This window comes from Mytilus californianus, unplaced genomic scaffold (assembly GCF_021869535.1).
Source record: "Mytilus californianus isolate M0D057914Y unplaced genomic scaffold, xbMytCali1.0.p SCAF_15, whole genome shotgun sequence".
NCBI lineage: Eukaryota > Metazoa > Mollusca > Bivalvia > Mytilida > Mytilidae > Mytilus > Mytilus californianus.
Genome location: NW_026262637.1, coordinates 26570217 through 26642305, shown reverse-complemented (window position 1 = coordinate 26642305; position 72089 = coordinate 26570217). Strand labels below are relative to the sequence as shown.

Genomic DNA, 72089 nt, shown 5'->3' with positions numbered 1-72089 from the left:
ACGAATTTAGCGCTAAGAATTCATAATATTAATTATCTGAAACAGATAAACATAGAAACATGCATTAAAGGATGCTCTTTTTAATATTATTGTATTTTCATTACAGTACTTTGTAGAGTCGGCAGGGTTGATATTTTCAAAATTAAAACCAAATTATAAGATAATCTAAGCTTTATTCATTTCAGACTCAAAAGGACCATATATATATTTGAAAATTTGAATATATAACATTGTTTGGGTAAATTTGAGACGAATTATATATATATATATTGTGGTGTTAGCCCTGTATAACCAAGTGTTATCCAATGGAGAATGTCTGTCATAAAGTTGTCATATGTTTAGAAGTGTATAATAAAATAAAAATTTGATGTGGCGGCATGGTATTTAACATTATCATCCTTTACGACAGAAAAAATTGCTGATCTGAAAGGTACACCATCTACTTGCCACTATACATCATGTACTGTGTTACAACCCTAGATAAAGCCGACGAGGTAAGGCATTTCATCGACCACCGAAAGCTACATTTTTATGTAGCCTAGGTAGTCAAGTGGTCACGATATCACAGAAGCAAGGGTTCGAATCCCGCTGAGCGAAGACCAAAAGTTTGCTCACGCAAATTTGAAGATATCACATTGCTGGGCTAAATCTGAGACAAATTATATATATATATATATATATATATATATATGAGTATTATGCATGACACAAATGATTCTGTGAATTCTTGTTTTAAGAAATTGTAATTTTTTTCACTAAAAAATCATTACAAAACTGTTTTGAAATAAAACAAAATTTGAAACTTTATTTAACTGATTTTTTCTATTAATTTATTGTTTTGATAGTATATAAACTGTCTTGTCGCTAAATTTGTCTTCTTGTCGCTAATTTTTTCTTCTTGTTGCTAATTTTGTCTTCTTGTTGCTTTTTGAAACTTCTGATCGCTAAAATTCTTCTTGTCGCTAATTAGTGAAACCGGTCGCCGTGGCGGAGGGACCAGTTTGGAACGTATCGGGTCCGTTCGCTCCCAAAACACATTTGTACCCTATACGTTCGCACCCCATACTTTCGACCCCTGTGTTCGTTCGCACCCTATACTTTCGAACCCTATTTTTATTCAAATACAGGTTGAATTATTAAATGTACGTTTGTATTTTCAGATGTGTATATCAAAATATTTATATTTTCATGAAAAAAAAATCGTGCATTTTTTGGATGAAATAATGTTTTGGCTGATTAGATGATTAATTAATAAATGTTAATTACTTATGATTACTACAAATTGTATTTACAAAGCTTATTTAGTATTAATATAATGTGTTTGAAAATCATGATAGCTGTTATAACCTATTGGTGTAAAGTGAAATACAAGTAGTTAGCTTGGTAGGTGTAAATACAATGAAAATTTTTAATAGAAAACATGAAAGTTAATTGTTTTTAACAGCTTAACCACTTATTCTCGTGTATATTTGGATAAATATGATATACAACAACGCCAAACAAGGTAGAGGGTCTGGATGATGGGTCCTACATATCTGTATTCTTCAAAGTTTTCTCTATTCTTTATATATATTATTAGTTTTATTCGTTGTTGTCATTGTGACAAATTTGATATTCGTTTGGTATTTTCCGCATTTCTTTTACAAGTCTTAAAGACGTATTACTTTGCCTTTGATCATCATAACAATATTCGTTATTCATTATGTCAAAATACTAGTAATTCACAAAACAAAACCCGTTGACATTTTTAGATTGTCACTTTATTTTTAAACAATAAAAACAATTACTATCTTAAAGCATGATTAAAAAATTATTCAAAACGTAACCTTTAAAACGGGTGTGAGGTGCAAACAGACCCAGGGTGCGAACGTGCGGGGTCGGAACGTGAAAGAGAGCGAACATGGTATTAGGCGAACGGACCAGGATTCATTACGGTTTCCCCTTGTCTGTCCATACGTCCCGAAATTGGTTTTCGTTCTCTAACTTTACTTTGCCACAACCAAATGTTCTGAAACTTAAGCACACTCCTTCTTACCATCAAACACAGATAAAGTTTGGGTGGCGTCACTTCCACTGTTCTGGAATAATGTCCCCTTTTTAGTGGAAAAATCAGCGATCTGTTTGCGGTTTCCGTTCTCTTACTTAACTTTTCCACAACCAAAAGTTATATGAAACTTGTACTCAATGCTTATTACCACCAAAGACAAATTCGAATTAGGGTGGCATCATTTTCAAAATAATTCTCATGTTTTTCACCAATTATGTAAATTGAATCATAAAATCTTTTAAATCTTTTTTCGGTATATTTTATTTTCTGGAATTACCGCCCCCTCCCCACTTTTCTTTCATAAATCATGGATCCGACCCTAATACCAGAGAAGATTGTCCCATTTCGAAAACCAAATTTTTAAATGAGAATAGCAGAAACATAAGAAATGATCAGATTTTGTTATATTGTATGTCTATCTAAAATTTCATATCTAAAAAAAAAAATTTTCCTCAAAGTTATCGTTGACTCCCTTACAATATGTAGTTCAATGCTTTTGGTTTTTTAAAAGTTAAACTAGGTATACTTACGAAAATAATAATAGAAATACATGTTACTGATTCATAAGCGAAAAAGTAAAATTCATATACATGTAGGCATAAGAATGTTTAAGTTAAACTTTGTCAGAAGAGTAGGTCTCATTTTAAAGGCAAATTTCAGCTTTTAATTGTTCTGCTTGGCTATGAAAATATATAAAATAAACTATCGCACCAACCTTGCACCAAAAAGATTTTGTATCTGAAGTTTGATGTATGAAAATGTTAAAATTTCAAAATTTTAAATTGGTGCAAGCATGGTGCGGTGGTCAAAATGTAGGAAAACCATCCCAATTTCTGTACTTTGCAATTTTTGCTTATTTTCGCGATTATGACGTCATTTGCACCTAGCATTGTGACGTCATTACATTTTTTTGTTAGATAAAAACAGTTTTTTTAAATCATTGACTCATATTCTAATAATTTATTGAGAAAAATCTGCTCGATTTAAATTTTTATTATTTTGTAAATCTGGGGTCATTATAGCCCCTACTCCTTTACCAAAACATTAAAATTGACAGCCCAAGCGGCAAACTTCTTGAGTCTGAAATTAAACATTGTGTACATAAGTGGTATGTTTTATTTTGCAGGTTTTCCAAAAGTTCCAATTATTTTCAATTGTTGTGGTACTGCTATCCCTTCCAACAACAACTTCCGCTCAAGATGTTTATTTATGTGGAGGTCAATTAACATCTGCGTTAGAATCAATATGTCGTGGAGAATATCATGACGTCAGGCATACAGAGAGTAAGTCACTTTAATAGTACGTTGAATGTCTTTATGTATAAGTGAAAATAAATGTTTGAATAAACGGATAAAAAAATGACAAAATACGAAATGTTAAAATAGCACTTGGAGAAGGTAATACCAATATATTGTATTAATGTTGGAATATCAAATATTTTGTCCTCGATTTCATGTTCTTGACGATGTTTATCATATATTATATGGATTAATCAATATATCTATGTGAACACTCAATGTTTGCGATGATAAAATTAAACATAGTCTTGATTTGGTTGTTCTTTAAACGTTATAAACGAAAGCTTTTTCTTATTTGATCTGTTTAAAAAAATCAAGATATTGTAAATTTTTAGACTTTATGTTTACCTCTTGATTGTTTTTTTTTTCTGTTCATAGGTTTTTGTCTCTTTTACATTTTTTTAAATATCTATACATTATATAAAACATTGATATCAATTGATGTAAGTTTCATTCTGACAATAATTATCCATCTATATCGGTTTACACAACGAGCTCTGCAACCATATTGTGCATAAAATAATTACAATTTTCGCTTTTAATTTCAGGATCAGCACGACCAAGTTATCTCTATGACAATTTAGTAGTACGTTCACAACAAAATAGTGGCATCATTGATGAGTGTTGTTATGCAATTTGTTCGTTCGAAACTTTGCAAAGTTACTGCTTACACCCACAGACTACAGAAAAAATAATAGCAATTGTAAGTAACTTATAATATTTCAATTTAATGAGAAGTATTTGGAAAAGAACAGGGCAATATTAAAATGATAAGGAAGCAAATAAATTATACATGTGTATTTTGCAATCCATATAAATATCAGAACTGAACAATTATAATCTAGGAAATCTTCGTTTAGACCTTTATGCAGAAAATAACTGTTCTGTTATCTTCGTTGCATATAACTGGCAAATAATCCCCCCCCCCCCCCCCCCTAAAGAAGGAGTTCTTGTAAATCTCTTCACTACAAAGGACAAATAATGTAATTTAATTCAAGTATCATCATACCATACTCATGTATACACATATTGGCAAGACCGAACGGGCACGTTAAAACAAAAGTATTAACAAAAATAAGCAGTATACATCAATAACAGGAATGCATACAGAAATCGGAACAAATCACCAATGAAACTTTACTTATTGTAAATTTGTATATTATGATAAATTTATAAATAGAGTTAATGACTGTCCATTTAACAATTTTGTATTTACTTTTTATTTTTTAAAATTAATGATGCCTTTTACTGTACTTCTATTTGTGTGCGCATTTGTTTTGATCTTACTGATTATCCTGTTTACCAATACCTAGGTAACTGACGAACCTGAGAGGGAAACTACAACGGCAACTACATTGGCTACAACATTGAGAATGACAAGTACAACACGTGAAAGTGTAAAGTCCCGCAAAAAAGGCAGAAAAGGATTTAAAAAGTTGTTTTATTTTAGAGGTCTTGGACCGAATCCAACTCGTCTACCATCGCAAACCAACTAGACACAGTGAAATTGATATAAAGTCACCAGTGACAGTTAGTCCTCAATTGTTGATGTTTATGTTATTTCCGAGCCAATTTGTTCTGTTTTGTTATTTCTGTTTTGAAGTTTAATATATCGAGACTATGGAATTGTTGGAAATGATTTTTGATGTTTTGTACTAGAAAAAAAGCAAAAAAAATTGTCGGACGCAATATTAAAATTTGGCTGCCATTCATGGAAACTACTGATAATAGTCGATTTTTTTTGCTCCTATCTTAGTGTTTGGAAATCAGCTTGAATGAACTTCTATTCTATTTTGTTTTATAATGGTTTCTTTTTTAATAATTTACTACAAAATCCTAAGTTGATGCATGCTCACATCATTGACATACAATTAACGAAACAATAAATTATGGCTTGGTGAGTTGTTTTGATAATTTCTGTTAGAACCGAATCATTTTGGTTATTAACCTCCCATTTATTTATATATTTTTGGCATTAACGTTATCAGTTTGTTACGTTAGATGCGAGGATTTTATTTCTATAACCCTAGTCGTGGAATGGTTTTTTTATTTATCTTCTGTTTTCTACACGAACACATATCTGTAACTTTAAATGAATATGTTTCAATTATATTGATGTAAAACTATATTTTTTGACGCATGATACAAAAACAAAAGTAAGGTTCAATAATATGCTGAAGTATGAACTACTCTGATTGTATTGTGTTTACTCTTTCAGAACCTAGTACTTGGTTAATCCTTCAACTTCGTCAACAAAATTTATCTTAGACCATCCTAGTTTGTTATATTCTCTTAGTTTAAAATTTACTTTTACGATTCCTTTACTTTTGGGGCTGATGCTACTAATTAATTCATACAATACACACGCTACGTACGCACAGAAAAATGTTTAACTTGACCGTTTTAGAGGGGATGACACACTTTTGGTATGTGGGATTTAGGGGATAAAAAAGGTGGGGATGTAGGATATAGGGGTAACATTAATGGGGATGTTGGATATAGGTGGTAAAAAAAAGTGTGGATGTCGGAAATAGGCGATAAGAAATGGGAAAGTAAACGAAAAAAGTTGGAAGTGGGACAAAATTTAAAAAAAAACGGGATATGAGAAACGAACAACCCGTGTCGCCCACACCCCCACGCCCACTCCTTATATTAAGACCGATGGTACAATATACCATTCACCAATTACATAGTGATTTGGCATACGCATGACTGAAATTATGCATTCGATTTAAAGCTTTTTAGCTAATTAACAAAAACATGTAATGGATGAGAGAGGTGCTGAAATTTTGTTTACCAAAATCCAACATGATCTTTGATTATTTTGTTTCCTCTGTTATACATATTTCGTAACATGTGCAGATATGGAGCTCTGTTAATTTTGTGAAATTTCGAGTTTCTCTGCAGGATTTAAATTTGTTTACCAAACATATAAATAATGTCAATATATTTATTTTCTTGGCTTTTACAATACTAATGAGATGTGTGATATGCATAGTTATTGCAAAAGACAAAAGACATCTAGAGGTTATCTCTTAATCTTAGATGATAAACATTCGCTATAAGTTTAAGGTTAAAGGACATATTTCATTTTGCATTTTGCATTTTCTTATTTAAAATTTCAGGGTCCAAGTAAACTGAGATAATGCATGGTTAATTTACGTAAAGAAAAAAAATGTCATATTCAACATACTTGCGACAAAAATGTCAAAAGTTCAATAATTAATAAGACAGAACAACGTAAAAGAAACAATGTCGACAGACAAAGTACATGTATAATTTTGTATTATAAATAGCTATATTTGCGATATTCATGGAGCAACAATTGTATTAAACTATACCGGTGATTGTACTTATTTTAATTATGCTAATATTGAATGCTACATTAAAATGCACCTATGATCTGCTCCTAAACAATCATAATTGAAGATAATATTTTACCATTCTTTAGCATAATTATACCATTGTTTATTTAAAAACACTTTTACTTTGTCTATATCATAGATATAGTTTTTTGTGCATTAAATGATCATGGTCATTTGATATAAGGTGTTATGTTTAACTTATAAATCTTGACCTATAGTTATACTTTTTTGAACAAGGCCTTGTGATAAGCGAACAACATGTGATATTCTGGATTTAAAAGAATGTATAATTGTCGGAATGTCTGAATTTTTTTAAATTATACAAATATATTTTCTATGGAAATCATAAAGTAAAATGCTATTTACATTAAATCTGTTATTGTCTTTAAAGTTATATATTTTATTAAAACCAGCCTGTTGGACCAATGAAATCAATGACAAATCTTTCGACAAAGTTTTATATTTCCGTAATGTAACCTTGTCTCGCATAGGATCTGTTGCATTACCAATTATTACAAGGGACTGGTTTAATATAATATATATTGTCATAACCACAATTCCCTCTTCTTTTCCTCGATTGTGACAACACCGAATGAGACTTATTACCGATGTGTGCTTACCATAATTAATACAACAGGTGCCACTAGTGGAACAGGATATGCTTACCTTCCAGAGCATCTGAGATCACTCTCAGTTTTTGATAGGTTTCGTGTTGCTCAGTCTTTAGTTTTCAATGTAGTGTTTTGTTAATTTTTTTGTCTTTTAGTCTTTTAACCAGGCTTATACTTTTGTTAGACAAACGCACTTTTTGCATACATAATAATATAAACGGTACCTACTTTTTGATGCATATGGTGCGCATTTCGACAGGTAAAGTCTCTTTAGTGATGCTCAAGGACACAATATTTGAAAATCCAAAACAAAATAACTCACCAGTGACGCTCGAATAAAAATAGATGGATGGACAAATACGAAGTTGGAATAGATCATTGGAAAATGGTTTCTTTTCTTGTCGCTTAAATTTTGCGATTTCAAATGCCAAACCAGTTCATGAGCTTTTTATTTTCGCATTGTTTCTTCTCTTTGATTCGGATCTCCTTAAAGATCTAATTTACGTGATGGGGTATTTTAGCGATTTTTTCTTAATCCTTAATCGAAAACATAGCGAAAATTTACCTCTCGCGACATTTCTCCACTTTACAGTATATTAGCCCTTTCTGCGCATCTGCTGTTCATGGAAATATTGGCAAGCTTAAGGTTTTCGTATTTAACATTCATTTACCACTGTTGACCCCTTTACTAGAAATAGATGCAATACATTTTCTCTTAATTGGGAACAGAATTTATTTTTTTCTTGTCCACTCGAAAATGGAAAATTTTACCTGTGTATCGCGGTCCCCGTATCGTCTCTGATGTCAGATAAACGCCATAATCAGTATTTTCCCTATACGATCATGTTATCATACTTGCTCACTAAATGGGATGTTGTTTTGAAATTAATCAAACCATTCAGACCGGTTTGTTGAACACACATTTTCTACTTTGATTTATTCTCCAAATTTTATAAATACCCCTTTGGGTAAATGCCAGGTATAACCCACCACTTTCTTTGGGAAATGCCTGCACCAAGTCAGGAATATGACAGTTGTTTTCCGTTCGTTCCGTTGGTTGAAAAAGTTGAGCATTTGGAATTGTCAGGTTTTATGGACTTAACCATTTTTTAATTTACCTTGGAATTCGGTATATTTGTCAACACTGTTTTCCCTAATATAAATGTCTCTATTGGGTATTTGTGCCCATCTGCTTGCTGTTTTGTTCTATCTAATGAAATTTACAAATAGATATAAGAAGATGTGGTATGAGTGCCAATGAGACAACTCTCCATCCAAGTCAAAATTTATAAAAGTAAACCATTATAGGTCACAGTACGGTCTTCAACACGGAGCCTTGGCTCACACCGAACAGTAAGCTATAAAGGGCCCCCAAAATTACTCGTGTAAAACCATTCAAACGGGAAAACCAACGGTCTAATCTATATAAAAAACGAGAAACGAGAAACACTTATGAACCACATCAACAAACGACAACTACTGAACATCAGATTCCTGACTTGGGACAGGTGCAAACAAATGCAGCGGGTTTAAACGTTTTAATGGTACCAAACCTTCACCCTTTTTCTGAAACAATAGTGTAACATCACAACATAGAAAGACACACTATAAAATATCAACTGAAATAGCTTAACTCAATCAAAGGACATATCAACACCATTGCACATACACTGAACAAATAAATTTGACCTATGATACAATGTAAATACAAAATAAATAAACTAAGGGAAGAATAAAAAAAAGTAACATGTTATATCGGTATGAAATGTTAAACAATTAAGAAAAAACAATCTGCTCGAACAAAAATATCAAAAACCTACTTAAACGATAAGATATGATATTTCTTTAATCTAATTTTAAGACATACTGATGAAGTGTTTTCAATGATCACATGTACCCCATATATTCACAGATCCTATAAACACAAGAATGCCCGATCTAAGGCTTGTATTAATGGACACTGATGGATATTTCAAAACAAATATTAATGATAGACTCAAAAATGTTCAACTTGCCAACTTCTCATTATTGAATAGTAATACCATCTTCCACAAGCTTAGACGTTTACGGTTCTCACTTAAGGTGGTACATAACACTACAGGGAGATAACTATTCTATTGTTAAGGAAATATTAAGCTTCACAATGATCAAAATTAGTGTTTGTCAAACTGCTATATATCCAAAGAAAATTTTCCGATAAAGTGGTTGGTTCAAGTATTTTGAAATTTTTATATTTTTGTCAATGGGTCAAAGTAAATATTTTGTCAAAATTATATGAAAATTAAACAAGCCAAACTAATTTTAGTCAAGGTGATTGGTACCACCATAAGCATGTTCTAAATATGGCAACTCAACCAGGATGGTGTTGAGGTAGATCAACTAAAACTAGTTTTACAGTTGCATAGCGAATTTGCTGGTCATTTCAGTGTTCAAATAACCAGTTACATTTACTAGTATACATTTAAATAGATTATACATGTCCATTATTGTCTATTTGAGTTGTATTGTAAGGTCTAAACTTTGCTGCTGAATATGATTTTAAAATTGTACGACGGGACAAGCGTGTTTATAACGTGCTAACTATTTCCAAGCAACTCATCTCACTTTGTTTTAATTTAATTATTCTTCGATGGTTTTACTCCAGGGTTTGTTAGCATATACCCGGACTTGTGATAAATAAGCAGGTGCAATCTACATTATATCTCTCAGTGATGGGATTTCCGTCAACAAACTAGAGAAAACCATGATAACCTACATTTTCACGTGTGAAGAATTGTGCACTTGTTTGCAATATCGATGTAAACATGTAATGCCCAAACATATGTGTATTGTATAAGTGATATCATAATGGTGGCTTGATATGTTATGTACCCTTACCAGCGAAACATACTATATAGATTTATGCTTGGATAGTTTTATAAAAAGTAAAATCACAAAAATACTGAACTCCGAGGAACATTCAATCGGAAAGTCCCTAATCACATGGCAAAATCAAATGACAAAACACATCAAACGAATGGACAACAATTGTCATATTCCTGACTTGGTACAGGCATTTTCAAATGTAGAAAATGGTGGATTGAACCTGGTTTTATAGCGCTAAACCTCTCACTTGTACGACAGTCTCATCAAATTCCGTTATATTTACAACGATGCGTGAACAAAACAGACATAATAAATAAAATAGTCAAAATATGGGTACAACAGTCATCACTGTGTTACAATATCAAAACAAACAATCATTTACAAAAAAGCACAAAAGCATCTATTAAATTAAAAACCACATTCATTGCTTCGCGTGTCTGACGTCAGAAAATGTAAACGTCACATAAGAAGAAATTTTGTCGTTCAATGTTTATTCAAAACAATTTTATAATTTCACATGGGGAATGTTGGTATACAGGGTTAAAAAATCAAAAGTTATGTTAGAATTAATTTCAGAAATAGACCGAGATTTAAAATTGTCCAGAAGTTCTTTAGAATTTTTAAGAATCCACATATGGTTAATACCACTACGCGAGTAAAATAAATTTGTCGTTTGTCGTTCAAAGTATTTTCAAATTTATAATAGAACAATTACATAATGACATATAATAGAACAATAACATAATGACGGGATCTTTTAAAGTACAGAGTCACGTTATAAGAACCAAAGAAACACAAAAAGTCGCATATACAAAACACACCAGCAAAAATGAAAGATAATACAAACACATTGACGGGATGTATAAGTACCGAGCCACGTCAAATGGATATCACAGAAAACAAACCAAACAGTAAAAGTAATATTAATAATAGACCAAAGACAAATGAAAGAACAATATAACACGATGTTAAGATGATAAACAACGTCAGTACGCAGAATCTATACTTCAAGACCATCATGTATTATTTGTGAAGTTGATACGGAATATTTATCAACAAGGTCTTGGTACCTTCCGATGAACTTTTTTAGAAAAAGAACGAGACGTTCTTTGACATACCCTTGGTTCATCAACTTTCTGCTCAGACACTGGTGACGTTTTACAAAGTCTGAGTAGGAGCTGCAAGCTCTTGAATATCGAATAAGTTGGGAAATGTATATCCCATATGCAGGTGAAGTTGGTATATTGCTACTAAGGTGTGGGAAATTTATAATTTTAAAATTAAAATCGTCTCGTTTGTCATAGATTCTGGTACTGAGATGACTGTGTATGTCAAATTCGAGATATAAGTCTAAAAATGAGGCGGAGGAAGCCGTGTCTGTTGTTTCTTTAATTTCTAGTTCTGGGGGATATATTAATGGAACCCAATCAGAAAAGTTCGGATTGTTAATGGAAAGAACATCATCAATATATCTGAAAGTGAAATTAAATAATCTGGCTTCTTTGATCTTTTTGTTTTTGACAAGTGTCTGAAGGAACTCCGATTAATATGAAAATAAGAAGAGGTCAGCGAAATCGATCTCTGCTTGGTCTAACCTGAATCTTTTCAATAAGATCTAGCCAAAACACATTACCAAAACGCAACTCATTGGTGTTGCTAATTGAAGTGAAGATTGAAATTAAAGCGGAAGACTTCATGTTTGCATAATAGAATATTTAGTTGTTCATTTATTAGAGTAATTCTGCTTACGTATCGTTTCTATTTTTAAGTATTATACATTTTAAGTTAACTTATAAACACACAAAGATATCATATGTAAATAAGATTTAAATATTGAGTAAATCAATATTTGAAGTTGCTAAAAAGCCTTTCCTCGGGAGATATGAATGCAATCTAAACCATTTCAAATTTAATAATGCATGGATAATTTTCCGAGAGTTACTGCGATTTGCTGCAATACAGAGCTATTGTGAAAATAAAATTTTTAATTGCTTCATTAATAACTAATAATAATGTTGGCTTTAGAAACGAGTTTGTTAAAGGGAAAGTAAGTAAAGAGCAGTTGTGAATGTTGACAAAAAATATTTTCGACAAATATCAAATAAAAATTAAATGATGATATCTGTTTTTCATCATTGATCTGAAATACAGCGAACAAGAAACACTTCCATAGAACAGGTTAATTTCATTTCAAATCGGAGTTGAAAACAGTTTTATTAAGATATATGAATAGATATAAGAATACTAGTATGTGGTATGAGTGCCAATGAGACAACTTTCCATCCAAGTCACAATTTGTAAAAGTAAACCATTATAGGTCAAAGTACGGCCTTCAATGAAGTATATTATTAACCATTGTAATATTTACTGAAGATTTATATTTTTTGACTGAAGGCATCACTCATATACAGGAAATATTAACAAAGTATACTACTTATATGTTTTTGCACATTTATCGTTGATATTTCAAATTCCTTAATATATTTTCATTAGAATACATCATATGCTTCAAAAACATTTTAAAGACATCGTAAACAAAATAATGATGTTGTGTGTTTTCCAGACCAAAAAGCTTAAGGAAAACCTTGACCACAACCTACAACCCAAAATGTTCTGAAACGAAAATATGTCCAGTTGTTTATTGAATCCATAGACACAAAAATTTTCTTGATCAAGGGTTGTGGCCAAAGTTATCTATGCCAAAAACTTTTATAAATTATGACAAAATGGACCAAAACCGACGTTACAACACAAATAATGCAAAATTTAGTGATCATCAGTTCGTATTTTAGAAAGTGATATACAATTAGAAGATAATTTGTATTAATAGTTATTTGAATACCTTTTCAATGTAAATTTGAAGCATTTTATTCAGATTAAAATAAAATTAAAATCTAAGGGCCAATTAAAACCCTTCGTGAACCTTCTCTGTTCGTTATAAGGTTTGTATTCAAAATAATAGTTTAGTGGTCTCCAGGTTAAATATGAAAACGATGATTAGATATAAACATAAATATTTTCCAGTGTATTCGGTACATGTAGGAAAGTGAGTTTGGTTAACCAGAACAGAAATCAATGTTCAAAAACGATATAATTTACGACGTTATATCATTCCTCATGAAAAATGAAGAAAGAAAAAAACAATTATAAATGTTATGATACCGAAGCTCTTTTCTGGATTTACCTTCATCAAGAACACACTAAACCTAAATTTGAAAGCTGAGGGTGTATAATCTTAAATACTTGAGGAGCTATATGATCAAAAAGTGACCGTAAATAATAAACAAATCAAATTAAGGTCAACTTTGCATTAGGAAGTTTGAACCTTAGTTTTTTAATAATTTCATGATTTATAAAAAGAATTTAAGAAAAGTATGTTATTAATCAAGTCAGTACCGAAGCCCTGTCTACAGAGCTAGTGATACCCGCGGCAACTGGCAAGCTACCAGCAGCTTTATCAACCACGTTCTAGGAAATGAATACAACATATTATGAATTAAGTGCTTCCAAAGCGCTAATTTGAATTCTAAAGAAAAAAACTGTCAAAATCTGAAAAATCCTACAAAACCAATACAAAATAAAAGTAAAAAACATCACAAAAATACAATGTGGCCCCTTAGCTTTAAAACTCAAAATATAATATCGCAAGAGTTGGTTACTATGACTTGATATTTTTAAGCCAAAACTGTTAGTTAACTGATCGTGTTCATTAGTGTTAAAATTGAGAATGGAAATGGGGAATGTGTCAAAGGCCACCAATGGGTCTTCAATGCAGCGAGAAACTCCCGCACCCGAAGGCGTCCTTTAGCTGGCCCCTAAACAAATATGTATACTAGTTCAGTGATAATGGACGTCATACTAAACTCAAAATTAAACACAGGAAATTAAATTAAAAATGATACAAGACTAACAGAGGCCAGAGGCTCCCGACTTGGGACAGGCGCAAAAATGCGGCGGGGTTAAACATGTTTTTTGAGATCTCAACCCTCCCCCTATACCTCTAGCCAATGTAGAAAAAACAAACGCACAACAGTACGTACAGTAAAACTCAGTATAAGAGAAGTCCGAGTCCGATGTCAGAAAAGGAAACAAAAGAAAATAAACAAAATGACAATAAAACATAAATAACAACAGACTTCTAGCAGTTACTGACATGCCAGCTCGAGACCTCAATTAAACTGATTAAAAGATTATGTCTTCATCATATGAATATCATGCACAATCCCTCCTGTTAGGGGTTTAGTATTATACCGTCATAAAATATATGAGAAAAACATAACCCGTGTCATGTCAACAACTGGTTTTAGAATAAATGTGTTTAATTCCGATGCAAAGACCCTATAAGTGAATTAATATTAAAGCCAAAATATGCAATCTTTAATGACCTGACAACAGTATCGTAACTATATCCCTTCTTAATAAGTCTGTTTAAAGGTTTTGTTAGCTTTTGAGGTGAATACTGACATTTTTGTGCTTTGTAAAGAATATTACCATAAAAGATTGGATGTGAAATACCTGAACGTATAAAATGTCTGCATGTTGAGTTATATTTACGAATGATGTCCTTATACCGATTATAAAATTTAGTAAATGTTTTGACTAGTTTATGATATCGAAAACCCTGGTGTAATAATTTTTCAGTAATACATAAATTTCTCTCGCTAAAATCTAATACGTTGTTACATACACGAGCGAATCGTACAAGTTGAGATATATAAACACCATAAGATGGTGACAAGGGAACGTCACCATCTAAAAATGGATAATTAACGATAGGAAATGAAAAGTCATCTCTTTTATCATAAATTTTTGTATTAAGCTTCCCGTTAATGATATAGATCGAGGAAAGGACAGTGGTCATTGTTAGTATTAGCTTTATTTAAAGTAAGTTCAACAGGATAAATTTCTTTAGTATACATACTGAAGTCGTCATTATTGAGAGCCAATATATCATCCAAATATCTAAAAGTATTGTTAAATTTTTGTATCAGATGTTGTTTCGATGGGTCTTTGCTGATTTTAGTCATAAATTGTAACTCATAACAATACAAAAACAGGTCCGCAATAAGTTAGTCCCCATTGGAATTCCGATAACTTGACGATAAACGGAATCTCTAAAGCGAACAAAAATGTTATCAAGTAAAAATTCAAATGCAGATATAGTATCAAAGCATGTCCAATTGACATAGTTTTTTTGTTTGATCCTACTAAAAAATGACCTAAAAGAGTTTGAACATATGTATTCGCATTCCGACTTTTTAAATGCCCATTTAATTAGGTGTGTGATTTTTTTCTTAATAAGAATATAAGGCAAAGTGGTATAAAGGGTAGAAAAATCAAAACTTTGAACCGATTCAAAATCACCAATATATGCATGCAATTTATCAAGTACTTCCAACGAGTTTTTGACACTCCAAAAGTAATTAATTCCACTATTTTCAAAGGCCTTATTTGAACAATTTATTATCAGGTTTTTGATTGTACCAGGTGTACTAGTAAGTAGAATAGACAATTTAGTAGTGGAACAATGACTTGAAGACGAAATAAATCTATATTTGTAAGGTGATTTGTGTAGCTTCGGAAGCCAGTACATAGTTGGGACTTGCATTGTATTTGGTTCTGCTTGTAAAGAAGTAGCTAATAGTTTATGTTTGTTACAGATATCGTTCTCTGAAAATGAAGTCAGTTGGAATGTTGGTGAATTGGTGATTTCCTTTTGCAATGTAAAATTTACGTCAAACTATAATAATATTATTAGCAGCTTTATCAGCCGGGACAAAAACAAATTCCTTGGCTAGTTCTTTAAGTTTATGTTTGATACGAGAAATAGGATTTTTATGGTTGTTGTTAAGAGTAAAATGTTCTTTAAAATGTTGTATACGTATATCAACTATCTTCATTACTGAATTAAAAAAAGAGTCCAAAGATTTTTTGTCAGTTTTTTCCCGTTCTATCCATTTCAAACAATAAGCACGAAGTGAGTCGTTGATGATATTATGATACTCATTCCAATTAATAATTGACGGGGGACGATATTTAGGTCCTTTACTGAGGAATGATTTTAACTCTCGGTCGCGAACGATGTTAAGGTCTCCTGTTATAATATGGGAAATGGGGTCATAAGTGTATTCTGAATTACTATAATTACATGACGTATGTGTATTTTCACTGATATTTACATCTTTACAGACTTGGCTATAATTAAACACAAATAGTTCACTACAGGTTGTCCGGACGTATTTTAAATTTTATGTTCTGTAATGTTTATTTCATAGCCAATGTAAAGACTTCCCTTGAGTTGTCAAAGGTTACCAAGTATGAATTCGTTGTCTGCACTGGTTTTTCGTGATGAAAGTATGCCATTGTATATAATTGTAAAACAAAATCAATTTTATAGCCGTGTTGAAGATCTTTTTTGAAGAACTGCATTTTCGCAAATAATTCAATTTTAACCCATTTTTTTTTAGATTTGGAAGCCACCTTGCTAGAAGCAGAAAACACAAGGAAAATTTTCTGCTTACAAAAAACGTTTAAAGTAATAGGTATTCCCAAACGCTAATCAAATTATTTTTCTAACTAAATTTTAAAAAGGCAAGCAAAGAAACTGTGCACAATTAAGTTACTAGAAAGTCCATTAATTATGTCAAACTGATGTTTGATTAAGCGTGCTGAAAGCGAAACATTAGTATCAAGCTTTTGTTTTTGGATTTTCACCCCTTTTGTACCTTGGAAATCATATTCGTAACAAATTGGAAACAGTTAATATTTGTCTGAAGTCAGGAAAGGCAATGAAAGTTTAATATATTAAGAATTTTGAGTTCTGTTAAAGATGACATGCTTTTCAGCGAGTATGAAACCTCTCTGAGTGACGATTAACTGAATTTATCTGAGTGGTTTATTTTTGAAGCTGGCTATAATTATTAGCAACTAAGTTCTCACTGTCTTTTTCCTAGATCCTACAAGCACTTTCCAAAAAAGACTATTCACCATTTCAATGGAGCACAGTCTATAAGTCTGTATTGACTAGTTTTATTCTACCAAACTCGTGATTTGATTTAACAATCTAAACCCTTTCAAAATGTTTTTTTTTTTATTTTAAGGCAAGGCGTTTTTAAGATTGGGTGTTTATATTAAAAAAAATAATAATATAATTTTATAATTCAAATACTTGTGCTGAATAATTTGTATATAGGACGGGATGATGCGAGCGAATCGTAAGAAGTTTTTTTTTAATCTGCCTTAATTAAGGATGTTCGCTTGTCATGTTTTGGAATTTTTGTCAGATTTTCGGAATCCTCTGATTTTATCCATTTGAATGCCTTAAAAAAATTTGCTACCTAATCCCTATTTTTATTTTCATAATTTAATTACGCATAGTTTAAAAAGCCATATTTGAAAATCCTATAAAATCCTTGTTATTTTTTCATAAATTTTAAAAGAAAAAGGGTGCCAATGTTTAATGTATGAAAAGTCTAGAGAGAATTATATCCCGACAAATTTTCAATGGCTTATATCTCGAAAACAAGCATACGGAACCTTAATTTTTTTCTGCTTTTTTAATTCCTTTGTTTATATACTATCAATTTATACCAGTCTTTTAAAAAGCTTGTTATTTTAATACAGAGTAGCGAACATCCTTAAATATGGAGTGTTATTGCAATGTGTTTAAAGATTCGATGTTCTCGGGTTTTATCTTATCATTGTACAGCATTAACGTGATTACGTTATATAACACTTTCTATATTAGACTGCTTCACCATCTGTTGTCACTATATACAATTATTCACATTTATCGCTTTACTTTTAAAATATATACCTACAAACAAGGAGGTTAATGTAACCAACTAAAACTCACAAAAGAATATATAGAATGATAGGCAGTCGTGTCTGATGTTTGCAAATGTTCTTTTTTATGAAACAAAGCATAAACAACTGAAAAAATAATATATTAACTTGAAAGCAACTAAACATAAAATGAAGTATGTAATAAGTACAACTACAGTAAAACTACTTCTAGAGCAAACCTTAAAACACCAGTAACACAAAAACAAAAACACAAAAAATATATATGAGCAACAGCTTTTCCAAAAAAAGATATTTTACCCACATTAATTTTGAAAAATCTATTTATAGCAAAACATCGTTTTGTGTAAAGTTGTTCCCCATATCTAAATATAAAGGAAAAGATCTTAAAATGAGGCTACTTTGGCAGTTTATGCTGTTTTGCACAAAATGTAAGAAGTTTGAAGTTCCAATGCCAATCTATAATACAACATTAGAACATATAAATACTGATGATAGACAGACTTCTGTCTTGTGAACATCTGAAGGCTGTTATTTTAGGAATTTATAATTACATGTTGACAACGTATCACTGAGCTCCACATTCCTTACTGAGAAGCTTCCAATTGTCCTACGTTGTGTAACATGAGAAAGTCCGTATAAATATGTATTCAAATACTGGTTTTTGTCAAATTAAAAACAGTTAATTTATTTTGAATTTTATTACTAAAGCCATCAATTATGTTTACATTTTACAAAATAGGACAATTCATAAAATCACTATATCATTTAAAATCAAAGTTAGTTTTGAGATACCCTACATCATTGGTCTCATTACGTATACTGAGGGCTGAACAATACATAGCTCTTTACAAAATTGCAAAACCAAATTATATGGGATTCCACGAAAAAATGTAGAAAAGAGTTTTCGTAACCGCACAGCTGCTTTTATTGTGATGGTTATAGGTTAAAAAACTCGTTTTTAATTTTTCTTAACCTCAACTTTAAAACTGACATAAATGGATATCTGAAATTGAAAATTAAAATTTCATTAAAAATATAGGTAAAAAATTACCCTTATCACACCCTGTCCTCTGCGTGAAATCGCATAATTTACGACATGTCAGTTTGTCCGTCAACAGGATTAGGGTAGTGCGCAAGTCTCATTGTTGCGAAAAAAGCAATATTTTAATTGTTTTTAAGCCAAAATTTCTGGACGCTTTAGTTTTACAGATGGAAAACTAAAAAATGGTATTTATACATTTGTAAAGATTAAGAAAGAGGCGGAAGATATGGTTCACAGGGGACATTCAAAACCCACAGGTCGAAGAAAATCAGACAATGCCTTGGCAAAAAAACGAAAAGACGAACAAATCCACAAACCACGTCATAGAACCCGTAAGATTGACCAACACGAAAAGAACTAATTATTGCATATGTAACTAATTATTGCATATGTTTGACTGTTGTTTGTTCGGTCGTTTTTTGTAAAAAATTACTTTTAAAAAAACAACCATATTCATGATATTTTCCAAAACCTAAGTTTTCCTAATACGTGTTAAAGAAGTGGAATCTTTTTTATTGAATTGATTGGATCAATTTTTTCTATAATATTTTTAAACTTCAACCCGATGAAGTTCTCCGTGCATTTATTTTAAAGACATGATAATTTGTACAGACAGGAAAGATAATCATTAACATCATGGACAGACACTGTAATTGATATTCTTTTCTAAATTGGGAAAGGGAGGGAAGGGACAATATAGGAAATATCAACAGAAGATATTCAATAGATTTTAACAACTAGATTTTCCATTTCTATTGAAATGGTTGTTTCTGTTCTATAAAAGTAGTGAAAGAGTTGTATGTGAATTTATAATTTGTGTCAAGAGTCATGTAGTAACTTGATTTGCTAAAATTGATTTTTTTTTAATATAATTTCTTACTAATATCCGTACTTTTCCAAATAATGTCTAATGAGTATGCTAAGCAGTGAGGATTGACAAAAATTTGGATGAATATTGATAATTATATTGTTGCCCGTACAAAATAAAAATAAAAATTCATAGCTAAATAATAATGTATAAAGTGATTGGAAATTGCAATTAAACAGTTTCCCTATGAGTTCACTATTTGTCACACGTCAATCTTATTTGTTTATGAATGAAATAAAAAAAAAGTTTTATGAATGAAATAAAAAATTGCTTTATGAATGAAATAAAAAACTATTTTATGAATGAAATAAAAGATTTGTTTTATAAATGAAATAAAAGATTTGTTTTATGAATGAAATAAAAGATTTGTTTTATGAATGAAATAAAAGGTAAGAAGGTTAGAGTTCTTTGAGTTTCACAAATTTTCTCAATTCAGCCCTAATGAAGAATTTTGTTTAAGCTGATAACTAACGGAATCGAAAAAGGTTGGTTAATCATAATCTTATTTTTTTTTCATTTAGCAGAGATATAATTTTGATGAAAATCATCGAAACGTTTTTTACCAATGTTTGTTTGAAGTTAGTGGCGTGAGTGTCCTTATACCTTTTTTTTTTATATATTTACAAACTGTATGTTGTAATCATTTCAATTCTCCCCAAACGAAAGAAACTAGTAAATAATATCAAAATATGACCGAATTGATAACTGTAAACAACATAATACCGTCTGATTGTTTACAGAAGATTCATTTACATCACAAACTCGTTAGGCATTACCCCCAAGGGTGACTGATGAATAGAAATATGGCTACTTTGGTATTCTTCCAACCAGCAGTAAGACATTGCCAAAGTAAGGCGAAAGAGAGTGCCACGTTCTCTGCGCTTTAAAACTACTGCAACAACTCTTTGTGGGTTCCATAAGTAGCCAGTTGAAAGGCAAAATATCTGTCCTTGTCCAATATACCCTTTTTTCCAGTGTAAGTCTAAATTTCCCCAACCTCCTTACAGGACCTACCTATTGTTTTATTGTTAATGCGTTCTCGTCCTTAACATGCATGAAACATTTGCCACTGGGCGTTAAGCAAACAAAAATTAATCAATCGTTAGGCAATATAGTTAGCCACACAGTGCAAATAAACTCATCATAGATACCAGGATTGAAATTTCTTATTTACGCCAGACGCGCGTTTCGTCTACAAAAGACTCATCAGTGACGCTCGAATCAAAAAAAGTTAAAAAGGCCAAATAAATTACGAAGTTGAAGAGCATTGAGGACCAAAAATTCCTAAAAGTTTTGCCTAATACAGCAAAGCCTATACCTGATTAAGAGTCCATGATCGGTTCTATTGGATTGGTGTTGCATAGTCTTTAGTATTCGGTGTAGATCTTTGTGGACAGTAGTTTGTCTTTTCATAAGGTGTTGACTGTCTTTTTTTAAATTATAGAATGGTTTCTTTTTTCCTTTTTGAAGGAATATTTAGATTTCTTATTTGAGTCATGAGAAACAGAGTTGTAAAAACTGTAATTCTTTATTTTTTGAAAAAGGATTGCCTACACCCAGAGGATACGTGTGGGTATCCTTAAAAATGTCTATGTCCAAACCTAATATTCCTAATTTCAAAAACATATTTTTCTATTTAGATACATATCATTATGCACCATACTAGTGTATGTATAGTTCAAATAAATTAAAATGAAATAAACTGCTCTCCAAATTTTTTAGGAACTATATGAAAATTAATACATAATCCCACACGTTAAATACATGAAAATATTTTGTTTTCTTAACTTTTCATGAAACATATGAAAATTACCTATATAAAATTGAGAATGGAAATGGGGAATGTGTCAAAGAGACAATAACCCGACAAAAGAGCAGAAAACAGCCCAAGGCCACCAATGGGTCTTCAACACAGCGAGAAAATCCCGCACCCGGAGGCGGGCTTCAGCTGGCCCCTAAACAAAAATGTGTACTAGTTTAATGAAAATGGACGTCACACTAAACTCCAAAACATATAAATGAACTAAATTAAAAAACATACAAGACTAACAAAGGCCAGAGGCTCCTGACTTGGGGACAGGCGCAATTAAAGAACCTTAGTGAGCGCGCTCACATACACCACGTCCCCACATTGTCACTGGAGAAATAAAATAACTGTAAGAAAAAAAAATTGAATCATAATTTTCTGTCGATATGCACATCTACATAGTATGTCCTTATTATCTACAAAGTTTCATGAAATTCTGTTGTGTGGTTTCAGAGGAGTTGCGATGACAAACTGTTGCAGAGGTATATTGAAGCAAATAAGTTCAAAGGGGCGTAACTCCTAGAAAAAAAATTGAATCATAATTTCCTGTCGATATGCACATTTACCTAGTATGTCCTTATTATCTACAAAGTTTCATGAAATTGTGTTGTGTGGTTTCAGAGGAGTTGAGATGACAAACTGTTGCAGAGGTATATTGAAGCAAATAAGTTCAAAGGGGCGTAACTCCTAGAAAAAAAATTGAATCTTAATTTCATGTCGATATGCACATCTACGTAGTATGTCCTTATTATCTGAAAAGGTTTCATGAAATTCTGTTGTGTGGTTTGAGAGGAGTTGCGATGACAAAAGGTTGCAGTAGTATATTGGGCAAATAAGTTCAAAGGGGCTTAACTCCTAGAAAAAAAATTGAATCGTAATTTCCTGTCGATATGCACAACTACATAGTATGTCCTTATTATCTAAAAAGGTTTTGTGAAATTCTGTTGTGTGGTTTGAGAGGAGTTGCGATGACAAGAAACAGGACTGACGGACTGACGGACTGACAGACGGACGGACGGGTCAAAAACATTATACCCTCCGCAACTCTATAAAAAGTCCGAGTCCGATGTCAGAATAGGTAACAGAAGAAAATAAGCAAAATGACATTGATACATAAATTAACAAAGGACTACTAGCAGTTACTGACATACCAGCTCCAGACCTCAATTAAACTGATTGAAAGATTATGTCTTCATCATATGAAAATCAAGCACAATCCCTCCCTTTAGGGGTTTAGTATCATACCATCATAAAATATATTAGAAGAACATAACCCGTATCATGCCAACAACTTGTTTTAGAATAAATGTGTTTATTTCCGATGCAAAAACCCTAGGAGTGAATCAATATTAATACCAAAATATGCCATCTTTAATGACCTGACAACAGTATCGTAACTATATCCCTTCTGAATAAGTCTGTTTAAAGGTTTGGTTAGCTTTTGAGGTGAATGTCGACATTTTTGTGCTTTGTATAGAATATTACCATAAAAGATTGGATGTGAAAAACCTGAACGTATAAGATGTCTGCATGTTGATTTATATTTAGAATGATGTCCTTGTACCGATGATAAAATTTAGTAAATGTTTTGACTAGTTTGTGATATCGAAAACCCTGGTGTAATAATTTTTCAGTAATACAGAGATTTCTTTCGTTGAAATCAAATAAGTTGTTACATACACGAGCGAATCGAACATGTTGAGATATAAACACCATAATTTGGTGACAAGGGAACGTCACCATCTAAAAATGGATAATTAACAATAGGAAATGAAAAATCATCTCTTTCATCATAAATTTTGGTAATAAGCTTCCCGGTAAAGATATAGATATCAAGATCCAGGAAAGGGCAGAGTTCATTGTTAGTATTAGCTTTATTTAAAGTCAGTTCAGCAGGATAAATCTTTTTAATGTAGATACTGAAGTCGTCATTATTGAGAGCCAATATATCATCAAAATATCTAAATAAAGGCAACAGTAATATGCCGCTGTTTGAAACTCATAAATCGATAGAGATAAAAACAAATCCGGGTTACAAACTAAAACTGAGGGAAACGCATTAAATATAAGAGGAGAACAACGACACAACAAAAACACAACATTAAAATGTAAAAGTGTTATTAAATTTATGTATCAGATGTTGTTTCGATGGCTCTTTGCTGATTTTAACTCATAACAATACAGAAACAGGTCCGCAATAAGTGGTGCACAGTTAGTCCCCATTGGAATTCCGATAACTTGACGATATACGGAATCTCCATAGCGAACAAAAATGCTATCTAGTAAAATATCAAGGGCAGTTATCGTATCAAAGCAGGTCCAATTGACATAGTTATTTTGTTTGTTGTTACTAAAAAATGACCTAAAAGAGTTTGAACATATATATTCGCATTCTGACTTTTTAAATGCCCATTTAATTAGGTGTGTGAATTTTTTCTTAATTAGATTATGAGGCAAAGTGGTATATAGGGTAGAAAAATCAAAACTTTGAAAAGATTCGAAATCACCAATATAAGCATGCAATTTATCAAGTACTTCCAACGAATTTTTGACACTCCAAAAGTAATTAATTCCACTATTTTTAAAGGCCTTATTTGAACAATTTATTACCATTTTTGTTATTGTACCAAGTGTACTAGCAAGTAGAATAGACAGTTTGGTAGTGGAACAATGACTTGAAGACGAAATATATCTATATTTGTAAGGTGTTTTGTGCAGCTTCGGAAGCCAGTACATAGTTGGAACTTTCATTGTATTTGGTTCTGCTTGTAAAGAGGTAGCTAAAAGTTTATGTTTGTTACAGATGTCATTTTCCGAAAATGGAGTCAGTTGGAATGTTAGTGAATTCGTGAATTCCTTTTGCAGAACCTCAATGTAGAATTTACGTCAAACAATAATGATATTATTAACAGCCTTATTAGCCGGGACAAAAACAAATTCCTTGGCGAGTTCTTTTAGCTTATATTTGATACGAGAAATAGGGCTATTATGGTTGTTGTTAGGAGTAAAATGTTCTTTAAAATGTTTAATACGAATATCAACTATGTTCATAACTGAATTAAAAAAAGAATTTAAGGATTTTTAGTCAGCTTTTTCTCGTTTTATCCATTTCGAGCAGTAAGTATGGAGTGAGTCGTGGATTATGTTACGAAACTCATTCCATGCAATTAATAATTGACGGGGGACGATATTTAGGTCCTTAAAGTTTACTGAGGAATTATTTCAACTCTCGGTCATGAATGATGTTAAAGTCTCCTTTTATAACATGGGAACTGGGGCCATAAATGTATTTGGAATTACTGCAATTTCTATGAATGGACAATATTACAGCTTAAATGAATCAAAATACCATGTGTTTTAACTTTTCAGGAAATGTATAAAAATATGCCTCTAAATTAGAAGAAACGCGCGTCTGGCGTATCAAACAATATCCCTGGTATCTTTGATAAGTTTTACCAGGGAACTATATACAAATGTACAGAATGAAAACAATTTTTTTTTACGGATCAATTCACACACTTGAGATTTTCAGGTTGAATCATTTAATTTGGAAAATCGGCTGACACTTACCAGGGCCGTTTGTTTTGCCTAAATATTTATCAATACGATATAAAATTATTTTTATCAGTTTCGTTCAACAAATTTTTCGACTTGTATATTTTTTCTAAACAATACGATGACCATTAAATTTTCTGGCTCGTTTTTCCATCGGAGAGGAACCATATAGAGGACAAACACCAATTAGTGTGAAGCTAGCCGGCGTTAATATTCATGAGGTTAGCCGTCAATAATATTCATGAGATGAGACCGCGTTCGATGAAGAGGTGTGGGTAAGTAATAGATTGTGACAGTAAAATAACGTTTTGCTGTAAATATCCAATATGGTTCTGCTATCTATAGCAATATAAAATCTTAAATCAATAGGTGTCTTCTGTAAGGTCCACGTCTTTTAACACCATTTAAAATGAAAGTAAATAAAAAGGTAAATGCCTCAATACATATAAAATTAAACCAAGTATGTTCACTGGTGTTAATATGTCCTTTGATTGAGTTAAGCTATTTCAGTTGATATTTTATAGTGTGTCTTTCTAAGTTGTGATGTTACACTATTGTTTCAGAAAAAGGGTGAAGGTTTGGTACCATTAAAACGTTTAAATCCGCTGCATTTGTTTGCACCTGTCCTAAGTCAGGAATCTGATGTTCAGTAGTTGTCGTTTGTTGATGTGGTTCATAAGTGTTTCTCGTTTCTCGTTTTTTATATAGATTAGACCGTTGATTTTCCCGTTTGAATGGTTTTACACTAGTAGTTTTGGGGCCCTTTATAGATTGCTGTTCGGTGTAAGCCAAGGTTCCGTGTTGAAGACCGTACTTTGACCTATAATGGTTTACTTTTATAAATTTTGACTTGGATGGAGAGTTGTCTCATTGGCACTCATACCACATCTTCTTATATCTATAAAACCAAGAAACGATTCGATAAAATTCTTTGAGTAGTGAAATAATGTAAACTGAAACTACAATAAATAATAGGATGGTTAAATATAGAAACTTAGCTGTTACTGTAAATAAAGAAATTGAACAAAAGCGATGACATATGCACATGCTTCTTCAAAATGAGACACACACTCAAACAATCCATATAAATACGGTTCTTATAAAATAATTTACACGTAAACTGAAAGAAATTCCTAAAGAGATTACAAATATAGTCAACCTCAAAAGTACTACATGCCAGAAATACGATCGTATATCTACCATTTTAAACAGATCAGACAAACAAGAAGATTTACAGTTAATGGAAAAAAAATAAAACTAAAAACTATCAGTTACTATTTCAATGACATATCATTTTTCATAACTACGGAGATCAATCAGAGTCTTTAATTTCAACATTATCAGGTCACTGGATACCCAGTATGTCACATAGTCCAACTTGACTATTGCCGGCTGGTCAAACTAAGAGATTCTCCACGTTGTCGATTATACCAGAGGTAGAGGTAGGCATGGCCTATAAAATGGCCTATAGCACTTATGCCCTTGTCCCGTATGAGTTTGTCAGCATAGGGTGGGGGAGGGGGTACCTCGGTATATCACATAGTCAAAATTAAGTATTACCGGCTGACCAAACAAGGAGATTCTCCACGTGGGCCATTATACCAGAGGTAGAGGTAGGCATGGCCTCTAAAATGGTCTATATAACTTATGCCCTAGACCCTTACGAGTTTTTCAGCATAGAGTGGGGGAGGGTACCCATCATTTACATGTAGGATTATTTCGTCAAAAATTGAGCCCAACAACAACAATACTCTATTTTCTAAAAACCAATACAGTCAAAGGTACAGATAATGACATGCAAACAAGATATACAAATAATACATAGTATGGTAGAGGTGAATTAACATTGGTGTAGTATGAAATACAATATGAAAATAATAACAACAACAAAAACAACAACAAAAACAACAATGGAAGATCTACATGTTGGTGGTAGACTGCATATTAGCGGAATTTTGAACACATGCTTCTATGACATCGTGACGGCACTTCCTGCACTCGACTAACGAAAGTAATATTTGTAAATTGCATGGTTGGTCGAGTGGTCTAAGGAGCTGGGCACAGTACTTTCTTCAGGAACGCCCAAAACCCCCAAAATTAGAAGCAAATGATGTATCAGTATTGTATTACGTGAGGAGCCATTTGACCAAAAGGTACTTATATTAATTTCCTGCAGGCGATGTTGCCACGACGTCAAAGAGGTGTATTTGTTATATATGTAAAATCGGTTTCTCTTTAAGTCACGATCTTTCTTAATATTCTATTATATCTATCTCTGATGATTATTTGTATTGGAAATGTTCTTTCATATTCAGAAATAAAAATCATTAATCTGGATGTTATATCAGTTGTCTTAAAACTGCATAAATAGAATATATATTTTTATTGAATAACTAATCGTGATAAAGTTAGACAGTGGAGAGACAAAAAGCATACCACTGTTTTTTTTTTTTTTTTTTTTTTTTTTTTTTAAGTTTTAAACCAAAGAAGTAATTTGAAAGTAGGAAGAGGGATTTCTCTGAAATTTCTTTAATTTCTTATTAATTAATTTTATATTCAGCACTGTTTTTGATTATCCAAATAACGTTCTTCACATAATTAGTCCAGAAATAAAGAACACCATATAGTCTGGACAGCTGTTCTATGACATAATATACAAGTAAAGCCTTTGTATGAGGTCAATACATGGATATATCGACCTGAAATAATTATATCCACCGAAGACACAGTCTGATGTCGATATACTCCTTTATGTCGATATCTCTTAGTATCGACTTCATCCAAAGGCTATAATTGTTATAATATTATTGTCAATATGCCTGAAATAAAGCAGAAATTCACTTCATTGGTCATTATGATTGTGTCACAAAGTATTGATGTTTTTAGATTTCTATTTTTAGATATTTTAAGAATAACTGTGCAATATTACTTTTCTATCTGCCATTTTCAGGCTACCTTTCAAAAAACAAATATAGATGAACATGTGACTCGTTCTAAACGAATCAAATTTTATTTTACAAAATGATAATAATAAGTTTTATTTACCGCCATACGTTTCAAATATTGTTTATCAATTAATTCCCTCTATATGGTGTACTGTTGGTCAAACCGAAGAGACTGATCACTCCAACGTATTTTTGACAATATGAATTACAACCGATACGAGCATATTGGACAATTCCGCGTCTTTGGCTATATGAAATATGTTTAGTATAAAATAAGGAGATGTGATATGATTACCAATGAGACAACTATCCATCAGAGACCAAATAACGTAGATGTATTTCAAATATACCATAAAGACCATTTTGTTTTTGTTATAAATAAGGCCGTTCGTCTTCTCAGTTAATTAAATGGTTTCCACATTTTGCATGTCGGAGCCCTTTTAAAGTCGACTATACGGTATTTGCTTTACTCATTGTTGAAGGCAGTACGGTTGCCTATAAATGCATAAATCCACTTCATTTGAACAGTGAATAGTTGTCTCATTGACATTTATACCACATCTCCTTATTTTTATATATTCAGTAATTACAATACAATATAAGTGTGAAACTTATTCAGGAATAATTACATTACATGTGCGTCTCATAAGAATCCTTACTTTTGATAGGCTGACAACAATCGAGAGGCATCCTACAGTTAGATTTTATATCCCATATAAAATTTTAAATTCATGACAGCACGCGCTTCATATACAAAATATGCTTCTGGTCCGGGGACACAGTTATCGTCCTATGATTTTCGTTGTCTACAAATAGAGTCCCTAGCGTGAACAGTGTATAACTTGCAAATTAGGGGGATGAAATTACATGTACCAAAAAGTTGGGGCATGAATTTTTAGGTAAAGTAGTGATTTGGTCCAGTTTAAATTGGTCAGAAATTAGTATGTCTGAAGCAGTCAAACTGAATTACAGACCCCCTTAACGTGAAATTGTCCATATTTTGAGTTAGAATCAAAAGACTTTTCTATAATTTTGATATAATTTGTCCCAAAAGTAGTACACTACACCGTAAAAATCTTTTTTGGATAGAGCAGGTGCGATTTTTTTAATTTGCGTTTTTTGTCTGTAAGAAATGCACTACGAAATAATTGTGTTCTCGGGCCTTCTGACAACGCCTTTACATCGCAATAAAATACAAACAGAAGCGAGGTTCCATGAGACAGTCAAATAAATATGTGAAGGGGTGAATACATTCTTTTACCTATCAGCATTCCATGTTTCCATGTCTTTCCGTTTAAAGGGGCACTAGCCATGAATTTGACAAAAAATAAAATATGATTTTTTTGTTGTTTCAAACATTTATAAAACGGAATAAAGAAATAAAATTCGACTATTAGCATTAAGATTGGTTCAATTTTGTCAAAATAAGCTTATAAACATTACTGGTATATAATAATTATTGACTTGCAAGTCAATAATTCAACTAATGTGAATCAGTATTCATGCAACGTTTTCATTTGACCTTTAGAGGAGATACATTGTAGGTGCGAACGTGTTCATCGTGTTGCTCATTCAATAAAAAGAAAAAAATGTCAACATTGAAAAGTGAAACAAGGGAGCCGTCAGGAATAACTATTTCGTTGACTGATCCGGCACACAAAAAATCCCTCTTATTCAGGTAAAACGATGATTTATACCTCCATCACACTAGGACCACGATCTCGCTACGACCTCAGAAATTATGAAAAATGTCGGAAGTCGTAGTAAGATCGTGGTTGTCGTAGTAAGGACGTGCCAAGGTATTCATAATCGTGCAGGTCCACGACCAACTTTGAACATGCTCAAAACATTCGTAGTGAAGTCGTGGCCACAACTAGTCGTAGTAGAAGCGTAGAAATGTCGTAGTAATGACGTCGTAAGATCGGGATTAGCGATATCAATTTATTGTTAAATTCTTGGTCTTTGGAATCGTATTTTACTACTGAATCACAAGAATACATATGCCCACTATTTTGATTAAAAAGGGACTGATGTCATAAATTAAATATTACCGTAGTACGGGAGTATAAACGAAAAATGGTAGATTTTTTTCATACTTTGCTAAAGTGTAGTATATATTGTGATATTTTCCAAAATATAAGAATGACAAGTCAGCGAGCTTGTTTTCAAGCGACAGATTGTGAAAAATAGCACATTGTGTATGGATTATACATAGAAAAAGCATCATTATGTGAATAGATGTTAACTCAAGAATTCTATAATAAAATATGAAAAGATAGCTGTTATATAATATCTTCAGCATATCAAAATAAAAATTGGGATCACCTTACGTTTTTTTCACTTCTATAACATAAAATAGGAAAATTTCCTATAGACTGCTTTATAAATTGTAAAATTTCTGAGCTACCTCCCCTTAATGCGATGTTAGAAAATTGAAATTAAGCAAAAGTATTCTACCTATGTAAAAATATAAGCATTTATCGAAAAAAAAAGAAAATTCTTATTAGTAAATTGCATTCTTGCATCGTAATTTGCAGACTAGATTGAAAAATCTAGACTTGTTGTGTTCTGCTATTTTACCATTCCAAGTAACTACAATACATTCTAAAGAGATTTGAGAAACGTTATTGTGCTTTTTTAGATTGGTATTATTTTGAAGGGACCCATCGAAAGTATTGTAAGCCCGTAGTCGCGAGGTACAAGGTTTTATGTGTTTTTCTTGAAAATAATATATTTCTTTTTTAGTATATTTCTAGATTAAAGATTTAATATTAAATTTAAGTCTCAACACTTGTATAACATAAAACAATCACACATATATATAAGGCCATTTTTTTTTTACCCCTTGAATTCGAAAATCAAAAAGTATCATAAATCTACCAAATAGCATCCTTCAGAATTTATAAGACATTAGTCTGCCGAACATCAATATTGATATTTTTGAATTTGGGCTGACATATTGACATAAGAGCTTCAAAGTTCTTACATTTTGTGCAAAACAGCAAAAACTGCTAAAATAGCCTTATTTTGAGATCTTGTCATTAATTTTTAGATATGAGCAACGGCTTTACCCAAAAAGATGTGTTGCTACAAAATGCGTTTTAAATAGATATTAATGTGTGTTAAACATTTTTTTGGGGTAAAGCTGGTTTTTTTTTCGTCAAATTTATACTTTAACCAAAAACAAGGCGCAAATTAAAACGTCAATTTTAGGTCAAATACGTAAATTTCATCATGTTTATGACGTCATAGTGACACCACAAGTGACATCTATGCACTAAAGTGTCTAGATTATATTAACCTATTTATTTATCAATAAAATCGACATTATTTTAAAAACTTGGCTAAGTTTATTGGTTTTTGGTTGCAATTTTAAGGACAAACCAAATGACTCTCATCATACCTCCTCCTTTGTTCTTCTGTTTATAATATGAGGGTCTGAATGGGGTCCTTCATTTCCTTATTCGTTATTTTTTTTACCATTTTTTTCTATTTTTAATTCATTCCCACCCTTATTCTCTATTCTTTATATTTAAGTACCCCATTATTCTCTTTTCTTTAGTTTGTTGGTCTATTTTTCTTTCTTCTTTATATTTTTGACATTTACCCATTAATCGCTATTCTGTAAACTCCATCTAAACCCTCATAATATTAAAGCAGGTTTTAACAATTGCATATCTTCCTTTTTGAATTAAAAGATAATTTTGTTGTCATTGAACACGGTATACCATGTATAATTATATTTTACTACTTTAGATGTTTTACGCCTTCGCTTCAATTTCAATCCATCGCCCGGATCATTTCAATTCAATCGAACAGTAAATTACGTAAATATATAATAAATCCAGCCAGACACTTATATCACTTTATCAAATTATGTTATGAAAAGAGCAGCCCTTCTTATTTACTTACATTTGTTGTTTTTCTGTCCTACTAGTGTAAACTGAAATGAAAATGGTATGTATTGTCTTTCTGTTAAGTATAATAAAATACTGTTTATGGTTTTTTTTGCTCCCCCCCCCCCCCCTCATCATTTGTGGGTTTATTGATAGAAAATGGATGAAAAATCAAATGATTTATGGTCAGTTTTTACATTTTTGTTACAGTCTTTTTGTCAAATTTGCTATCAACTACCACACCTTTTTATTGACCTCTTTGTTAGATTTATTTGTTGCATGTTTGTTTGTATTTTTTAGGCAGTTCTGATGTATGTTTACACAGTTTTGTTTTCTGCTGGATCCCAATTATTGTCACATTCACCTATTATGCTCACCTAACTTTGTCAATATGACGGAACTATAATAAACAGCTGTCATACAAGTGGGAGGTTTAGCTAGCAGTAAAACCAGGTTTAACCCAATATATCCTTCGGAAAGTGCCTGTACCAAGTCAGGAATATGACAGTTGTTTTTCACTCGTTACGTTGATTGATAACGTTTGATATTGTTAGTTTTATGGACTTCCCCTTTTGAATTTACCCTTGTGTTCGGTAATTTTGTTAAACTTTTTTACACCTGTACAGTTGTTTATTTAGCAGTGTCAACCGTATTGTGCTTGACGGAAAATGCACAGCTAATATTTTAGAGAAAAAGAGAATCGTGCGTGTTTCAGAACAAATTAATACATTTTTAGTGACAAATCAGATACACATATAAGTATACTTCCTTCTATGTCGAAAATTTACTTACACTTTCAATAAAATCTGTAACAAAACTGTGAAAAGAAAGTTGAATTTCGATATTCCCATACTGATTCAAAACATCTGTCAAAGCGATAAATACCAATTGAAAAAGGATCAAAGCTGTGGTCACATTAATTGAGGAATATACCTAACAATGACGTCACTAACTAATTAGAGACTGACCATATCGTATTAAATATGATGACATTGGCTTATTTTGCTCATAGTTTGCATGTCAATAAATGAATAACCATCATTTGCTTATTTTGTTTTTAGTTTACTTTTTGGGAAGATAGTCAATGTTATGAAGAATTTAAACTGGTAAGAAATATTTTTTTTATTGTTAGTTTTATTATTTATTATTATATCAATATCTATCTACTTCTAAACTATACTGTGTGCATTTGCAAGAACTGCTTGTAAACTCATATTACTTACATGTAATATTGGTTTATACCAGTGAAATCTTAAACTGATTTAATCACAAGATGAACCATTTCGGAGTATTATTCAGTAAGATCTCTAGTAATCTTAAAGCACGAAAGAAACGAATTCTATAAATTCACTGACTATCAGTTTTATTTAAATCATTGGATTGCTTTTTCGTGAAATTGTGTTTACTAAAAGGAAAAAATAAAAAAAGAAAGAATTAATTTCCGTATGAGCTATTATATACTTATTATATTTGATAATCGTTTAAGTAGTGGAATACAATTGAATCTTAGTGCGTCTGTGGCATTGGATAGCTTTAACTCGTTACATTGAAATACTATTTGAAAGATTCGTCTCAACTTTTTTACTTGATCAATAATGTTATGTGGACATGTCTTGTACTTGTTAGTTTGTTGTATATTCACCCAATAATAATATGAATTCATTTAAATTGATAATATTTGTTTGTTTGTAATGTTGTTTTTTTTTTTAATTTAAGGGGGGTCTCTTTTTCGCTTTGATCTTCCTTACAGATGAAATCCCTTTTAACTACACTTTTGCTCCAGCTATTGTAAAAGCGAGGCAAACGATACCAAAGGAATATTCAAACTTATTAGTTGAAAACGAGCTGACAATGTCATGGCAAAAAACGGAAAATACCAAAATACAAACAATAGTATACAAAATACAACTTAGAAAACTGAAGACTGTAACACGAACCCCACCAAAAACTGGTGCTCCAGGAGGATAAGCAGATTCTGCTCCACATGTGGCACTCGTCGTGTTTGCTCATGTAAGTATAAACCCGGTGGTAAATTAAGTCAAATTCGGTAGGTCACATTCGAAGATAAAAGGACGGGATTGTGCTTACGACAATTGGAACATTTCTATCGTTATCTCTGAAACAGATATTCCATAACGGTCAATCAACTCGTGATATTGTCCGGAACATTTTTCGAAAGGTTCGTTTAAATTTTTTTTTTAAAGTTTATTGATAAGCGTTTCTTGTCATCTTATTTAACGGCTTTAGTTTCTGTTTTTTTATTCGTAAATACGTGAGAGTTTGCAAAAATAATCAATGCTCTAAAACTCCGTTCGATTGTTCAGAAGTACCAATTTACCATCCTATAAATCAGTAGGGTCAAAACGTCGGCAAATTGAAACTTCTTCCAGTTATTTCTCAAGTATTCTCTTTCGAAATAACCTTTATCAGGTAAAAATGTATCATTGCAACTTAAGCTAATTCATAGAAACAATTATACTTGAAATAAATTGTGTGATACTTAAAGGTTTTTTTTTACAAAAGCCCAATATTATCATTTATTCACTATATATATATTTAAAAAATCTTTGATTCTTCAAACTTTTGACTCGCAGTGTATCCGATGAAATCTTACAGAAAAACTCTTAATTGGTTGCAATGAAATACCATGATTACCTGGTACAAAAACTCCCTTTTCAATATTAGTATTATTTCAGAGGTTTTCCTATGTGAATTGGATTTTGAATGCAACAGTTTATTTACTTGAAGAAAATGTTGAAAATTGAAATTCACTACTCTGAACGTCCTTTGCTTTCTAAATTATGATTATGGTAAAATGTGTGATGTTCAATTAAATATGGTATTTTTTTTCTCGGAATATGATATAAAAACAACCATCAATGTCTTTTGTTCAGGTAAATATATGGTTTTATCGACTTAGGAAAAACTGATATTCCTTTTTCTAAAGTCAATAAAACACTTGTTTCATATTGTTTCATATGAAGCAATCCGATTGGTTACTTACCCTGGTGTGAATAACAATCCTACCCCAGTTAAACTTTTTACACCCGGGAATAAAACAAATAATATTGAACTACGCACCGCTCCATGTATATGAAATGATACATTTACATTAATTTCCATGATTATAAACAATTCTATATGTAATACTAATATATTTATTTTTATATATACAAACCATTATCTTTTTTTTTCTATGCGCTGTTTTTTTCTTGGGTAGTCAGCAAAAAGACGTAACTTTTTATATTCACGTCTACTAAGATGGCGGCGAAATATTTGCCCGGTATTGCCCGGTATTAAAATTAGTAAAGGAACGCTCCATTAAAAATAAATACGTTATATCAGGGGTGTACGGAATTTTACACAGGTGTTGAAAATTCATCAAGATCTGTATATTTACCGATTGTGTCTTATTCCCAATTGTTAATTTGTTTTATTGTGTGTGGATTCATTGGTATGACAGGTGTTGCATGCATATCATGCTATGCCTACCCTAATGATGTACCCGGTCTTGCTCCTTGTGGAGTTTATTTGATTATCTCAGTTTTGGTTCTTACCTTGATTTGTTTCTGCTCCATGGATTTATGAGATTAGGACATCGGTAAAACTACTGTTGTTTCGAATCCATACAGAGGGTTAATTGTCACTTATATATTACCATTCTTTAAAGTCCAAATGGGATCATTACACAAGATGATAACTTTTGATATTCAAACTACATTTATTTTAATTTACAGAATAGCTAACATAATCATTGAGCAATTTCTGTACACTTAAGTTGCTATTTACCTTGTTACTACATTTTAGCATTTGACATATAGGGCACATTTTTCCTTCAAAAATTAGATAATTAATTTCTAGTGTTCGTTTATTATATATATATAAAAAAAAGAAACATCCCGATATAAATTTTATTTTAAAGTTTAGGAAATTTATAAACCTAAAATGAACTATGACAGTGTGTACGGATATGAATCACATGACATTACTTCAAATTAGATGTCAGCTAAATTGGTTCAGTTAATTGATCCCATACTGATCTAGGATAAACTTTTCGTATAAATCGATAATAGTAACATAATATTTAACCTGTCACTAACCTCGAAATCCATTTCAAAATCATATTATCAATAATAGAACAGGTCATTAATCACATGGCCAGAAGATTTAACAACAAAGTAAAGACTCATCTATGATACCAAGATTATAATTTGTTATGTATACGCCAGATGCTCGTTTCGTCTTCATAAGACTCGAATAAAATAAAGTTGAAAGGCTAAATCCAACACGAAGTTGAAGAGCTTTGCAAGCCTTAGAGTTAGTCAATGGGAAGGTATTTACTATGGAATCCGCATAATAAGTTTTGCCTCGTGCCTTTGATTTCACGATGTATGTCCTTTCCATTCAATAACCAATTCAGCACCAGCTCACAAACCGAGTAATTTTATGATTGATTCTTCTCAATTTTTCTTCACCGACCATTTTTAAGTGTTCCTTAAAGTAGTCGATTAGGAAATTTTAAATTTAAATCCTTACTCTTGAACTTTATTAAATAAACAATACATTTTGTTTGTTCTATGACGTTCAAGAGAATGGATTAAAATTCAAAATTCAAAATGACCTTATATAGATATATACATTGCGGTCATTTTTTTTAAAAGTAAACAGTGCTTTATTCACATATCAGTTGAATTAATTTCTCTTACTCTTTTTCACAGTAGCCACTTCAATACAGTCCAACCAAAAATGTTCACCGAAGAAATGTAAACAATTCTTGTTTTGCTGAAAGTATAATTACTTTGTCATTAGTGACCTGTTATCAACCTTCATTTATTGATTATCTCTTAAATTATACAATAAATAGTTGATAGTTGTATATCTGTATAAGACTATGTTAAGACTATGTTAAGACTTTCGACACAAACAGGCAGGTGATGTTTAATCTGTTTTGCATTTTTGCAAGTTGATAGATGAAGGATTGGTTTCAAAAGAAATGTAAAATAAATTAACACAAACAATCGAACTTAATGCTCCAAGAAGTCTGTATCGTTCCCTTGGATTGTGTAATTTCCTATATGTAGAGTTCAATACGAATCTTCTATGGTATAGCAACGTTATATTTCAGGTAAAGGCAATATATACAATAAATATAATTTAGATTTGGAAAACATAGCTCAAAAAACCCTGAAGATATAGTAATGACTACAGGTGTATCTAATGTCTAGCCCAAGGATGACTCATGAAAGCAAAAAGTTTATTTCCATTGGGTTCTTAATATAATAAAATACAATAAATAATTAATCATTCCATTATACAACAATAAATATTCTCTATGCATCAAAGCTTAAAACACTCGCATTAAAATTAATCTAATGAAATATCAAATATGTATCTGACATTGACCTCAGATTACTCATTTTTTTTTTTTTTTTTTTTTTACTTCGAACTTAAAATCAGCGCAAGTTAAACTCTTGACATTTTGATAAAGTGATTTTTCAAAAATATTGGTGAATATTTTCCCTCGTGTAATGTTATATTCTAGAAGGGACAACATTAATATCACGACAATAACTCTACAAAATAGCACCACTGCAATAAATTCAATATAGAAATAAGAAGATGTGGTATAATTGCCAATGAGACCACTCTCCGCTAGAGAAAAAAATGAAATAGAATTAAACAACTATAGATCACCAGTCGGCCTTCAACAATGAGCAAAGCCAATACCACATAGTAAGCTATTTAATGCCCCGAAATGACAAATGTAAAACATTTCAAACGAGAGAACTAACGGCCTGATTTTTGTACAAAATAATAAACTAAAAACAAATGTTATATAAATCACTGAATTACAGGCTAATATATTCAAGTATACTATAGCATCAGCACGAACAGAAATTATTTGTAGATTTCGAAATATTCTCATTTCGTACTAAAATCGGTAATGACCTCATACGAGCAAAGATATGTATTTCATTTTTTTCAGACGTGTATTATTTTAGTTATAAAAATATAATTTAAACATTGTTTTTTATTCCATACTTTTTAATTGTTTGCTAGAAAACATATTTTGATTTATAAGATTGTCATCAGAACTTATGCTGTAAGTTATTATTGTTTTCTTTCTGTCTTCACTTTTCTGTCTTTTGACATAAATCCATATATATATATTAAATAGATATACCATTCTATACATGCATGCTCATACATATATTTTGTATTATATTGCTATAAATGTTAAATGGAGAAGACTTCATAAGTCTGTTTGACTTGTGTCTTATCCAATTTGTACTTGAACGAATAAAATATGTTTAAACTAAAACTTATGCTGTATGATATTTACTGTATACTTCCTTTTAAGACATTATTAAAACATTCATATTGGTGAATATTGTTCCATGTGCAATACTATATTGAACCAATTTGAGTTGAAAGTGATGTTGGACATTCTTTACCACCATTGCAGTTTCCAAATAGAATAATTAATGTGTACGTCTTTCAATATCTCAAGTATCTTAGTGTGGAGGTCAGATTTTTGTTTTGATTTAATGTCCATACCTATCACATATCTCATACCTGAATTGTATATCCTTCCAAAAAAGAAAACTTGTATTTTAGGAATATATCTGTCGTAAGAAATGTTCACATATTTTTATTTAATTAAGATCAAATGTAAGATTGTCAAGTTTGTGAAAATTTTGAAGGATTTCAGTTTGACAAATAAGTTTTTTTCATTATTATGTCATTAGCAAAATGGTACTGTTTTGGCTTCAGTAACGGTAGTTTTTGTACTAATAACTCAATACTATATATTTCTCAAAACTACGTTTTTTAAACAAAACTCCAAAATGTCATGTTTAAAGTAAAAATAATTTTACATGAATTACAACATAAATTTTAAAATTCAAATTGTATGCTTCTTTGGAGTCGGAATACATTTGACTTCAAACAATCTTTAACTTTGGCAGAGATCTAGGAGATGGTTAAGTTATAAAGCAAATTTTAGTATAATCCATATACTGTTCAAATGTTGTCAGTCTTAAAGTGGATTCACAATGGAGAAGCTTGTCTAGAGAGTAAACTTTGGTGCTGGTTACGTTTCCTGTTTCAAACACCAGTTTGTCTGTTTTTCGGGGGAGAAAAAAGGGGAAACAAAGAATGAGAACATTCGTGTTAGGATGGGTCACTAAGATCATTCCTTAACTGATGAAGATAAGACCAGAATAGTGCTTCGGACGCATACAATTTATATATAAAGTGTCTTTTAGCATGGATTGCGTGCAAAATCATACGCGTATCAGCTACTGCAGCATGGTTTCTTTAAGGGTCAAAACGCTCTATCACACTACAATTTCTAAGTAGGTTTTTCAACAACCAGAAGGAGATGTTTTCTAAGCAACAATGTTTTTTTCATTATCACCATTTAATTGTCAAATACAAACATCAAACGTGTGACAGCAGTACTGATACGAATTTTCGTACTCCAATGTTACTGATTTCCTTTTGTGTGTAGCAAATACGTTGTGAACCAAACAAAACGATACAGTGCTTGAAGACGGATGACAAAATATCTATCGTCATCGTAATCTGCAACGGTTAAAATATTCTTATTGCGATCATTTGATTCTAATATCCAGTCCTTCGTAAATATTTTTTGGCATCAAAATATAAAATTCTAGTTTTCTTGAGCGTGTCCAAAAGCCCGATTATTGAGTGACAGGGCATCATCAACATATCTGAAAGTGAAATTAAAGAACTTTACAAAATGCTTTTTCTTTTTGTCATTGAGAAGCTTCTGTATGAATTCTGCTGTTAATGAGGACAAAACTAGTTGGCCAGTTGGGGTACACAATAAGTACTCATTGGAATACCGCTGTCTGAAACATCAATCCACCAACGATAAAAAAAAATCCAGCATTTCCATGATATAATCAATGTATTTTTTGTTGGAATCAGTGTGGTTCTCTCACTCATTTAGTTATTTCATGGACTAAAACAACGATTCAGGAAATGTTCGAACTTTTCACTGATTTTGCATTCATACGATAATACGCTTTAATTGAGTGCCTAAAAAAAACCCGAAGTATTTTGTACTCCATAGGCAACAATACTGATTTTTTTTTAAATGTGCTTCTTTTTATAATTAAAAAAACCCAGGACAATACAGTAAAGCGTGATATTAGTACTTTATTATTCTTTTTTAGAAATTGAAGTCAAATGGTGGCATGGCAATCTTCTTAGTAAGCTCGTTTATAGATCCATGTGTTTCAAAATCTATATTGTAAATGTCCAAACTAAAGCTATTCATAAGTAAATAAAAGATTATATCATACTACAATCACAGCTCTCCAAAGATGTTTTTCTTTTCATGAGTAGGGTACACGAAGGCCAACATAATGCCATGCAAATAAAATACTACTTGCTTTCCCTAAATATTGACCGTTTGGTTTGATAATATACAAAATGTGTTGCAAGGGGAGTGACAAAGATCTTTGTTTAACTTGCAATATTTTACCATTGGGATTCTTAATAGATATCTTCATAATCTATAATAACTACCATTTGAAAGTTAATCATTAACAAGTACAAAGATGTTTTAAATGTTTATGGCACCAATAGGTACTAAAGTGCAGTTATATGGACAAGAACATGTAGTGTGTGCCTAATTTAAAAAAAAAGATATGCTTTTAAACAGTTATAACTTGAAAAGTTTACAGAATAGAAGCCGATGAAAAACATAATTGCAATTTTGAAATATCTACATGGCTAGAATTAAAAGAGCGGCGAAAGATACAACATTCAAACTCATTAGTGGAAAATAAACTGACAACGGCATGGCAAACATAAAGAAAAAAAACCAAAAAGACAAACAACAGTACAAAAAACACAACATAGAAAACTAAAGACTGAGCAACACGAATCCCACCGAATACCGGGGGGCGATCTCAGGTGCTCCGGAAGAGTAAGCAGATCCTGCTCCACTAAAATTCAGTCTAAGAAATTTAAACATATACATTCAAATAAACATTTGAAAAAGGTGGATTGCAAAACTACCTAAATACTCTATTTGTAAGGTCCACTTTTAGTGGGAAATGTGATCAGACGAATTTCAAACGACAGGCGAATAATAGAATAAACATACGTATATTTTAGTTTAGACAATTTCTAGCCTTTTGCTATATGGGGACACTAAAATCAAAATTGATTCGCCTTCTTTGACTTTTTCACTGCAATATCTAACTGCGATTTTATAGATCACTTAACTAATTTTTTATTTCTTTATTTTGCAGGATTTTAAAAAATGCAAAATTTTCCTATTTTTATGGTTATTTTATCAATACCAGCATTTACGAATAGTCAAAGTGGAGACCATTTATGTGGAAGTGAATTAACACTTATGTTAGAATTAGTATGTGGAGGACAATACTTTGGCAGTGCTAGTCATTCAAAACGTAAGTTCATGTCAACATCGATATACTAATTCTATGGGTCAGTATCTTGCTGATCACTTTTGGGTTATAAGTTCTTATGATCGTTCGACTGCATTTTCTGAAGTTCGAATTGAGGTATAATTGATTAAACAATATATGATCAATTGTGTTGTCAAGAGGCATTTGTGCGTTCAGGCATTTTAACCACCAGTTTTTGTCAAACATGATTCAAATACTGACCCTTTGTACTAGACGTACGTAATCCAGTATCTAAAGATCAAAGATCGCGATGACATGTCGCTAGTGAGTTGAGATACAGATACATCGTATTGGTCTACCAATACGTGATGGTGACCGCTGTCGATTTCAGTCGTTTTTCCTTATAACTCTGTTTGAGAAGTTTTTGAATAAGGAGCACAATCCTTTTAATTTCCAATCTGTGCACAACTATATATCATTGTGTTAGCCACTTATTTTCATGGAAACATTCTATAGCAATAACAAACTATAAACATTATGTTAAGAGCTGTTGATCTTCTAAAATTGATCGCCATCAAAACATAGATAATTTACAAAACTATAAAAAATACCGTTCGTGCTGTATACTTAATTATTATGTTCACCGATTTCCAAAAAAATGCTAAATGTTATAATAAGGCAATGTTATATGATATCCAATGATACAACTATGCACCAAATGACGTAGATGTTAGCAACTTTAGGTCACCTTACGGCCTTCTACAATCACAAAACATAAATCGTATGAGCTATAAAAGACGTAATGAAATGTAAAACAATCCAAACGAGAAAACCTTTTGACCTTTATCCAATATCTACGAGTACTAGTACTCGCAGATACTGAAAGCTAGTTCAAAGTCAATTAAAACTAATACATATATAATGTTTCCCGGACTAAATTATTAATCAGTACACATCTTCAGGGCAATCTTATATAAAGACGTCAAAAACAGTCTCATAAAACATGAACTTTTGCAATGACAAAATATAAGAATCGACAGGACGTAGGACTATAAATTATAAATGTTCATAATTGGTATATCAATACATAATTAAGGCCATTTAGATTTTAAAAATCTACAAAAAAAGTTATTAAAAATATAAATTTCCAAAAATGTGATTGCCGAATTTGCCAGAATGTTTTGTCAATGAATAAAAGAGTCGCCTTTTTCGTGTTTTTAGTAAATGTGAGAATTTATAGGTCAAATGTATATCAAAATCAAAGTTTAAATATAAGATAACCGCCAATAATGAAACATAATAGCATACAGTGGTACAAACTGTAGTCCGCTTGAGTTCTAGAAATCTTAAAAAGTTAATTATCAAAAATGTGATTCTTTTAAAATGCATTTAGGTTTGTTGTTTAAAAATATAATATAGTATGTTCATGTATTCAGGTAGCATATGTATTCTGGCAATTGATTTCAGATTTCTTGCTGAAGTAATTTAACAGTTTCAAATTTAATCTAATGTTAAGATTGTAATAACAAGGTAAATAAAAGGTTACGGAGTAAATGAATTGAGCATGACAGCAACTGGTCTAGGTTTTATTTTTTACAATTCTACATAACTTGATTTAAAAGTGAAAGTAGATCACCTTGGTCCATATTTACTATAGGGACCTAATGGCCAATCTCTAAATTTATTTTTAATTCATTGAAAAAATTGAAAACAAAATCTTGCAAAAAAGTTCGTAAAATGATAAGAAAATAATTTGAATTCAGCTACCACATTTAAGAAATTTGATTTTTAACAATTTATTTTTGAAGATTTATATATAGAACTTAAATTGACTTTTGAATATGTGCTAGTGAAGCGCTTTGGTGCATCAGTTAAGCTCTCAAAAGCTTATTTTACCTTGTACCACAGAAAGTATACCTGTCATTAAGGACAATGAAAATATTTTTAATAAAAAATAAGATAGATTTAAAAATCACAAAGCTAGACAAACAATATATGTTATAATTTTATATGTAATATAATGATTGTAGTCGTGCATTTTTAAAAGTGGCTGGGAATTAAAAAATCATGTTGTGGTTTACATTTAGGGGCGTTTTCAAATATTGCTGTGGAATGAAAATAAAAATAATAATTTGATGAGTCCGAAGCCCTTTTCTGGGCTTAACTTCATCAGCAAAACACTAACTCAAAAAGTCGTAAATCAAGGATGTATAGGTTTTGAATACGTGAAAAGATCTATGACCATAAGTGACATAGAAGTGATAGCAAAATCTATATTCGGTCAACTTTGCCTAAGGTCATAGGAACCTTATTTTACAAATAATTTCCAAGATGATCGAGGGAGAATTTAAGAAAGGTTTGTTATAAAGCAGGTCAGTACATAAGGACAAATACCTCGGGGACTAGCAGTCAACCAGTAGCTGTATCGACCCAGAAAAATGAAAATAATGATAAACTTGTTGCGTGCAATACTTTTCATTTAACTTTGGCTTACAAACGACAAATGTATTTAGGTGCTTAAGGGTTTCAATGCATAAGTATACGCTGGCTTAAGGTTAATTATAAAACATAATCGCCTGAAAATTTATTAAACAAATAATTTCTACTTCTACTAGGAATGATTTGAACATTTCTAAAATATGATATTTGGGGAGGGAAAATTTGTGTTTTTCAAATAAAATGGAAAATATTATATCCCTTTTAATTATATTCCATTGTCTCGATCGTGATAATGAAAATGTTATATCGTACTGTTTTTCAGGTTCGTCGCTCCTTTTTTCTATAAATGGCAATAAAATGAAATCATCTGAGACTCAAAAAGCAGAATTAAAATCTATTAATTTACAGAAACGAGCTGGTGTAGTAGATGAGTGTTGTGTCAGCAGTTGCACATTTGAAACTTTACAGTCTTATTGTCTTCATCCTCAATCAGAGACACAGAACAGTGTAAGTTTTCATTTTCTTTTCGAAAGCTGGTTTAATGCCCTTGTACACTATCAAAGTTTTTCATCACAAACCATTTTAAAGTGTTGTATGACAATATTTTACATATGGAACTTTTACAAAGTAAGTTGTGTACACAATCAAAACTTTTGACCCAATAATTCATATGAAACTAAGATACTGCGACTCTTAGGAAAGATTAACATACCTTAGAGAAATGGTTTCTCGTGTAAAATGAATTCAGATGAAACTGGCCTAACGTCTTTATCAGTTCACCAGGTATCTTATGCCCAGTTATATTTCTGGCCATTCTACTCCTACATAATTCGTTTACGCTGATGCATAACAGAAATAAAACAATTAGAGGTTCGGTTAAACCATCCCTTATTCAATTTTACTTGTTCTAGTTCTTTAAATGATCTCAAATTCTGATAAAATTATTTGAATCGATTTAACGTATAATTGAGAGCTTGCGTGTAAATTTATTAATTTATCTTTTGATGAATGTGAAATTAGAAATAAAAAAAAATCAAATCCAAATGTTAGTAATAAAGCATAAATTAAAATATTTTGTTGAAATATTGATAACTAAGTTTACGGACAAATCTTCCAGAAATTAATTGAAGGATAATGACAACAGAGGGCTTGTGGTTTTTTTTTATCAAGGTGCGTAGCTTTTATAAAACATATAATTTATTTATTTTCAAACTGCATATAAACTTTAACAAAATGTATAGAGAGTTAAAACAGCAAGTATAATAATAATAATTCATTTCTTAATCGTCATTCAAATGATAAAAATAATATCACAATACTGTACTCTTTATTTTAAATCACTCACAGTGTGAAACAAGTCTTCTCATGAGAGTCTAGACTTTTCAGGATTCATTGGCCTAGATCTAACAAATAAGAAGATGAATATGTAACACAATTGTATCATATCTCTATGCCGACGAAAACATTGAAGTGTCCTTTAAAAGATCGACGAAAGTTTTGTTAATTCTTTTTAGTCAATTATAGACTTTAGAAAAAGGATTTTTTACTGAACATATTGGCGAAATATCATAGTTGAGAAATATTCTAATCATAAAACAATTGAAATATTTTAGAATTTGTTTCCCTTTTTCAGAAAGAAGAACAAAAAGAAACAGACAGAATATCAACAACAACTACGCCCGCTGTATCTACAACCTCTTCTTTATTAATGATTCCAGACACAACAACACAACGGATAAGGTCACGACAGAGATCCCGATGGTTTTTTCTTTATGCTTTAGGACGCAACCCAACTCGTCAGCCTCATTATCCTTACTAACTTGCAACTTACTTTGTCGCAAAATATATGTGACTTTTATATTGTGGTTATTGTTTTTTGTTAATATTATAAATGTAGACGCCAATGATTGTAGCGTGTATTTTTATTGAGATATTTTGTTTGCGAGTTTGAAAAAAAAAGTTTCAATGACGTTGGGTAATATGGATCTATGTCATAACTACTAAATTCACATTATAATAGTATTTTATAGGTTTTGAGCAAGCAATGAAATGGGGGATAGTTTCCTAAATGGGTAACTTTCCCAGCAATGATAAAACAATCTACATTTAATCAAATGCAGTATTAAAAAAAGTATAACTTACAAGTTACAAGTCTGTGAAAACTCATCAAAGATACCAGGCTTATAATTTTCTATGCTAGACGTGCGTTTTCTTCTGGATAAAACTCATCAGTCACGCTCGAAAAAATGCAAGTTAAAGATTATTGAAAACCTAAAATTCCGAGAAGGTGTGCGAAATACGACCAAGGCTATTTATGTCTAAAGTGTTTGAAATAATTTTACATTTATTAAATAGAAAAATTTAAAGAGACCATTAACATACCAGGACTCTATGTCAACAAAAATTACTGACTACTAGGCTGGTGGTACCAGTTATGAAAACTGCTCAATAAATTAAAAAAACATTCAATACTACATTTGTTTTGACTGAAAATCTGTATGGCACTTTAGAGAAAATATTGCACTTCGTTATTTTGATTGTGCCATATTAAGTAAAAATTCTCAATCAAAATCGATAGAATTTCAACCATACTAAGAAAAATCAGTTTTATAAACATTTTATATATTAATGTCATGACATTTAAATTCAGAATCATATTACATTAAAGTCTAAAATTTAAGAATTAGTGTTTAAGATTGCATTGCATTAGAGAGAACTTAATGAGCGACGAAACGAACAAAAGCGTCAATTAACATATCATACGAAATAGGAGCATTCAATTCATTATGCATGTGATGTCATAATGAGGATTTGTTCTACTAGAGAAACGATGAAACGAACGAAAGTGTAAATCTATCTCTCATATGAAAAGAAGCATTACATCAATTGTGCATGCTACGTAAACAATAAACGTTTAATTAAAAAAAAGAAAAATGTTCATGTAAAGTATAAATCTTATTTTGTTGATTCTTACATATTATTGTTTTTTACCTGCGTTCGTGTTTTGTGAGTGCAATTATATTTTGCAATTAACTCGTGCAGGAAAGGAGATGTTGTATTTCTTACATTTGATATCCATGATGTCATTTAGAAACCTTTCTCGGGACTGATTTCATTGAATTATTAACAATTAGTTGGACAACCATGTCATTGAACCTATTTTGAACACAGTTTTTTAATGGCTAACGCTCCATTTTCAATCATGTATATGTAAGTTTTGGTAATTAGCTGAATGAAATGAAACTATGACCAACGATAAATGATTTTACCACAGGAGGTCCAATCTTTCTTAGTTCATAACAATCACATAAAAGAGAGGCGAAAAATACCTAAGAAAAATCCAAACTCATAAGTCGAAATAAACTGACGATACCATGACAAAAAACGAAAAAGATCAAAAGACAAACGACAGTATACAAAACACAACATAGAAAGACTGATCAACACGAACCCACCGAAAAACCGGGGGTGATCTCCGGAAGGATAAGCAGATAAAGACTGACTCCAGATGAGGTACAATATTTATAAAAAAAAACCCATCTGTGTACTTTAAATTTTTTCCTTCAACTTTATTAAAATTTGGCACAATCATTGCACACAGTTGAAGATGTGCACCCCTTATTTTTAATAGATCATAATTTTTGACTCAGGTTTACTATATGTTGAATATAGTCGTGTTTGTCATTCAATGATATAACATAAACGGTACAAATTGTACTGCACTTTACCGTTTAATAGTTTATGTTCTATGTAACTCAAAACATTTTTTTTTCTTTTAACATTATTCAAACTTTACACATTAATTGCACTGCATCTCATATTTTTGGTAGATTTGAATATTTTCTTTGGTTTCCCAGATGTGAGTTTAAATAGAGTTAAAATAGTGGCAACAAGAGTTTATTGATGTGGATTCCCATTAATGAACACAAAACATACAAATCAAAGTAAAAAGCAAAACCTGAGGGAATCGCATAAAGTCCAAATCTTCAGAGCGAGACCGAGTCAGTCGAAAGGGTTAGTTTCTCCTGCAATGCATGCATCTACTTCCGTACTTTATTTATTATTGATGTTATAAAGAGTTAATAGTTTGTGTCATCCGTAGCAACATTCCAGCAGCGCTTACATTTTTACGAACGCCATCATGAGTTGGCTGACCGTTATGGAATATCTGTTTCACAGATGACGACGGATATGTTCCAAATGACTTAACGGCATTTGCGTTCTCTTTTCCTCGAATATGACCTACAGAAATAGACTTATCACCAGGTGTGTACTTACATGAGCAACACGACGGGTGCCGCATGTGGAGCACGATCTGCTTATCCTTCCGAAGCACCTAAGTTACTTCAAACCAGCGCCGTGCGACATAGGTCAACACGGTATTGGTCTTTTTTCACAATGTGTCCAATTAAAATGGGTAATAACTGACAATTGGAGACTTTATATCGAAAATAATTTTTGCTACAGATACATTATATAATTGTGTAGAAAGTAAGTAAGCAATTATCGAACGATAACTCGGGTTTTTTTTTTTTTTTTAGATTTTTCTGTATTTTTCAATCAAAATATGTTTTAGCGTAAAAAGATTGATTAAATTGTTATTTTCATATTAATATTCTCTGTGTGAAATGAGTATAAAAATAGCTAGTGGGCCGCTTGCATGTTTGATGTTGTTTTCGGTACTTCACTAAAACCAAATTTAAAATATTCAATTCAATACTTCAGAATCTTAAACATATTTTCCTTTTTCAAATAAATGGGTTCCAACTTTTTATATCTATATCTCAATTTCTTTCTGGATCATAAAAATATAATAACTTGACGATTTGTGAAATGATTTTTGCACCTTTTTAATTTCATATAAAATATCTTCAAAAGATCTTATTCTTAATAAAATTGAAATCTAAATGAGATTATTGCTGCTTTTTTATCATTATATAAAAATTTCATTTGTTAGTTTATTAATCAAAGGAGTGCGTTCGATAAAGTTTCAACATGGCCCCAATTCAAAGCTTAATCTCCAAAGTAGGTTTTAATACCGATATCATAATGTATCATAGACTTTAATAACGACTAGATAGGAAATAGGTACATTGTTGAAGATTTTCGTAACAGTGTCTTAAAAATCCTACATCTTACATGTTTACCAGATTCAAGTTAAACATGCACATTTCAATAGGCTTTTGGGACCGGAAACATATAGCGCATGCATCGGCAAAAAGATTAGAATATTGTTTGTTATACAAAATGAATTATCTGACCTTACTGTTTAGTTTGCCGAATCCGATGCTCTATGTTTCTTAGGCTTAACTGTTGTTAGAATCCAGAAGATTTTGACAACTTCTGAATTTTTTTAAATTTTTGACCTACTTAACTGCCAAAGCTTTGTAAAAAAAAAACTCGACGAAAATCGTCTCGTTAGCTTTGTTACACATACATGCATCATTTAGAAGCCTTTTAATCTTAAAATAATGGACTTAACATGTGGGGTCAAAATGGGCCATGATCGAACATACTAATTACATTGATATTATCAATTAGACAATTATCACACAAGCATCATAAATAAAGGAACCTATTCAGGAAATATGACACCATTTGTAGGAATTAAAAAGATACACACAGCTTTTGACATTATTATTATTATGTGTAAGAAAAGTCGTTGTAATTACCTTTTCTTTTTTGTTTAATTTACCGAAAATTTTTACTAACTTTATCAATAAAGTTTTTGTATATTGTTGTCGATTCACTCATTTTTTATCACGAGTTGGTTGACCGTTATGGAATATCCGTTCACAGATGACAACGGATATGTTCCAATTGTCGTAACTACAATCCCGTCCCATTTTCACCGAATGTGACCTACCAAATTAGACTTATCACCGGGTTTGAACTAGCATGATCAACACGACGGGTGCCACATGTGGAGCACGATCTGCTTACCCTTCCGAAGCACCTGAGATCATGTCCCATTTGGTATCTTTCGCCTCTCTTTAACAGTTTAAAACAAGACAAATGTTTGATTTTCGTTACACCACATATAATACTCCGGGCTCAATATTCGATATTATGGGATACTATGTAGACGTACACCTTTACTTGTAGCTATATATTTTTCGTCAGCTATATCTATTTTTCCTTGATCGATTCCTTATTACTTTTTACTTGTTTTGGTCTCTGAATTGATCGAGGAAGTGGGAAGAAGGTTGAGCGCTCACAGTGTAAACGATACTACTCTACACGTGGTACCAGTCTTCTTTTTTATGTTTGAAATGTGTTGCTGTCTAACTAACGTTCTGCTTTCGTTAAAATGCCTTAAATTGGATAATTACATGCCTCCCTATGTATAACTTTGAGTGCGAAAGGATACAACGAGGAGTATGTTTTGCAATATACTGTTATATATCATATTTCTATTTTCTAAATATTGTCGACTAATCTTAACAACATGTTATCTTTTGCAATTCATTACCAACTGTGCATGTATATGCATTGGGTGAAGATGAAGTCGCCGAATCGTAACCCTAGGCTAGCAAAGATAAGAGAAAGACAACATTGCGGCTACACAACAAATTATAGAAAGACTACAGCAACAACTCCTCAGAAAAGCTTGGTATTGGTTGGTTTTTGGTTTTTGTACCCCTTGTTGTTTTGTAGCTTTTCAAGATTCTATGCATATTTATATCGCTTTCGTAATGGATTCAAAGCCAAGCTGTATAGAATCAATTGCAATATCTACCGCAATGTTTCATGCCCTTGACATGTCGGTCTATTGGGAAATATTATAAGTTACATAGGGTGCCAGTGACCTATAACGATATATATTGGGTCAGTAAATTCCATCTTGGGTTCGAGCGACCCAATATATATCGTATTATGTCACTAGCACACTTTGTTACGAATTTATCTTACCGACTATCTTAATATGTAGCATTTAGACTAGTGGCCTATCAAAGTGATCAAGTCTTCAATATAAAGAACCTACTTCCATTTGTCTATACAAAAACAAATGCCTACAATAACAACTTGTTATTTTCTGATGTGTTTTCTGAATTTATTTCAATCGTTCATCATCAATTTCTTCATCTGTTGTCCGGTCGAAATGTTTCAGATATTTCTTCAACGCCGTGTTGTTTTTTTATAAAAGGACGTAACACCACTACTAATCGTGTATTAAAAAAATCCTACGCCTACTAATCCCATGTTAAATATACACGGTCTATACGCAGTCGTTGTTAACCAATCATATTCCTAGAAATGTATAGGAGGTAAGATAAACATATGTATTGATTTATTAAATAGTTCCTACATTTACTGGCATTACCGGCTTTACCGTTTCATAAACCTTTCCAGTTGTCTCAACCTATCAAGTGAATGATTATGTTTCAATGTCATGTGTTTCCATCATTTCTTCAAACACGACATGTGTACCCATTCAGTCCTTTGAATGAGTCTACTTCACCATTATATACCGTTTTCATGGAGACGGTAACAGCCATACATTAGTAAGATTCTTGTATGTACATGCACTTGCTGAAAACTTGAGACTCGAATTTATACCCATTTCGACGCCAATTACCTTTTTGGTAGAGCGTATTCTGTCTGCAAATTAACTTTTTCTTTAATATATATAGTGAAACATATCTTAGCAAACCCCTTTAGGACTTACATTTTGTTCGAATTGGGCAAATGGTCGGTTTGCCCGGGTTATATACATGTTTTCGCTTTACGAGGTATACCAATAATTTTGTAACAATAACTTATATAAAATTATGAAATAATAAAACTGAGAATAGAAACGGGGAATGTGTCAAAGAGACAACAACTCGACCAAAGAGCAGAAAACAGCTCAAGGCCACCAATAGGTCTTCAACACATATATGAACCACATATGTGTTGGTATTTAGATAATAAAAAATATCAACAGTACGGCTAAATAATTGGATTTCATCTTGTTTATAAGTCAGTGACTTCTATATTCTAGGGCGTTGTATGCTGCTTCCACGTGTATCTGATTTCTTTTTTTTTTTTGGTTCATGTTTATTGATATACGATAAAAACAGATTTGCAAACATGAGGTTATTTCAGTGACCATATAGTTTTGTATCCAGACGTTTAGATAAGAAAACAGAATCATTTCTCGTCAAAGGGATAAATGTATAAGCAATTAGATAGATTCAGTAAATGAGGACATATAAGCATTTATTTAATAATTAGGTATTATTTAAGGAACATTGTCTACCAGAACATATAAACCATCATCACGTAACAGACTGAGATAATCGTTGATCTTATAAAAGGACAATCGAACCGGAGGTTTAATGCTCTTTGGAAAATTATTATGCAATATATGACATGGAGCCTGTTGACATTTAGAATTATGCTTTTTTTTTTATCTCTATTTATACTTAAACATGCCACATGTATATAAAAAGTTTAATATTCTCACAATAGTACTTTCGATTTTAATTGAATTTGATATTAAGACTTCACGAAACCTGTCGGGAGTGTTGTTCTAATTGTTTTGTTTTCTTTAGTGGTGTATTCAAATAACATCTAGTGATAACATAGCTAGCTTCTTATTTTATAGAGCACATTTTGGTATTGCTTTCGAAAATATGCGTGGTCCTTTATTCCTTTTGTTTAAATAAATGGTCATCTTGTTGGTAGTTGACTGTGCAGGTTTAATATTGTGTGCTTTACCTTAACGATATATGGTTTAGGGGAGGTAAGTGCCCACGTAAAACTAATTTAACCGAGCCACAATTAGTGTCTGTTCCATGTCGTCAGTTGTTTTCGTCTTTGTTTGAACGTCTTTTTTCGTAGGAACCGGATGTTCGTGGTTCATATCCGTATATACATATATATATATATGGGTATTTCAACACCATGAAGTACCCCAGTATACCATGAGGCGAAGCGAAAGGGTGTACAGGGTACTGACGAAAAACGCGCCTGAAGTCCCCTGGGTTAATGGGTTAGCAACACCCGGGGCTATGGGTTTTTAACAACTGCCATTCAAAATCCGAGAAATATACTGAGCCGGGGATAAATATTTGTAAATCTCCTTTTCGTGTATTTACAGAACAGAGTCGATATATACAGCTGGTGGTGGACTATCAGTCCACAATGGTATCATCAGCTCATTAGTCACTACCTACTTCGGTACAGACATGATTTATAACAAACCTTTTTTTAATTGTCCGTATATAAAAGAGAGGCAAAAGATATCAAAGTGAAAATCATACTCATGAGTCGAAGGAAAACTCACTTACCATGTCATAAAAAACGAAAAACAGTATACAAAACACAATATAGAAAACCAAAGACTCAGCAACACGAACCCAAAATCCAATCGATTTGGATATTATCCCGTTAGTATAACACCATGGAGTGACATGGATATAGAAATGGTGGCACCCCTGGCCTCCCTCAACTAGAATTAAAATCCATCCGTCCGTATGGCTATGTGGAGTGTGTAAGTACGCTGCTATGTGCGGTCTGAATGAGGACGTTAAATCATATGCCTCATGTTGGGAGAGTGTCACCCTCTCTAGACGTTATAGATTCGGTACAACAACTCTTAAAAAGTATTATAGAAGTCCTGCTGCAAAGCACAATTTCTGCCGCTATTCAACATATCATCATTTTTATAGGCGGTATAAAAATCCCGCCCTTCATTCCGGTTAACTCAACTTGCAGCACCTACTTGTTGGATTCATGGTGAATTTGTTATAGTCCTGCATATGCAATTAATATTTGTCACTTAATGACCAATCGTTTAGTAATTATAACATGTATTTGGCAAAACCTTTAGGAATTTTAGGTCCTCAATGCTATTCAACTTCGTACTTTATTTGGCCTTTTAACTATTTTGATACAGGCGTCACTGGTGAGTCTTTTGAAGAAGAAACGCGAGTCTGGCGTACAAAACTTTAAGCCTTGTATTTATATTTTAAGTTTATGTACAACATGCATTATACACAGAATCGTAAGTCTATAGTAGACCAAGAGTTTTCATCGCTGTGTCAGATATATAGTCTGCTTTTTTCATCATGATTTTATTACTATAATTTGTGTATTAATAAATTGTGCCATCTATGCCTGGAGAAAAAACCTTAGTGTTTCGAATAATTTAAAAACAAAAAGAATTTATGAGCAAAATTAATTTTAAATTAACAGTCTGAGATCCAGGTCCGACTTCTGTTACACAAAAATGTAACGTGTACGTGTCAGTGATCTATGAAATTGAGTTCAAAGACAGATAAATCATGTCAGACGGAACGGTACCTGTACACCCTAAAATGTTGCGATACAGCAAATGTAATTGACTATCCCCTATAGTAACTAAACATCTAATGTAATCACGAAATGTTTACGTTTCAAATCAGTGGGAATGCCAAATCAATTATGAAGTTAAAGAACATTGAAAACCAATCATTCCCAAAAGTTGTTCTTATTATGGCTAAGTCAATATAGGCCTACGCTCGGAAAACCTTAGTGTTTCGAATGCATGATTTTAAAGTTTAGTGAACAGTAAATTTACAGGAAATGAAAGTATCAATGATAATGGATGTCAGCACAATATGTTGCCGACTACTGGACTAGTAATTGAAGGCCGTACGGTTGCCTATAATTGCTTACATCCACTTAATTTGCACTTCGGTGGATAGTAGGTCAAATCACTTACACAGTTGAAGAGCATTGGAAACCAACACTACGCCTGGAGAAAAAACCTTAGTGTTTCGAAATAATTTATTAGCATTAAATTTACAGAAAAAGACATTATCAATGATATTTGATATCAGCACAGTCACCGCGCACTTCTTGAATGGTGATACCCTTGAAAATGAAACGTCCACCGTCAGTGACATCGACCAAGTGGTTGTTAAACCCATCAAAGATACCCGACTAATAATTAAGTACACCAGACGCAGGTTTTATTTACAAAAAGACTAGTCGGTGGTGCTTGATTTGATACAGTTGGGAGGCCAAATCAATTACGAAGTGCAGGAGCATTGAAAACTAAATATTCAGTTAGATCTTGTATGCATATATTCATTTTTAAATGTAAGATTATCATAAGCTGACGAATCAGCAATGTTAATCAATGCACAATATCATATCTTAAAGCTTACGTTAATAATTACAAATGCGTAAACGAAATACTTATTTTAAAATTATACAGTGTTGCGTTAAATACGTAAGTAGCACATATCCATGTCCTCGACAGATGATTGGATAAACACATATGTTGCTATAAATAATAGATTTGTTTATACTTTACTGAAAAAAATAAGATTTCATTTCAAGTTTTCAAATTCAACCACAGTTTAATTAAAATTAGATCTCCAAACTTGCTCCTCGTTTTTGATCTGTTGTTTATATGTCACGCGGTCAATTAAGCGAGATTATTAGTTAGATTGAAATAAACCAGCAATAAATTTAACAGGTACTGATGGGTTATAAATTTGGGAATTTCAAAGTGTAAGACAAGACTTGGTGACAATCTACACGGTCAAAAATGTAACATTTGGTAAAATTGCAAATTAGAAGCCTATTCTGATATCTAAAGACATTTCGCCAGTGAGTTGAGACACACACATATTGTATTAGTCAACAAATTCGTGATGGTTACCGTAACACTAATGTAGTGTAGATTTGAGTCATTCTTCCTCATAACTCTATCAGAGCAGTTTTGGTGTAAGAAGCATACCCCCGCTAATAACGTCCGTAAAGTGTAACCATGCACAAGCGTAACGTATCAATTGAGATATCTAAATGCAATATGATGCGGCAGAGGGTATGTTACTACTGACAAATGGGAAGTTGACAATTGGAAAGTTGAATTCATGGATTAGTTTGAAGTCGTCCGTCTGTCTCATTATTGAGGAAATGATTAAGATAAGTGCAGACCTTCTGGTTTCGGTTATCCTTAATGTGAAGTTCGCTGGGATATATGAGATTCCAAAACAGATTTTAACATAAGCATCAGGACACGTCTTACTAGTGGAGCTGGGATTGTCTACCTGAGCACCTATGTTTATGAAAGTTCTTAACTGGATTCGTTTTGCCCGATCTATAGTTTTCTGTATTGTGTGTTGTTGACTGATGTGTGAAATTAGGTTTTTCCTTCCTTTGACCATGTTGATGTCTTTTTTCAACTTATAATTCTTTTTAGTTTGATTGGTATCTTCACAGTGTTTGGTTGGTGTCATTGAAGTTTCCAAATTATTACTTAATAATATTTTTAAATGGGTCCACACAATAACACAAAAGAATACATAATGTATTTTATGGTTTTTTTAAAGCGATATTGTAAGGAGTCGTGTCTTTAGGGACATCGACATATTTGTCATGGATGAAAACGAGTTTTCTTGGGTAATTTAAGATCGAATTTATCCACCTCTCCATTTTGCAATTCTAATTGTATTGAAGTTATTAGTTGAATGCTTGGTATCGCCTCTTCAATGGATCGACTTATCTCTTTATTTGTGATAATTCTAGAATAACTAATATCAGACAGAAATATATTCCTTCATATTATATTAATCAATAAATTAATGATGGAAAGATTGAAAGTTTTTGTGCATAATTTAAATGATATTTTGGTCTTCCATTTAGCAAACTGAATATAGCACTTTTGCATTTAGTTGTTTTAAAGCAGTTCTTAAGAAAGGTCAGTATTTTTTCAGTCGATAAAATGAGAAAAATGTGTGTCAATGTCAGTATAGGTCACTGAATTCGCATAACATTTTCTTTTAAATTGCAATCTGATGTTTTCATCAAATCATGTTCACAGTGTAAAAATACTCATCAAAGACACCATGCTTATAATTTTGTACGCCAGACGTGCTTTTCGTCTACAACGACTCAATCATCAGTGAAATTAAAGGTTAAAAGGCCAAATAAAGTAATAAGTCGAAGAGCATCGTCGACCCAAAATTCCGAGAGGTTATGCCAAATACATCTAGGGAAATCTATTCCTGGCGTAGAAAATTCTTAGTTTTACGAACAATTTAAAGTTCCGTAAACATTTTTTTAAACAGAACAAATTACCAAATAAAGAGTCCTCTAAAAGTATATCCTTGTAGTTCCAATAAAACCTGAGACCAACATATAGAAAATTGAAATGAAGATCGTTGTCTCCCAAATTAATGTATGTAGCTGTAAATGGTTACTTTTGAAGAGCATTTTTATGTTCAAATATATGTATTCTTATTGTCTAACTCCTCTAACGATTGCATGTTGATTTGGATAGAAGTATTATATGACACTGAAGATGAATATATGATTGTAACTGGGCATACGGGAAAAGGTGAATTTTTATTTCCATAATATATTAAGTTATAATGTTTTTGCTCGATTGTCCAAAGATCAGGAATTTTCAGTTGAGCCAAATTCTTTAAATATTTCAATTTTAGAAACTGAAGTGTTTTTATCAGCTCTTTTTTCTAAACATAAGGAGAGGAATTTGTATAAGTGACTTGTCACTTGTTTTCCAATCCATGTATTGTATTGATGTACGTATTTATTTATCTGTTTCTAAATAAAAAATATTGTTTACACTAAACATTTGTCATTTTTCACCTGAGATCACCCCCGATTTTTGGTGGGATCGTGTTGCTCAGTTTTGGTTTTTTTTTAAATGTTTTTTTATGTGTACTGTTGTTTGTCATTTGATCGTTTTTCGTTTTTTGCCATTGCATTGTCATATTTTTTTTTCGACTAATGAGTTTGATTGTCCTTTTGGTATCTTTGGCCTTTCTTTCATAAATGATTTTGATATGGAAGGAAATGAGCATTTTCAAATTATGGTGCCGTGAATTTTTTTATAACTAGGTGCTAATACACATATATATTTTTGCAGTTTCCTCATATACTTAGTAAAAGATATGCAATTTTGCTTATTGATTCAGTCAAATCACTGGTAAATGTCACCTAAAATATTGATAATTTATATGACGATTATAGCACTGATTTTTCAACTAAAACAGACCCCACTTGCATTGGTTTATTTATCAAATCTTATTTTTCGTCTTTTCTTTGAAAAAAAAATACAGCATAATAATCCGTAATCATTCATCTTTAAGACATAATTTACAAAATAATGTTATGAAGTGAAGATCAAAAGTAATTGGTCAATAATAAAATCTATCATTTTTATATATATAACATCATCTATTATATATCGAACATCAACCAACTTACATACTTTTCAAGAATTGTGTATTGAGGTGTGTAATGAGTGGTGTATTAAAGAGTCTACTAAATTATGCAATCAACAATTAGGTAATTGGGTAAATTGGGATTGACATAAAAGATAACATTGAAGAGGTGATTCTATTGAATACCCCGATATTTCTGTGGCAATCATAATGGTACTGTATCAGTGTTCATTTATACATATACATTGTTACATAGATATGATAAGTATTTGGGAACTGTATTTCAGTGTGGATATATTTAATGGATAACTTGGCTATATTCTGGTTGATGAGAGAAAAGGTTCCAATATTCCTAAATGAGAATAACACATTACAAATTGAGTGCGTCCGAAACGCGTTTCTGTATTTACTGATTTTGTTCCAACAATCCACCAAAAGGAAGTGCTATCTGTATGTCATGGGTAGCTTTGACCTTTGCAAAAATTTATTTCTGTTTTAGAAAAAAAATAATTACCTTTTTGTAATCAGATTTGTACATAAACAGTATTTTTTATATCATTGTATATTGTTTTATTTCATACTTGTGTTATGGTTATTAAAGTTAAACTACATATCTTTATTTACATTGTATGTCTTTGTCATCAATGAATGCCTGTTGTTTATGTTTCTACTGTCCGCTTGTATACGTTGATTAAAATCACACCTTGTCTTGTCAAGAGTAAAATTTAAAATGTTGAACTTAACTGAAGAACAAAGCTCATTCTGATGAATAAAAGAAAACCAATCCGGAGTAATTTCTTCAATATAAAAATAAGAAGATGTGGTATGATTGCCAATGAGACAGCTCTCCACAAGAGACCAAATGACACAGAAATTAACAACTATAGGTCACCGTACGGCCTTTAGAAATTAATGAGCAAAGCCCATACTGCATAGTCAGCTATAAATAGGCCCCGAAATGACAAAAGTAAAACAATTCAAATGAGAAAACTATCGGCCTGATTTATGTACAAAATAATGAACGAAAAACAAATATGATATACAGCAACAAACGACAACCACTGAATAACAGGCTCCTGACTTGGGGACAGGCACATACACAATGTGACGGGGTTAAACATGTTAGCGGGCTCCCAACCCTCCCCTAACCTTAGACAGTGGCAACATATGAACAAACTATAAAAATCAGTTGAAACAAAGTACAAAACCAAGTAACAAAAACACAGAGTGGACGTGAAAGGGTACTTATACATCCTCACAACAAAAAGACACTAAGTACAGATCTGAGAGTACTCGCAGTTACTGACAGCTAGTTCAAAGCCAATAACAACTAATAAAAAAAATCATGCATCTAAGACTAAAAGTCCATCTTATTACAGAGGTTGTGAAACTCTTATTGTGAAACAATATAAAGTAATCGGTCTTAATTATTATAGACAAATTATAATGTTGAGAATTCATTATAGCTTAAATATATATAACATGAAAAAGATAAAAAAAAATTACGAAAAATACTTTATATATGTATGATCTACCGTAAGAATCTATTTACAGCTTATTAACAAAAATCAGTTAATGAGTAATAGACCGTAAAAGGTTCTCCAAATTGAAAGGTCTCTTTTTGATTGTCATACAAAGTCGATATTAAGTAGAAAGTACCAATCACATAAGGCCATTACACATCAGGCTATTTTCATAGCGTATTTCAATCTTTACTTAAATTTACAGTATTAGATACTATCATATACTTTGAGGTTCATATAGTATTTATTTTTAGATATATGACCAAATCATAAATACAAAAAGATATCTCAAAATTATAATTTTGATAGATTTTGGAAAATATTTAGTATCATCCAAAACTTGCGGAAGGACATTCTCAACTAAAAAGAAAAGTCTGTTGGAACTATTATATATATAATTATTGTCTTTCAGATACAAATATTTGAGTTTGGTTAAAAATATTTGAGTTTCCTTCGATTCAAAGTTTTACAGAACCACGTAAACTTTGCAATATTTCGATTTTTTGGAAATATGCAAAATATTTATTGATGAAAAACGGGAAAGTTCGTCATATCAATTTATATACATATGCAGAATTCTAACATTAATGGTACCAATTTTAATGCACCAAATGCGCATTTCGACAATACATGTCTCTTCGGTGATGCTCGAGGACGAAATATTTGAAAATCAATATATATATAATCAAGAAAATGAAGAGCTTATAAAACATAAAGGACAAAAGAAAGGCCAAATCCAAATCTTATTCAAAACTTATTCAAGACATGAAGAGCTTAAAGACTATTAAGGACAAAAAGTATAGCCAAAAACGTGACTGATTGCTGATCTAATTGACCTCGAGAATAATAATAATAAGAGAATAGAAATGGGGAATCTGTCAAAAGAGATAACAAACCGACTAACGAGCAGAAAACAGCCCAATGCCACCAATGGGTCTTCAACAAAGGGAGAAAATCCCGAACCCGGAGGCGGGCTTCAGCTGGCCCCTAAACAGCCGACCAAATGTGTTATACTCTTGTATCTATTATAGAAAAATGTAAATGTGTTGTTTGGTCACTCGTTGAATATTACATACATATAACAAAGTGGTTTCTACTTATTGCTGGTATATGGTTACTAAGAGACAGAAGAACAATCTTTTAAAAGTAGGTGTTGCCAGAGCCGACATCAATTTTAGAGTAATTCTCTAGGAATCCACAATCCTGTGAGCACATGGTTAATGTAGTCACATCTTTTGCCATTGTAATGAACTCTTAGTTTTGCTTCCTTCAACGTATTGAAAAAAGGTGTCTGCTAATGTTCATTGTTGAAGGATAAACTCTTTTTCTAACTGTAATATGGTAATGAAGGTGGTGGTCTAATTGGCTAATTAATAACATCATTCTCCTTATTAATAGTATTAGTCTACTATTCATACATTGTAAACTTTGTTATATATTTGCACTTTATAATAAAACAGAGAATGGAAATGGGGAATGCGTCAAAGAGACAACAACCCGACCAAAGAGCAAAACAACGATGTCAGAATTGTATATCATGCAAAGACTAGAGGATCGGAAGCGCCTGTATCACTCAACTTAGCCTACCCAGCGTCAATAAAGGCTATTAAAGTTAAATCTTGGAAAGTTTGAGAGCCAATAGTCAAACTTTTGATGCATTATCATATTTTTTTCCTTACATTATAAAACTGATTTCTTTTAGACGTAGTGGGAGTTATCTTTTTCAGTTGTCTAGAATAATGCGAAATAATAGAAAATGTGTCATTCAACCAACGTGTTCAAATTTAGTCCTTCAAATGTCTTTTTTTATTTGTTATTTCTGATTTTCTATTCCAGTTTAACTAGATATAGGAAGATGTGGTATGAGTGCCAATGAGACAACTCTCTATTCAAGTTACAATTTATAAAAGTAAACCATTATAGGTCAAGGTACGGCCTTCAACACGGAGCATTGGCTCACACCGAACAGCAAGCTATAAAGGGCCCCAAAAAATTACTAGTGTAAAACAATTCAAACGGAAAAACCAACGGTCTAATCTATATAAAAACGTGAAACGAGAAACACGTATGAACTACATAAACAGACGACAACTACTGTAATCAGATTCCTAACTAGTATATTTTCAAGACTTTACAAATGACAAATATAGTATAAGTATACTAGTATAGGGAATAGAAAATAAGGAAAACATATATATATCCATTTCCATTAGACGTTTTCTATTTCATTAATGATGGGCCCCAATGTGATATGATTGCCAGTGAGTCAATTATCTGCCATTGCCAACAAGGACAATGATTTGAATAATTAAGGGTAACCGTACGTCGGTCTGTTCATCACTATTTCCAGTTAATTTTTTTCTCTAAAAATTAGATTTTTCTCCTCAAGGTTTCAATCTAGCAGCAATCAGAGCCATATTTGAAGAGACATAGTGATATCACGATACAATGTTTGGTATACATCAGTCATTCATGTTTTCTTGGGTATTTTAAGATCGATTTTATCCACCTCTCCATATTGCAATTCTAGTTTTATCAATTTATTGAAGTTATTAGTTGAATGCTTTGTATGGCCACTTAAATGAATTGACTTATCTCTTTATTTGTGATAATTCTAAATAACTAATATCGGACAGAAATATATTCCTTCATATTATATTGATCAAAGGGATCGAAATTAATGATGGAAAGATTGAATTTTTGTGCATAATTTAAATGATATTTTGGTCTTCCATTAAGCAAACTTGATATAGCACTTCTGCATTCAGTTGTTTTAATGCAGCTCTTTAGAAAGGTCAGCATTTTTTCAGTCGATACAATGAGAAAATGTGTGTCAATGTCATTAGGTCACTGAATTTGCATAAAAATTTCGTTTGAAATGCAATCAGATGTTTTCTTCAAATCGTGTTCACAGTGTAAAGATACTAATGAAAGACACCATGCTTATAATTTTGTACGCCAGATAGACGCGCGTTTCATCTACAACGACTCACTCATCAGTGAAGTTAAAAGTTAAAAGACCAAATAAAGTACGAAGTCCAAGAGCATCGTGGACCCAAAATTCCAAGAGGGGTTATGCCAAATACATCTAGGGAAATACATTCCTGGCGTAGAAAATCCTTAGTTTTTCGAACAATTTAAATTTTTTTCGTAAATATTTTTTTTAACAGAACAAATTACCAAATAAAGAGTCCTCTAAAAGTATTCCAATAAAACCTGAGACCAACATATATAGATTTGAAATGAAGATCGTTGTCCTTCAAATTAATGTAGGTAGCTATAAATGGTTACTTTTGGAGAGCATTTTTATGTTCGAATGTATGTATACTAATTGTCTAACTCCTCTAATGATTGCATGTTGATTTTGATACAAGTGTTATATGACACTGAAGATGGATATATGATTGTAGCGGGGCATATGGGAAAAGGTGAATTTTTATTTCCATAATCTATTAAGTTATAATGTTTTGCTCGATTGTCTAAAGATCATGAATAATTTTTTGTTTACATTTATTATTTTCAAGTTCACTGTCAGTATAATTAACATTTGTCACCAAATATTACCTTGGCAACAGATTGATATTCACAATATGGACATGAATAGACATACAAATGATTTTGAAGTCATTCTGTTAACATTTCCAAACAAAGCTTATAAAAAAATAAATAGAATATATTCTTAATTTGTTTTCGTTCTGAAAATGCATCAAATATTTGCCACTGGACGTTTCTAACAAGCAACCATCAATTAACCCTAGATTCAAAAATTATAAGACTGTACGGAATATCGAATAAACAAAGGAGTAAAAATTGTCAGAATCACATCAACTCCAAAGAACGTAAGACTAGTTGTTACACCATGTAAAACGTCTCGATCCTCCTGCTATGAAAGAATCATCCAATTACATGTCATATTCAGTAGCAAATATATTGGCAAGCACTTGTAAAACACCTGTTATAATATTAGTGGAGTATAGCAGACATGCAGGCTCGATGACAGTAGGAGTACGTTCCGACCAACCCCGTTGTCATGTTTTAGCTTTTTAGTTCACATACAGGAAAAAGACAGCTCAAAGACCCTACCTACCCAGTTTCATTAAGTTGACTCCTAGAAGACTTCAACATACTGCGTGAATTGCGTAAATGCAGTACCATTTTTTTTTTTTTTATGGGGATAATTTTTGGCATATATCGCACCTTCAACCCCCAATAATGTAATTAACAAATGGGTTTTTAGGTGAAGGGCTGATCTTGCCCTTTTATTTTAAGTAAAGGTTGTAACATTAAATTGTATTTCTATCATAGTTCTTGAAGGTTCTCATTCCTGCTTTTCCCTTCAATTTCAGTATGTATATAATCTGTAGTTGGCCATGGTCGTATTCTATCTTGTCTACCTCCTTTCTTTTTCGTTGTACAATTTCATTTTCTGTCGTGCTGGGTGATTGTTGACCCTAATTAAGTGTACGAAACCCTAACCTGGGGCAGAGATGTAACAGCGCAACATAAGAACAGAGTAATAAAAAAACTGTTGACACAGAGGTATGTCTCCCCTTTATGTAATTTTGAAAGTTTAATGTGTCAAATTAAAATGGAAATATTTAACGTGTAAACTATGCAAAACATCCATTTGAAGGTGCCAAAAAATCTCCGTTCGCCTAAACTGACATTATCACACCATTTAACAAGTACCCTAAGAGAAAGTTTCAAAGTCGATAGACCATGACTGAGGGACGGAACCAAATAATCTCCATGGAAATGAGCTGTGCCAATGCTAATACAACTGCATACCAAATATCATTGACCAACCACTTTTGGTTTTTAAATCGTTGAATTATAGGGTTCCTAACTATTTACCAGGGAAAAAATCATTTGTTGATTATACTTTACGTGAAGATAATGAAAATATTTCAGTGGCGGATCCAGTCATTTTCATAAAGGATGGGGGGCCTGCTTAATCATGCTTCAATTATTCCCTTAATAATCAACCAAATTCTTCCAATAAAAGGGGGGCTGTGCACTCTGCACCCCCCCCCCCCAAAAAAAAATCCGCCACTGACTTTTATTTATTCCAAAGCCGAAAACACATTTATACTTGATCTCAAATTTAGAACATAAAATAGAGAATAGAAATGGGGAATCTGTCAATTGAGATAACAAACCGACTAACGAGCAGAAAACAGCCCAATGCCACCAATGGGTCTTCCACAAAGGGAGAAAATCCCGAACCCGGAGGCGGGCTTCAGCTGGCCCCTAAACAGCCGACCAAATGTGTTATACTCTTGTATCTATTAAAAAAATGTAAATGTATTGTTCGGTCACTCGTTGAATATTACTTACATATAACAAAGTGGTTTCTACTTATTGCTGGTACATGGTAACTAAGAGAAAGAAGAACAATCTTTTGAAAGTATGTGTTGCCAGAGCCGACATCAATTTTAGAATAATTCTCTAGGAATTCACAATCCTGTAAGGACATGGTTAATGTAGTCACATCTTTTGCCATTGTAGTGAACTCTTAGTTTTGCTTCCTTCAACGTATTGAAAAAAGGTGTCTGCTAATGTTCATTGTTGAAGAATAAACTCTTTTTCTAACTGTAATATGGTAATGAAGGTGGTGGTCTAATTGGCTAATTAATAACATCATTCTCCTTATTAATAGTATTAGTCTACTATTCATACATTGTAAACTCTGTTATATATTTGCACTTTATAATAAAACAGAGAATGGAAATGGGGAATGCGTCAAAGAGACAACAACCCGACCAAAGAGCAAAATAACGATGTCAGAATTGTATATCATGCAAAGACTAGAGGATCTGAAGCGCCTGTATCACTCAACTTAGTCTTCCCAGCGTCAATAAAGGCTATTAAAGTTAAATCTTGGAAAGTCTGAGAGCCAATAGTCAAACTTTTGATGCATTGTCATATTTTTTTCCTTACATTATAAAACTCATTTCTTCTAGACGTAGTGGGAGTTATCTTTGTCAGTTGTCTAGAATAATGCAAAATAATAGGAAATGTGTTATTCAACCAACGTGTTCAAATTTAGTCCTTCAAATGTATTTTTTTTTTTCTTATTTCTGATTTTCTATTCCAGTTTAACTAGTATATTTTCAAGACTTTACAAATGACAAATATAGTATAAGTATACTAGTATAGGGAATAGAAAATAAGGGAAACATATATAAATCCATTTCCATTAGACGTTTTCTATTTCATTAATGATGGGCCCCAATGGGATATGATTGCCAGTGAGTCAATTATCCGCCATTGCCAACAAGGACAAGGATTTGAATAATTAAGGGTAACCGTACGTCGGTCTGTTCATCACTATTTCCAGTTAATTTTTTTCTCTAAAAATTAGATTTTTCTCCTCAAGGTTTCAATCTAGCAGCAATCAGAGCCATATTTGAAGGGACATAGTGATATCACGATACAATGTTTGGTATACATCAGTCATTCATGTTTTTTGGGGTATTTTAAAATCGAATTTATCCACCTCTCTATTTTGCAATTCTAGTTTTATCAATTTATTGAAGTTATTAGTTGAATGCTTTTTATCGCCACTTAAATGAATTGACTTATCTCTTTATTTGTGATAATTCTAGGATAACTAATATCAGACAGAAATATATTCCGTCATATGATATTGATCAAAGGGATCGAAATTAATGATGGAAAGATTGAATTTTTGTGCATAATTTAAATGATATTTTGGTCTTCCATTAAGCAAACTTGATATAGCACTTCTGCATTCAGTTGTTTCAATGCAGTTCTTTAGAAAGGTCAGCATTTTTTCAGTCGATACAATGAGAAAATGTGTGTCAATGTCATTAGGTCACTGAATTTGCATTAAAATTTCTTTTAAATTGCAATCTTGTTATATATCAGTATGTATGGTCGGATTATGTTTCTGTGTGTAAGAGAGAGTTGTTCCCCTTTTGCCAGTATTTTGTATTCTTGTTTGTGACGTCATCTTTGTCTGATTAAAATGTAGAAATGGAAGCAGATGTGTTTTTATCTGTCCGTATAAATAATCGCCTCCATCCTTGCTACCAGAGCTATTCCCCAAGTCTGTAACATGGTGGAGACCCTAAACGATCGATGGATAACGACGTATACATTTTTTTTGAGTTTTAATTTTTATGGATTTTGGACATTTTTACCTATGAAGTTGACCGACCGTTCCTGATGGATCCTGATATGCCGCCATGATGCTGAACACTTTTAATTGTTTTTGAAAATTTATAGCTGCACGTTTATTATAATACCATTTAAATGGATTTTTGGAATGAAGAACAGACCATGTCTCGTCTCGTGTACTGTCTTTGTGATTTATTATAATGAATGTCTACATGTATACCGTTTTCAACCAGAAAGCACGTGAGATTTATCTCATTGCATCATACATTATTTAATGTCCGCAACATTTGGATCCTGTTTATATATATGCTATTTTGATTTGACATTAGTCAATTTTGCATCGGTGATAACTGTATCGCCATGGTTTTGAAGATTTCCAAGAAGACCTATTCATTTTAAAGAAAAGATGATAAATTTATTCTGTACGAGAACATTTTATTTCTAACTATGTTGATTTTATGAATCCAGATAATTTTCATGTTAATTTTGATCTACGTTATTTGTTTACTTTGAAATTAAGCTGATGTGAATGTGTTTATCATTTAGCGGTGTGATATTTATCATAAATAAAACCTTTAATTTAAGAGTTTATAAGGTCTCTGATGATACTATCAAATTTGTATTCAGCTATTTATAATGATATCAGTTTGTCTAGTAGGAAATGCCATTAATATGTGTGTATCACTGTAAGTGTTGTGTGAAAGTAATGCGTGCATAAGGTCATCCGAGGGAGGAGTCCGAGATGCCAGACTTTCGGTTTTGCAGCGTTGATACGTTTGTTTTGAAATGGTTACTAGAGTGTCGAGAGATTAACTTTATTCATGTAAACTTTCAATTTTGGAAATAATTATAAATTGTATTTTTTTAAACACATAAACATATTGACCATTGTAAAAAATTAGTATTTTTTTTGTTTTGTGGGCGGGATGTTATATATCAGTATGTATGGTCGGATTATGTTTCTGTGTGTAAGAGAGAGTTGTTCCTCTTTTGCCAGTATTTTGTATTCTTGTTTGTGACGTCATCTTTGTCTGATTAAAATGTAGAAATGGAAGCAGATGTGTTTTTATCTGTCCGTATAAATAATCGCCTCCATCCTTGCTACCAGAGCTATTCCCCAAGTCTGTAACAATCTGATGTGTTCTTCAAATCATGTTCACAGTGTAAAGATACTAATGAAAGACACCATGCTTATAATTTTGTACGCCAGATAGACGCGCGTTTCATCTACAACGACTCACTCATCAGTGAAGTTAAAAGTTAAAAGACCAAATAAAGTACGAAGTCCAAGAGCATCGTGGACCCAAAATTCCAAGAGGGGTTATGCCAAATACATCTAGGGAAATACATTCCTGGCGTAGAAAATCCTAAGTTTTTCGAACAATTTAAATTTTTTTCGTAAACATTTTTTTAAACAGAACAAATTACCAAATAAAGAGTCCTCTAAAAGTATTATAATAAAACCTGAGACCAACATATATAGATTTGAAATGAAGATCGTTGTCCTTCAAATTAATGTATGTAGCTGTAAATGGTTACTTTTGGAGAGCATTTTTATGTTCGAATATATGTATACTAATTGTCTAACTCCTCTAATGATTGAATGTTGATTTTGATACAAGTGTTATATGACACTGAAGATGGATATATGATTGTAGCGGGGCATATGGGAAAAGGTGAATTTTTATTTCCATAATCTATTAAGTTATAATGTTTTGCTCGATTGTCCAAAGATCATGAATAATTTTTTGTTTACATTTATTATTTTCAAGTTCAATGTCAGTATAATTAACATTTGTCACCAAATATTACCTTGGCAACAGATTGATATTCACAATATGGACATGAATAGACATACAAATGATTTTCAAGTCATTCTGTTAACATTTCTTAACAAAGCTTATAAAAAAATAAATAGAATATATTCTTAATTTGTTTTCGTTCTGAAAATGCATAAAATATTTGCCACTGGACGTTTTTAACAAGCAACCATCAATTAACCCTGAATTCAATAAAATGCTTCGCTGGGGCGCAGCTTGATACGACCGCAGAGGTCGAACCCTGAACAGTTTGGGCAAGTATGGACACAACATTCAAGCTTGATACAGCTCTGAATTTGGATTGTTATTAAATATTTGACACAGCATAGGTTTCTGACACAGAAAGAATGTGGTCTAAGAACTTGAATTTTTTTAATTTACCTATTATGGTCCAATGTCCAAAATCAAAATACATGGTTAGATTCAGCATATCAAAGAACCCCATATATTCAACTTTTGTTAAAATAAAACAAAGTTTAATTTTGGACCCCAACTTGGACAAAATTGAAAACTGGGCCCATAATCAAAAATCTAAACACATGTTTAGATTCAGCATATCAAAGAACCCCAAGAATTCAATTTTTGCTAAAATCAAACTAAGTTTAATTTTGGACCCTTTGGACCTTAATGTAGACCAATTTAAAAAACAGGACTTAAAATTAAAAATCTAAATACACGGTTAGATTTGGAATATCAAAGAACCCCAATAATTCAATTTTTGATGAAATCAAACAAAGTTTAATTTTGGACCCTTTTGACCTCAATATGAACCAATTTGATAGCGGGGCCCACAAATAAAAAATCTAAATCCATGGTTAGATTCAGCATATCAAAGAACCCCATATATCCAATTTTTGTTGAAATCAAAAAAAGTTTAATTTTGGACCCCAACTTGGACCAACTTGAAAACTGGGCCCATAATCAAAAATCTAAACACATGTTTAGATTCAGCATATCAAAGAACCCCAAGAATTTAATTTTTGTTAAAATCAAACTAAGTTTAATTTTGGACCCTTTGGACCTCAATGAAGACCAATTTAAAAAACGGGACCCAAATTAAAAATCTAAAAACACGGTTAGATTTGGCATATCAAAGAACCCCAATAATTCAATTTTTGATGAAATCAAACAAAGTTTAATTTTGGACCCTTTTGACCTCAATATGAACCAATTTGAAAGCGGGGCATACAAATAAAAAATCTAAATACATGGTTAGATTCAGCATATCAAAGAACCTCATATATTCAATTTTTATTGAAATCAAACAAAGTTTAATTTTGGACCCCAATTTGGACCAACATGAAAACTGGGCCCATAATCAAAAATCTAAATACATGTTTAGATTCAGCATATCAAAGAACCCCACATATTCATTTTTTGTTAAAATCAAACAAAGTTTAAATACTGGACCTTATCTTGGACCAACTTGAAAACTGGGCCCATAATCAAAAATCTAAACACATGTTTAGATTCAGCATATCAAAGAACCCCAAGAATTCAATTTTTGTTAAAATCAAACTAAGTTTAATTTTGGACCCTTTGGACCTTAATGTAGACCAATTTAAAAAACAGGACCCAAAATTAAAAATCTAAATACACGGTTAGATTTGGAATATCAAAGAACCCCAATAATTCAATTTTAGATGAAATCAAACAAAGTTTAATTTTGGACCCTTTTGACCTCAATATGAACCAATTTGATAACGGGGTCCACAAATAAAAAATCTAAATACATGGTTAGATTCAGCATATCAAAGAACCCCATATATTCAATTTTTGTTGAAATCAAACAAAGTTTAATTTTGGACCCCAATTTGGACCAACTTGAAAACTGGGCCAAAAATCAAAAATCTAAATACATGTTTAGATTCAGCATATCAAAGAACCTCATATATTCAATTTTTGCTAAAATCAAACAAAGTTTAATTTTGGACCCTTTGGACCTTAATGTAGACCAATTTGAAAACTGGACCCAAAATTAAAAATCTAAATACACTGTTAGATTCGGCATAACAAATAAATAAATGTGATCAAAGATTTTACAAATCTAATGCGCCATACTGTGCAATTAAAGATTACTTCTTGAAATTTTTCAATATTTGAAATTTGAAAAAAAAATAATATTTGAAGAATAATTCTTTTTAATTTCTGAAATCTGAAATGAGAAAAAATTGACCCCCCACAATTTCTTTTTATCCCCCCCCCCTTTTTTTCCCCAAAAAAATTCTTTCCCTCAAGATATGGTTATAATCTCAATTCAAATTTCCAATGGAGTTGGCAACCATAATTACCCATTTAAATTTACCATAGTGCTAACTTAATCTATTTTATATATATAATAGAATTAAAAATATAGTGTCAAATCTTTCATATGGATTTTTTTGTAAAAAAAAAAGATGCAACATTTGCAGATATTTTTACTGGTCTTCCTTTATAAATATGCATTTCTTTAAACATAATTTAAAAGCAGTGTTAGGGAAGTAACCAAAACGTTGTATTTGGATTACCTCCCTTACACTGTTTTAAATTATCTTTATTGTTCATTAACCATTACTTTATACATAATTTAAAAGCAGTGTAAGGGAGATAATTTCAATGATGTATTTGATTTATCTCCCTTACACTGCTTTAAATTATGTTTTGTACTAAAGTATTTGTCCATTAACCAGGACAACCTTGTTTTTCCCCCTTTTTTGCCCCTAATTCCTAAACGGTTTGAGCCATAACCCCCCAAAGCAAATCCTAACCATCCCTTTGTGGTATGGAAACTTGTAGTATAATTTCAGAGAGATCCATACACCGTTCCACAGTTATTGTCTGGAAACTAGAAAATGCTTATTTTTGGCCCCTTTTTGACCCCTAATTCCTAAACTGTTGGTACAATAACCCCCAAAATCAATCCCAACCTTCCTTTTGTGGTATTTAACCTTATGGTCAAATTTCAAAAAGATCCATTCACTTAAACTAAAGTGAGAGTGCGAAAACCAATGTGTCTTCGGACGACGACGCCGGACGACGACGACGACGACGACGACGCCGGACGACGACGACGACGACGACGACGACACGACGACGACGACGACGCCGGACGACGACGACGACGACGCCTACGTCATACCAATATACGACCACAAAATTTTTTTGCGGTCGTATAAAAATTATAAGACTGTACGGAATATCGAATAAACAAAGGAGTAAAAATTGTCAGAATCACATCAACTCCAAAGGACGTAAGACTAGTTGTTACACCATGTAAAACGTCTCGATCCTCCTGCTATGAAAGAATCATCCATTTACATGTCATATTCAGTAGCAAATATATTGGCAAGCACACGTAAAACACCGGTTATAATATTAGTGGAGTATAGCAGACATGCAGGCTCGATGACAGTAGGAGTACGTTCCGACCAACCCCGTTGTCATGTTTTAACTTTTAAGTTCACATACAGGAAAAAGACAGCTAAAAGACCCTACTTACCCA

At 31.9% G+C, this 72089-nt stretch overlaps 1 long non-coding RNA gene across 1 annotated transcript; it reads left to right on the top strand.

Annotated features, from left to right (window-relative positions):
- Positions 1-33126: 33126 nt before the first annotated feature.
- On the top strand, positions 33127-45858 carry LOC127725774 (uncharacterized). Its single transcript, XR_007993133.1, has 4 exons — positions 33127-33211; positions 41396-41557; positions 44277-44461; positions 45588-45858. It is a non-coding gene; the product is annotated as an uncharacterized LOC127725774 (long non-coding RNA).
- The last annotated feature ends 26231 nt before the right edge of the window (positions 45859-72089 follow it).